At 44.3% G+C, this 65,414-nt stretch overlaps 1 protein-coding gene and 1 long non-coding RNA gene across 2 annotated transcripts; one reads left to right on the top strand and one right to left on the bottom strand.

Moving 5' to 3' along the window:
- Nucleotides 1-28,640: 28,640 nt before the first annotated feature.
- Nucleotides 28,641-32,924, top strand: LOC121837493. Its single transcript, XM_042293088.1, has 7 exons — nucleotides 28,641-28,808; nucleotides 29,482-29,633; nucleotides 30,490-30,634; nucleotides 31,423-31,566; nucleotides 31,860-31,994; nucleotides 32,072-32,239; nucleotides 32,587-32,924. Exons 1-7 carry the CDS (start codon nucleotides 28,641-28,643, stop codon nucleotides 32,881-32,883), a joined length of 1,209 nt encoding a protein of 402 aa, XP_042149022.1. The 3' UTR covers nucleotides 32,884-32,924.
- Nucleotides 32,925-59,227: 26,303 nt separating this feature from the next.
- Nucleotides 59,228-60,339, bottom strand: LOC120850741. The gene is made up of 3 exons (XR_006078177.1): nucleotides 60,265-60,339; nucleotides 59,397-59,558; nucleotides 59,228-59,319 (listed from the first exon to the last, which is right to left on the bottom strand). It is a non-coding gene; the product is annotated as an uncharacterized LOC120850741 (long non-coding RNA).
- Nucleotides 60,340-65,414: the final 5,075 nt, after the last annotated feature.

Here is a 65,414-nt window from a genome sequence, read left to right as displayed (position 1 = left end):
TCTAGGTTTTCGTGGAAATGTTGTATCTCATGTCGTGTGTCGTGAAATAAAGAAACTGTTCATTTTCGATTTATGTACGTGAATGTGAGTTCGTGCAAGATTTTTTTTCCTATTTTTCTTTATTTTAACCCTTCCCCCCCTCCCCCGCTGCTTGCCGTCTGGCCCGTTCCACCTTGGCTTCGCGGCGACCCGGCCGCTGCGCCAAAAGGTTGCCGACCACTGGGTTAGAGCATCGCCAGCGAGCAGCTTGGCAGTACACTGTGTTGGGTGGGGTTGCAAATCCGTTCTTGATAAAACGAGTATCTTAGGACGACACACTAAACCCGTGACGAGGGCAATTTTAAGAGGACTTTTATATTTCTAAGCAAAAAGATAGGTGCGTCAGCTCGCATTCCGTCTTATTATTTGACAAAGAGTTGGCGCTATTGAGCAGGTTTGACACGTGCAAGAAACGACGACTTGATTTTTTTTTTGATGATCTGTGATGCTTCTTCGTTCCCCCCCGCCCCCCCCCCCCCCCCCCCCCCCCCAATATGTGTTTTCTTCCAATAAATCAGTCGAGGGTCAGCGCCCTGTTTCTACACTTCCTATTCTTCTCCTCCGTTTTTTATTTTTTTGTTTTGCGCTGTTTTTTTTTTTTTTTTTTTTTTTTGTTAAGGAAGTGCCTGGTTTGCAGTGAATTTTGGAGCCAATGAGCCTCGCATTCAGCATGAATCGAGCGCGTGGGATGCAAGGAGTGGGCTCATGAAGGTCACACGGTGTGTTTTGAGTGCTTTTATTGAAAAAAGTGAAATAAGTGAACCCCTCAGAATCAAAATCCTGGCTATGTGCCTGATGTACACAATACTAAAACTCTACATTTCTCGGAAATTGCGTGCACACGCCAAGAGCCTTCGTGTTCCGGAACTCCCTTTCCGGAGGTGCACTGGGGAACAGCGGGGCTTGAGCCGCCGGCGGGGTGCCGCGAAGCGGCGTGTATGTACACGTTTGAAAGTGCGGCTTCAGGGCGCTGCCATCTTATTCGGGGTGCGCTTGGACGCGTCATAATTCGATTAAGAACCTTTGCTAAGGCGTCGTAATCGGATTATAGCCGCGTCCAAGGGCACCCCAACTGCGCAAGATGGCGGCGCCCTGAGGCCGGACTTGCAAACGTGTATAGGTGGGACATGTGGGTTAATATTCATTTTACGAGCCCTCCGCAGACTGTCGCCGCAAAGTGAGGTAAACGAGGCTGCCGGGTGGGATTACACGCACCCCAGTGATATACCCGCCGTTTCCCACTGCGGGTCCGACAAGGGGACCCTTGCGTTCCTCCAAGGAGGATCTGCGATGCGCGAGAAGTTGGCTAAAGCCAAGACGAGCGCAGTTAGAAAATCGCGTCTCTCAGGACCGCTGCTGCGGCGGCCGTCGTGAGCGCCACGTCGGCTGCAACCCCACGACCGGAATTTTCAAATACAAGACGGCATTGCACTCGTACGGGAGGTGCACGTCACAAACGACCCAGGAAGACCCAGGAAGGTGGGCAACGATCAAAGACAATTAACTGCTTGCGACGTGCGAATACATCTCGGCGATCAGTACGCGAAGCCTTTCTGGCCGAGGGGCGACGCGAGCGGACAAGACAGGTCGACCGCTCAGGTCGCGTTTTTGTTTAAACTCATCTAAAACGTCACTTCGGACCCAAAAGCAATTTGCTTCTCTCAAACTACAGCATTTCTTCGGTGAAATAAAAATCGTTACTGTATACCTTGGTGGCGTTGCAAGCGCGAGGTGCTTGGGTTTTTCGTCGCGGCGGAAACAACGCTATTCTAAAACTCTCTCGTGTAACGTGCGCTAACGTGAGCTGCACTTAAAGGGGTAGTGAAACGAAATTTTAGCGCCGATCTTGTTGCATAAATATGAGCTAGGGACAGGCACCACCTCGGAAATATAAATATTGCGCTGTAAAACACAGGAGAACTAATTTTAAACATAATTAAACGATTTCAAATTCTCATCTGGTGGATGGGGGGAAGTTCTCGTGACATCACTTGTGCCAAAATAGCAGCGCCGTTCTGCGGCAATACGGCGTGCCGGCAGAATTCGCCTAGGCCTGAACGCGTTTGCAAAGCCTTGGCGGAGAAAGCCAAAGCGTAGTTGGCCACAGTGAGCTCGTTCTCGTTGCGGCTCTTTGCACGACACGGCCCGAGCATGCTTCTGGCACGGCCGGTATTAGTTGCTGCGAGTCGCGAGCTGCAAGCCGACGTTAAAAAGGATATGTTTGAACTACGAGGGTGTCAGCAAGAGCCACGCAAATGCCAAATACCTGTTCACACTCGGAGCGGACACGCGCGTTTGATCGAAGTGCTGGATTCGCTCTGTTAGACCGCGTTTCGGTAAGCGCTTTTGGGCCGATCTTTTACGATTGCAACGCGATACTGACATGACACTCGGCAAAGAAAGGTTAGACCGACATCGCGTAGCTCCCACGAACTGCTATAGCTCGACACTGACGTAGCGTCGAGTCAGAATAAAAATGGCATACTAATAACAGAGTGTACACACCGAGTTGCCAAGGTAATCCGTATGGCGTTTATTTGAGCTCTATATCACACAAAACAAGGAGATAGAATCAATGAGAGTCCCTTTTCGACGACAGCGTTCGTCACCGCTGTCTCGGAAAACAAGGAGATCGGGATGACAAGGGGAAAATATTGACCTCTGAAATTTAGTTCAGGGATCAAACTACTCATCCGGTAAGGGTCCACAAGGGTCGCGCGGGCATATTCCATTCAGCAGGCCAGCCGGTCATGGACAGACGGTCTTGGCCAAGGACCGGCGGAGCAACGGTGCGCCGAGTCGATGTTGCTGCTAGGCCTACTATATTCTGCCGAGCTCGCTCGGTCGGCAGAATCGTGGCTGTTGTAGCTCTTCTCGTGTGTTTGTGGATCCTGCGTTCTTGATCGTCGTGGTCTGTTTTAAGTACTCCTTCCTTTTTTCTTGCTGGTTGAAGTCGGGACGCACGAGAAGAGCACGAAGAAAAATAAATGTCCTTTGGTGGCCGATACCAAGTAACTGAGCGACGCTGTCGGCCTTGTTGATTTGATCGTAAAAAGTGCGTAAGACAGCTTCGGAGCTGTCGTAGGATTCTGTCGTAACCTGCGCAAAGGTACGACAATTTCGTTTCGAGAGCACGGGTTTTTTCTCAAATTTGTCGTACGCACTTTTTTCGTCGTGAATTCGCTTTGAGAATCCGGCCTCAGAGCTGGTTTTGTCAGTGCTGCCGTGGTTGCCGACTTGCCGTGGTCCCGTGGTGCAGCGTGCGTGCAGCCCTTGCACATCTCAAACGGCCACGTTGTCACAGGTCGTAAACCGTCGACGCGCCACCAAGTGGCAACGCTCGTAACCACAACATTCACGCCGTAGCCTTTCCCGACCGGCACAAGTGACGTCACGAATGCGCCCAATATCCCAAGACGCATCGCGCTCTCCGATGGCCGATTTTTGAGCGCGTGCCCAATCGGGCCCATCAGGGTGAAAAATATAGCCATCCGTTCAAAATACAAACGCGCGATTATGATTTATGAATATCATTGATCATATTGAACCTATTTCTGACCATAATAGGTGTATTTCAAGTTTCGCTTCAGTATCCCTTTAAGTACGATATCTGAAAATGACAATAAATCCTTTTCTCGGTGAAAGGCAAATGCCGACGCGGGTCACCCGCACGCACCACGGGGAGCGGAGACCCTTTCGAGAAAGGCCTTTCCATCCGTCTCCGTTTCTCTTTGCCCTTTTTTGCGCCCTCCTCTTTCTGCGGGGTGCCGCGCGGGCTTAGTGCACGGCCGTTGTCCGGGGAATGCCCCCGTCGGTTCTAATTTGGGCCGGGCCGCCCTCCCAACCACCAGCCGATGCTCACGTCCACCTCTCCTCTCCGCACGGCCTCCTCGCGGGTGGGGGAGCGAGCTCTTTATCGAGCGGCGGCCTCGCGTTCCACCGCACCCCGTCTTGTCGATTTTACCATTTGGTTCCTGCGCCCCTACACTGGCGCTGAGTGTGTTTGAGTGTGTGTGAGAGAGAGAGAGAGGGGGAGAGAGCGCTGAAAGATACGAGCGGCAAGTGTGGCGCACCGGGCGACGCGCCAACTTGCGTAGAAGAGTACCGCGAGGATGCCCTCTTTCTGATCCAACTTCGAGGTAATGCGGGAAGCCGACATCAGTCACTTTTGCTGAAGAATAAAGATACGAAGGCGTGGCATTCGACGTGACCTTGGTCGACGTTGGCGCCGATGGCGCCAACGTCGCAGTGTCGCAGTGTTTTACGAAACGTAGTTTCCGGAACGCGTTCCTTTTAGGAGGAACGAAGGAACGCCAGCGTTTTATCTTGCATCGGTGGAACTGGAACGGGAACTCATTACCTTTTTACAAAAAAAAGATAATAAAGTGGCCTTCCTTTTTTTCGGCGGGGAAGTTTTTATTTAACTGTGAGAGGGAAACTTTAAAAAAAATATAAAAACAGTAACTTTAGGAAGAGCAGCATCTCGTTAAGTTTTTTGTTACTTATTTTAGGGTTTATTTTGTGGGGTCTTCGCTTTTCGTAACAGTCGGGTGCAGGTGAGCTGGTGGACATTCATTCTTTTTTCAGTGCCCGAGGCTACGGCAGAAAAACCAACTTTTAGTCGAAGGAAAAGACGCAGAAAGAGGGACGTTTCGAACTCTACTTTCTTTGCTTCAACGAATCACCATACACCCAGAAATAAAAGGCCGACTACAGCCATCACTGAACTTCCACAAAAAGACCTACAGTTACAACAAAAGGCCAGGATACCAGACATCGAACGCAGCCTTGTAGCTCGGAGATGGGTTACTTAAAAGATACACAAAAATCAGGGTGTCGAACCGGAACCGAACCGAACCGAAAACCGGAACCGAACCGGTATTTTTTCCGGAACTGAACCCGAACCCGAACCGTTATATTGTTATCGCGATGAACCCAAACCGGAACTGAACCAAAAAAAAAACGGTTACCGGCTCATGTCAAAACGGTTCGGCCACGCGCTGTTGACAATGAATGTGCTATCAATGCCATTTGTTTTTTAAGTGACGTCAACTGACACACACCTCGCTTACATATTTCTCTTCTCCACTCAGTCTTAGGAATTTAAACGCTGCATCCATGAATCTTGATAAACGCGGCATACATGAATCTTGACAAACGCTGCATCCATGAATCTTGACATAGGAACCAGTTTTGCGCTGGTCGGGGCTTGCACGGAAAAAAAATAATTAAAAGGCTGTGCAAAAAAAAAAAAATTGCGTCACGGGATTTAATTTTTCTACAATCTCGTAAATCCTAAATGCTGCTGTGTGCTCATTTCATAACACGTTTCTAGAACGCGCGAGTTCTTGAAGCTTGCTTCCATCGGAATGAGAAAAGAAAAGGCTGTGGAGTTTGATAATAATGCATCCGGTTTCGTATAGGCACTTAGAAGCTAACATATTTGTGAGACAGCGAACTCTTCTATTTTAATATTTATCCTATTACGTCCTTCTGGCGTTGCGTTGCGTTCGGTGAAGTGTTTTTCATATTCCGTATCTTGTTTAATGAAAACTTCTTTAAGGGTCTAATTTGAGTTACCGAAGGCTAGTTCAAATAAAGAAAGCTGTATTTTCTCCCCACTGTTCCTTCAATTGCTTACACGCCGAGGTGGCGGGATAGCTAGCGAATTCTACTTGTAAGTGGGTTTGTAAGGAGGTCGCGGATTTTACACCTACTGCGTCGGACCCAATTAGATGAAGTCCGAATGCGTAAACGTCGGTGAGGTAACCTTTGAGTGCACATAAAGAAACCGTTCCTGGTAGAAATCCCTGAGCCTTACACTACGATGTATCCCGTTTCGTATGTGCTGATTTCAGATGTTTTATCTGTAATTTATTTTGATGTTGCAATTTGTCATTTATAATTTCCGAACCGGTTCAGCGCCCCGAACCGGTTCGCGAACCGGTTCACGGTTTGAATTAATCGAACCGGAAGTGAACCGGAACAAAATAAATTTACCTGAACCTGAACCGTAAGCGAACCCGTATTTTTTTCGGTTCGACACACTGACAAAAATTAACCTTTATTCCGTCTCCCCTTGTCCCCCACCTTCAAACTGAACAACGAATCCAACCTTGACGAAGAAGGAGTTTCCAAAAGCCCGAAACTCTTCTCCAATTTCTCGTCTTTCGGGCAGCAACACCGAGAAGCAACTGTTGTTAAGTCTTCAAACAAGGAACTTGGATTGAAACGTGCGAGGTTGTTGTATAACGCCCGTGCAATGTCGGGTGCCCTTTAATAAATAATAACAATATTAACCCCGCTCCTCCTCTCCGGCTCAAAGTCTAAATTGCCCACCGCAAACAGAAATATGCTAAACTATGGCGCTTGGAGCGCGTCTCCGACTGCTGTGTTTAGCGTCCTATCTCGCCCATACATCAAAAGTGGTCCCAAAGTGGTAACAAATGACGTCAGAGAAGCCGGAGTGTCATGCTGTTGATTGTCGCGATCCTGGCGGTTGGTCGTAGAAATGCTGGCGAAAGCCACAGGCCAACGCGAGTGTCGCTGCCGTCAAGGTGTTCCAGGCGTCCCACCTTCCGGCTGCTTTACCTTCCGTGGACTGCCGCATTGGAGAGCGACCTGCAGCAGAACAGGCGTCTGCCACATACACCACAGCTATTGAGACGCCGCCAGGTTCGCGACAGGCGACAGCATGACACTTCTATGACGTCATCAGGCGGAAATCGAGGGACCACTTTTTTGGACCCGGTAAACACAACAGTCGGAGACGCGTTCCAGGCACCGTAGCTAAACGCTGCTGTTTTTAAATGTGAATATATCAACACATGGAACATTTGCTTCCGGTTTTTCCCTTTCCTGGTGTGCTACATATATATATATATATATAGATATAATTAGTTTGAATTACCTAAATATGGTAATTAGCACAACACAAAAGTAACGGAGATGTAATGATACCTTCCATTTTTTGGACGGTAAGGTGAACGAGTTCCTTTTTCACGTAGGGAACTTGTAACGGGAACGTTTTCAAAAATAAGAAGGAACGAGGAACGAGCTTTCGTTCCTCTCTTTGAGGAACATGCACAACACCGATGTGCTGCGGTGCACCGGTCGGTAGTCTTTTCCATCGGAAGTGTGGGCGCGTGTGCTGAAACTAAACGAATATATACCCAAATGGGAGTATATCGCTTACCCTCTAGTGCAATCCCATGTGGGGGTTTTGTTTAATATACTCCGCGGAGGGAGTTCAGCTTACTACCGTGCAGGCCGGTGTTTTTGAGGAGTGCAAGGGAGTAAACACAGACTCTCTTGAATACTGGAATTTTTACACTGATCAATCGGAATGTTTCTTTACTTTCAAATGGGGGTGTTTACGTGGACCAATCGGAGTATTCTTTCACACCCACCTGGCCACTTTTACGTGGATCCACGGGAGTATTTCTTCACATCCATCTGGGAGTTTTATGGCGATTTCTGGGAGTATTTTCTTTGAGGGGCTTGTTCAGTCGCAGTGTGAAAGGAAAGGCGTAAGCAAGTAACATCATGCACGAAATAATTTTATTGCACACATCATGCACGCAGAAGCAAACAGCATCAATGCTAAAGCAACTCCATGTGGTGGAAGGAGCAGCGAACACAGAATTAAGAACTTTCATGTTTTTCGTTTCTATCGGTGCACGGACGCTGAGTAATACTATTATAACACACTTCTACATACTATGCAGAAATCGCAAGGAGTTGCAGTTAACAGTTGCTTCCAAAAGCAGTTTTGACCCGCTGCGAAGATGGCAGCACGTAACTATGCAAGCACAAAGTATCTGCGTGACTACACATAATGAAATAATAGGCATGAATAGCATCTAATTTCGGCATTGAAAGATGCCCTTGGGTTGATCTACAGCGCACCATCTGCTTCTAAAAAGGTAGATGCAACTACAAAGTCTGTAGAGACGCACAAGGTGTGTATGTTACATATGAACCAAAATAATGAATTGCAATTATAAGCGTACTCTGAGTAAATGCAGACTTGTGCACCACCTGGGGCCAGTATCGGGATGTAAAGTTTCTGTACTGAGATTACCTGTGCATGGATTTGTTCTCAGTCAACAGTAAGTTGTTCAGTTGCATTAAAGAAGGTATCTGTATTGATTTCAAAAATTTTGCAACGTTGCCATGACTCAACCCTCCAAGGGAGAGGAGGCCGGTCAGGATGGTGACGACCGATGGTGATGTTCGCCCGATGCAAGTCCCATGGAAAGTTGAGTAAGAAAAAAAAACTAAAAGTTGTTCGATCCCGCTGGACACATTACGACGTTGGTAGGTTTATAATGGCCAGTGTGGCCACGTTTATTTTAAAACAAAACGACAAGTCAACGGTAATATACAAAACTTCCAAAATTAAAACCCCATACTTTAGTCCCCCGCCTCAAAAACCAAGTCCCCCGAGAATCCTCTCGGCAGCCCTTTTCTAGACTCGTAGAGGCCTCCTTTCCCTCCAGAGATGGACCAATCACTTCAAATTTCACCACTCCCACGTGGTACACTGTCGCCCAATGGTCGGCAAGCTCTGACGCTCCAACCGCCAAATCCCAATTCCGTGTAGAGTCGGGTCTCTGCAATTTTCTCAGACTAGCTGGCGCCAACAGCTAAATTATTACATCGCGCAAAAAGCGACAATTTTACACTAAGCGGCAAAACCCTCTATATACAGGCACACTCGGTTAAAAGCCGCAAGCAGCTCCGCACACGTGTTCTCCCCGCACCGCCTCTCGAAACCCGAGACGTTTCTTAACGACCGGGGTCTGACTCTTTTCCACCGAGCCCCGCGGCGGCTCGAAGCCGCCCGCGCGTGGGGGAGGAAGAGGCCCAAAAATGCAAACAGAAACATAGGCAGATAATAAAAACACTGCCGACGCAACTGTAGAAAGATAGACTTTTCTTAAACAAATCTTACTTATTTCTAACAAAAACCTTCGTTACTTAACACCTCCCCACCAAGAATGTTGAAAGTGCACTTGCTGTTCGCGCAACATCTGTCCCCCTTTCCGAGACAGACGCGTCGCATACAAAAACAAAACAACAACAAAGGAACTATACCCCCGCCAAAAAAAATAACCTGTTCGGCGACAGAGAAAAAAAAAGAAAAACACAGTCTGCTGAGATTTAAACCCGCGCGTTCCAGATTCCACCATGACCAGTATTTATATCAAGCAAAAAAAAAATGAAAAACTGTTGCCGCAGAAACCAACCCCAAACGCGAATATAGAAAAAAGGGTTTGCTATACCTAGCCTATCCCCGAATCTGTTTCTCCATGCCTGCGCGTCCCCGTCGTCTCAAATGTCTCGCGTGACCGAGGCAAAGGTGTTGCATTCGCACCCAGACACGCGGAGGCCGGTTTGTTCCCGGAGTCCTCGGCTCTATGCACTAATCCAGGGCAGTTCTGCTTAAGGTGCCCCAGCCTCTTACACGAAAAGCACCCTTGCGGTCGAGTTTTCTCAACCCTTCACTGGTTGCCCCCAACTTCCACAGGCCCACCCCGCATGTTCACCTGCGGCCCCTCGGCCGCCCTCTGGGGCTCCCAGTTTCGATCGTGCTGACTCTCTTCGAATTTCTCAGCAAGTTCCGCTACTCCCTTTGGCCTTAGCCATTCTTTGGTTTCATTCTGAAGTACATAGGCCCGGACATCATCCGGCATGACATGCTTTAGCCGATCTGAAATGATCAGCTGCCTTAGATCATCTGGCGTCTCTACTTCGCGGCTCTCCGTGTAGTAGCCGAACGTGGTATTCAGATCGGTAGAGAACTGTGCCCACGACTCCTCCTCTTGTTTGCGTGCGACACGAAACCTCCGCTTATACTCATCCGGAGTCATCCTAAGCTCGTCGAGGATAATGTCTCGTAGCTCTTTGTACTGCAATGCCCGTCCCTCTGCTCTGTTTGCCACAACGGCGCTCGCTTTCTCGTTTAGAAAAGGCATGATGATTGACCCCGTGTAGGTCTTGTGGAACCTCACAACTCGCCAACATTGTTTCAGCGCCTTTAAACCACGCAGGCACCAATGTGTCCGTCACGGGCATTGGCGCCAGCACCGCACACAGCTCCTTTGCATACAGTCCGACTCCCCCCGTAACACAAGTGCTTTCTTCATGAGGCTGCCTCGTTATTTTGAGCTGCTCTAGTTTTATTTTCTCGAGTTGTATCTTTAGTCTCATGAGTGTTATCTCAGCACTAAGGTCATCCAAATCCGTTGACAGCCCTCCCCCACTGTTACCAGCGTCTGGTTCCGAGTCGGCCCCACTGAGGGAAGACCCTGGGGTCTTCGATCTTGTCTCTCTGGTCATGGTGAGCCTCAGGGAAAACGGGAATGGGACTCACCCAATGTTGCTCGGCAAAATCCAATTAGCTGCTCCTCCAGTCGCCGCCACCCACTTGCCGCAGTGGCCCCTCCGCCTGGCGAGCGTGCCCGTCGTCTGGAAGTCTCAGCTTGTCCTCTTGACGTTCGCCGAGAAAGAGAGAAAAAAAAAACGCACAATTTTCCGGCACCACGACGAAGGTCAGCACTGCAGCGACGATCTCGTCTCTCCTCTTGAGGCTTGCCCCGATATTCTGTCGCCGCTCGCTGAAGATGCTTCGCCGGTCCGCAGGTGAAGCCGCAGGCCGTCCTTTTCTCCGACGTAGATGACGTCCAGGACCACCTGTCCGCTGCCACCGCTCCTTTTTGGGTAACTGTACCCCCCCGGGCTTCTCACGTAGATATTGCCACGGTCCTCACTCCGACAGGAGCGAGCCTTGTCCGCAGTCCAGCAGACGCCAAGACTCTTTTAGGTAACTGTACCCCCTGGGATTCTCACGTAGATATTGCCACGGTCCTCACTCCGGCAGGAGCGAGCCTTGTCCGCAGTCCAGCAGACGCCAGGACTTCTTTGGGTAACTGTGCCCCCCCCGGACTTCTCACGTAGATAGTGCCACGGTCCTCACTCCGGCAGGAGCATCCCTTGTCCGCAGTCCAGCAGACGCAACCCTTGTCGCAATCCAGCAGACGCGACCCTTGTCCGCAATCCAGCAGACGAAACACTTGTCGCATAGAGCCCAGGTACGCTCCGCCTGCCTTCGTTGATGCCGCCGTTTTCGCTCACCACCCGTCGCAGAAAGACAGCAAGATCCTGTCGACTGCGCCAGTCAACCCTCCAAGGGAGAGGGGGCCGGTCAGGATGGTGACGACCGATGGTGATGTTCGCCCGATGCAAGTCCCCCGGAAAGTCGAATAAGAAAAAAAACTAAAGTTGTTCGATCCCGCTGGACACATTACGACGTTGGTAGGTTTATAATGGCCAGTGTGGCCACGTTTATTTTAAAACAAAACGACAAGTCAACGGTAATATACAAAACTTCCAAAATTAAAACCCCATACCTTAGTCCCCCGTCTCAAGTGCCGAATCCCCCGAGAATCCTGTCGGCAGCCCTTTTCTATACTCGTACAGGCCTCCTTTCCTTCTAGAGATGGACCAATCACTTCAAATTTCACCACTCCCATGTGGTACACTGTCGCCCAATGGTCGGCGAGCTGTCAGCCTGACGCTCCAACCGCGAAATCCAAATTCCGTGTAGAGTCGGTCTCTGCAATTTTCTCAGACTAGCTGGCGCCAACAGCTAAATTATTACATCGCGCAAAAAGCGACAATTTTACACTAAGCGGCAAAACGCTCTATATACAGGCCAGACTTGTTCCGTACGCATTACAAGTAATCAAATTACTTGTAATCGATTACTTTTTGGAGTAATTTTGTAATCAGTTGATTACTTTTAATAGGTAGTAATCACAAGAGTAATTTGATTACTTTTTGAAGTAATAAAATTACTTGTAACCGTTACAATTTGTTCACGGGACCCCCCCCCCCCCCGGTACACGCCTTTTTTTTGTGAAATGACAAAAATAAAATTTGCTTTTTTTTTTCATACGGAAAAAAGAAATAGTTTTGCTGAGCTGTAGGAAACGAGGTCAATCTCTTTCTATGTACAGTTTCTGTGGAATGTCCGTTTTCTTTTTTTTTTTCGAGCTGGGACTGGGAGTGGGAGGCCCCAGGGAAACCACAGTGCGTGACAAGGGCCATTCAGGGCGAAGTTTGAGGAAGCAGAATGTCCTTCGTTCAAACTAGACCCCTCCGGCACACACACACAGAAATAAAAAAAAAAAAATATAAAAAAATCCTGGTTAGGGTACCTACTCGCAGCCCGTAGGAGAACCAGAACCGAAGAATGCCTAAAGCCGATGCAAAATATAGACGATTGCAAGCTGGGCGACTGGCCGCCGCCATGTCTCTGCTCGAGCAGGCACGCCCGTGCGATTACGAGCTTGCCAAAGCTACGTTCACCCGCGCGTTGCACGCGCTTGCATGCATGGGGCACCACTTGTGGCGCCATGCTTGCAAGTGTCTATAACAAAGGCAGTTGAAATATTTCCCCATTTTCCCTACATGGTCTTTGTGACAAGCAATGTTTCTAGTTGAGAAGTGGTCGGGGCGATCTCTTCCGCAAATGGATACTGCACATGATCCGTTTCAAATACTGGAGCTGCTGCTCTTTTGTATAACATGCGAGCTCATCCACATGTGAATAATAAAATGAGCGACGCAAACTTTGAGCGACAACCCTTTCTTAAGCTCAGCAAGATCTAGAACCCCCTCCGCTTCCCCCCCCCCCTTTCCACACACACACAAACACACTGGCGAACGCCAAAATCATTAAACGTCTTCAAACGAATTCTATGCTTGTGTCCGCATTGTGAAAATGCAACGACCACGAAGAGGGATCAAGTTTTTCTTCTTCAATACTTGTGCAAATGCGAAATATAGTTTGGAAGTAGTTCATTGATATGAGCGCTAAAGATGTGTCTTCACACAATAAAGTAATCGAAAAAGTAACGATTACTTCTTTAAGTAATGTCCAATTACTTTTGCCGTCGAGTAATCAAGTAATCTAATCGAATACTTTTTAGCCAAGAGTAATAGTAATTGTAATCGATTACTTTTTTTTAGTAACGTGTACAAGACTGATACAGGCACACTCGGTTAAAAGTCGCAAGCAGCTCCGCACACGAGTTCTCGCCGCACCGCCTCTCAAAACCCGAGACCTTTCTTAACGACCGGGGTCCGACTCTTCTCCACCGAGCCCCTCGGCTGCTCGAAGCCGCCCACGCGTAGGAGCGGAAGACGCCCAAAAATGCAGACACACACATAGGCAGATAAAAAAAAAAAAAAACACTGCCGATGCAACTGCAGAAAGACCGACTTTTCTAAAACAAATCTTACTCATTTCTAACAAAAACCTTCGTTACTTAACACCATGTTTTCTGCGCTTGACTGAAATTCTCTACTTCTTACTTTGGGTGCTTAGTAGTACTTAATCTTCCTCCTCAGCTTCTCCAGCTGATAATGGAAGAACGGACAGCGGATCCACATTGCCGAGTGGGTGCTGTTCTATATTGCGAATGTTTTTTTTTTTTTTTTGCATAACTCAAGCAGTGCAGCTCTTTTGTTTTACACTCTTTGGCCTTGTGGTCCCGTCCATAGTCTGCACAGCGTGTTTTAGCTGTGTATTTCACCGCTAGATGCCCATACGAGCAGCACAGTGTGCAGACGAGAACGTGAAGAATCTCCTCGAAAAGACGCAATGGCCAGTCCAGGAAAATCTTCGTTTTCAGTTCTCGGAGTATCGTTAGGTGACCTGCGATCGCTGTGCTCAGTCCATTTTTGCATTCAAACGAACGGATGGCCTGGACATCCTTCGTCGTCCCGGTGAGGCTTTGCTTCAGTAGTTTGCATTTAGTTGTTCAGGCTCCTTCTTTAAGATTCCTCTTAATTTCACTTGAGCCTTTCTGTGGAATGGTTCTTTTGCTTTTAGTTTTTTTTTTTATGAGTTCCGGATTTGTGTTGATGGCGTTCTCAAGGCTTCGGTTTCGTTCCCTGGATATGCTAAGAATTAAAGCTCATCTTTTGATTGGCTGGAACCCCGGTGAAATCAATCCCAAGTCCTCCAGAAAACCGAATGCCTTAGATAAACATTACATGTGAGCTTGCGTCTTTGTGAGGCCCTCTTTAGGAAAGCGAGTCGTGCTGACTTCTGCGGTTCAGCTTCCTTCATCCCGCTTCCCCGCTTCGCGAATGTGGCCACCTGACGGCCATCTTGGGCCAACAGGAAGTCCGCCGTTTGCAGCGTTTCAAAAGCTGGGCGGCAGCGTGCTTGAAGACACGTTTCCGGGTATGTTCGCCGTCATTTGCCGAAGAACCTTATCTGAAGGCGTTGTGTAAACGGTCGTATACCGTATGAACGTATGAAGTTTTACGAGAGCGCAGCACCGCAGGAAAAAGGCACAACTCGTCGAACGCAAGTCTCGCGGCATGATCAAGAACCATGCCTTGGCACGCCGAAGTGCTGCGTGTCCGCCTCCGCACCCTTGGATTCCGATCAAGAATGAAAGCCGTGTGGATGATTTTGAAGGCTTGTCACGCTTGAACGTGTACGTGTCCTTGGAGTAGCGTTTGTCTTTACTGTGACGAATGAATTTGGGCAATTTTATTTCAAATCGTGCAGAAAAAAATGGGTCATGTCTCACAAGTTTTTAACTTTTAATATATATACAGGGTGATTTTCTACGCTTTACAGATTTGTTTAAGAAAAGCCGTGAAAGCCACACTTATGCGGTTTTGGCAGGTGAGTTATAGGCCCAGGGCGACATAGTATGAGGCTGCTAGTAGTAACAATGAGTCGGCTAATTAAGTTAGATCTGGTAATTACATTTTTAATTAGAAAAGAAAAGACATATGGTTATTAGAAACTTTCTGAAGGTCATCGAAAACCACTAGATCAACTTTTTTAGAAGGATATTGCCGCGCGCGTCGCCGAGCGAGGGCGTGTGTGGCCGAATGATTATCGTGTTTGACTGTCTCGCGGAAGATCTGGGTTCGATTTCAAGTAGCGGAATGTTCTTTTATTTACTCTTTCTACTTGTCGTTTTCGCAAGTTCGAGAACTTTCCCGTCTCATCGAGTTACGAATGTTCTACGCGCCGAACGTTCTTGGCCGAATGTTCTAGAAGCCCACGCGTGCACAGAATGGGCTCCGCGCCGCAGTCAGTCTTGTCCGTTGGATCCTGCTATTTCACCGCCATCGACGCCTGCGACGCTGGCCTTGGTCTATTTTGTTTTGGGCACAAGTTCGCCCCATTGAGCATTTATTTTCCTTTAGTTTTCATTGCGTCATCAACTTTTATTCGTGACAATATAACGCAGGGGCAGAATTTCACGGCGTTCCGTAAAAACGCTCTATTGGGATGAGCTTCTTGATTTCGTTTTCTCATCGGAGCGCATCTCTGCGTCCGCGGTCTGCTCCCCAGTGGCTGAGATGCGCAACATACGCGCCCCCTACTTCCCTCCATGCTACGAGGGAGGCGAGGGGTGGCTTCGCGCCGCGACCACCGGGGAACAGAACCGCGGACGCAAAGATGCGCTCCGATAAAGAACAAGAACCCAGAAACGCCTCCAAACTGAGCGTTCTTTCAAAACGCCGTGATATTCTGTCCATCTTATATCTTCCTCAAAAGTCTTGCCTTAGGGGTTTTTAAGGGTGCTTAGCAAGTTTCTAATTGGAACCATGTGTATATTTTCAATAATGAAAGCTAATTCACAAATTATGCTTAATTAGCCCTGTGAGCGCTACGATTAACCCCCTATAGTATGTCCCCCTGGATGTATAACTCACCTGCACAAACCACGTAAGTGTAACTTTCACGGCTTTTTGTAAAACAAATCTGTAAAGCTTTACATATATATCTGATGTTTCAAAAAACGCAGTCCAAATCGCTCCTGCAAAAACTGAGCATCGCACAGAAAAAGGTTGATGACGTATTGGTGTCTATCCAAGAGCCTATATAGAAAAAATAATAACGTTTAAAACTCGCTCTTTTTTTAGTTTTTTTGGAATGTAACTTTTTATTGTTCGGTTTAGGGCCATAGTTTCAATTAGAAACTTACTGGGCATCATCAATAACCCCTATATCAACCATTTTTAGACAAGTATAAAGCACGCCGAGAATTTTACCATGTTTCGAAAAACCCCTTCAATTCTGACGCGTACTCTGGTTTCAGCTTTTTTTCCACGCGCATCTTGGCGGCAGCTGTCCTTCCCTCCGACGCCCGAAGCGCGGAACCAAGGTCAGGCAATTCACCACTCTCGCCTGCCTTCACTCACTCGTAAAAAAACAAAGAAGCGTAACGCGCGCACGCGGGCAGACGATAAGGATAGCCTCGCTGTAATAACTTTTGTGACAGTCAAGCTTAATTCATAAAATATATATTAAATGGAAGCTTAAACAAATATCGACCCAACAAGCAAAAGTGTTATAATCCGATAGGTTATCTTTGCGAAAAAAGCGCCTTTGAATAAAAAGAAGCAATGAAAGGGCAAATGTCAATATCAATTTTCTCAAAAAGATCAATTTTAAATAACTTTTTTTTTTGTATGATAAGCCCTCGGTATAGCTAAAGCATCCAAATAACATGTTATATATTATTAGGGCATTTAGATCCGTACTTTTAAAAATACGAAATGTTTTAAGTACTCTTTTAAGATGCGAAGCTAGGTCGTCGTCATTTGTATGCTGATTAATTAAATAATTCTTGGCGCCTTGTCAGCGTATTCGTTGACTTCGATGTAACACACAATTAGATCAAGGCAGGTGTCTAGACGGGCTGTTATGTTTAACATATGAGGGTTTTCTACACATGTCCACTTTATTAACTTTACAAAAAACTGCAATCACAATAAATTAATTTCTTAAATTCTCTCATGAGAAATAAAAGCTCATAGATACTTCCCTCCAAAAGCTTTATGCGGATAGGATAGAGTTTTATACGGATATGATATAAAGGGAAACAAAATATGTTTGATGTGCCGACAGCCCTAGCACGAAATTTAAGCCTTTTCCAACTCCCGCTTCTGCATGCTAAGCCTTGAAGCAGACTTGGGAAGAAATCCGTTACAAGTACCGGATTACTTGTAATCGGTTACTTTTTCAAGTAATGTTGTAATTGCCACGTTACTTTTTTTCGGAAGTAATTTGTACTATAATTTTGATACACACTATTGGTAACGGATTACTTTAGTTACTCGGTCCTTTTTAAAAGTATGAGCATAATACAGTAATTGCATCAATACGAACAGAACATTCAGCAACATAAAGAGAGCAAGTCTGACAAAATAGAAAACATCAGGAAGGGGAGAATAGCCGAAAAGAAAACACGTTTTTTTGTGTGACCGGTCACTAGAACCACTAGAAAAACGGGCAAGGCATGTACAAATATACGAAAGACAAAGATCAAGTAAGATAACGCCGAGTAGGTTCTCCGTCGCCTTCCATCGTGTTTTCTTCTTCTCCCGAAGAGGAGAAAGCTCCTAGTGTTTTTTGGTTTTTGTCTTTTGCCCTGTTCCACCATTCCCAACTTTTTCGATATCTCCCGCCACCTGCACAGACATGTAACGCGGGTCTGTACCCCCTCGATCCGTGGGTTCACAACTCGCATCACAGATGATGCAACCTCCTAAAATGGCCCTATCGAAAAAAAATGAACAGTTTTGTTGGGACACGCGTGTCAACAAATTATTTGTACGCGAAAAAAAAAGTTTAGAGTAATATTGACAGCCCGAGACGCGATTTGGTCGGCAGTCACCTCCTTTCCACTTCTTCTCTCTATTGACATTTCGGGCGTGCGGAGGAGAGGTTTCGACTTCACGACCGAGATGGTCAGTCCGGAATGACCCGTGACGTCATGGACTTCGCGCGCAGAATTTCAAATAAATCCCTCGCCGTCAATATTGCTCGAAAAATTTTCTTCGCGTCAAATTTATTTTTAGACACGCCTGTTCAAACCACATTGTTTAAAAAAAACTTTTTTTTCTTCTTTTCAGGGGTTCTCTAAGAATGTACCTTTAACCCAGTTTAACGCCGCCTCGTGATCACAACAAACGTTCTTGTGAATTTGCGTTATTAGATATTTTATGCAATTGTATGTAGAGCTATATTCAAACTTAGCGCCACCACTCGGTTAAAGAAATATTGCCGGCTGCTCAAAGCAAAATTGATCACTGTAGCTGCTGAAATTTCTTTTTAATGCTAGACTTTATATTATTTTATTGATACATAGTGCAGGCCAGAAATGGCCCAAGCAGGAAGGGGTCACAGGTGAAAGCACACTCATTATAAAGACAACAGCTGCTATAACTGATCTTGTCATATGATTCAGACACATTCCGTTTCTCGCATGAGCGCACTTGGTACTCGCACTCTACCATTTGTGCCACTGTAATCCCACACATTTACACTTGCATGAACACTCTACATCACGCACTCGCATCAGTTATCAAAGATACATATCTAGCGCGGCTGGAAGGTTGCTTTGAACAAAAACATCTCTCAGAAAATTGTCCCACTCTGATACAGAACGCATGAAAAAAGAATTCTTAAAGGTGTTAGTCCGGGCAAATATGGGAATTAAATAAAACCTATAAGGGGGCGAGTAGGTCTGGAATCAGTGTATTTGAGGAAAGGGAAAGCGGCCAGACCCAGCTTTTCGTGCAAAATGAGAAGTCAAAACTTTGATATCGCAACCTTTCTGCGATCCGCTAATAGTTGGATATTATTCGCCCGCATAAGTGAGGTGGGCGAGTCATATCTGTCACACTTCTTAAAACTAAAACGCACACACTTCATTTGTAAATTTTCTAAGATGTGAACGTCAGTGGCTGTGTGCGGGTCCCACAGTATGCTCGTATTTTCTAGCTTTGGTCTGACAGTGAATTGTAAGCCAATAATCTGAAATCAGAGGGGGCATTCCTAAGTTTGCGGCGGAGGAAACCAAGCTTTTGGTATGCCGTTGAACAAATATTTTGTCACTCTGAGGTACTTCAACTCGTCTACTTCTAGGATATTCGTATTTTCATTGGTATAAGTAAACTGGAAAGGCTTACTTTTATTTGTTCCTCGGAGAAATACTGTCTTTTCTGAGTTTAGCTTCATGTCCCAAATACTGCACTAGTTTGAAATTCCAACATGCGTTCAGATCCTCCTGATCTTTCTGGGACGACATTTTCTGAAAAAGAGCACAATCATCCGCAAATAACCGTATGTTAACGGGATCCTTTACTACAGGTGTGACGTTTATATATATATTAAAAACAAAACTGGACCGAGAACGCTCCCCTGCGGTACCCCGGAGTCAACAGGTAGGGCCTCTGAATATGTACCATTTATGTCAACGTACTGCGTCCGGTTGGATAAGTAAGCTCTAATCCACTGAACCACTTTTGACGGTAGGCCAATTTGTTCTAGTTTGGAAATCAATTTACTATGAGGTACCCTATCGAATGCCTTACTGAAATCTAGAAATACAATGTCAACCTGTCCTGCCCTGTCAAGAATTGAACTAATAGTGTGAACAGTGGTTATCGACTGAGTCACGGTTGATAACCCCCTCCTAAAACCATGCTGAAATTCTGTGATAATGTTATAATCTTTAAAAAATTCGTTAATATAACTTGCAACGATATACTCCGTTACTTTACATGGGACGGATGTGAGCGATATAGGACGATAATTTGAAACACATAATCGATCACCCTTCTTAAAGATCATCCCGGAATAGCACAAAAAGTGACTTAAACGGACAATCTCATAACGGCGTTAACTTTGGCAAACACTGCTTCCCTTAATCTATGATTTTTCTTTTTAAGAATAGAATTAGGATAGAAATGATTAAGTGACCCCAGCTTCTCATTTGGCTTGACGTGCGTGACGATGCGGAAGTTGGAAAAGGGCGATATTTCGAATTTCAGCGCATGAGTATTTTTTTTTTGTACCTCGTGTTACAGAATTACTCAGTTTAGGGAAATGTATTTTACTTGCGATTTCGTAGATTTTTTTTTTTAATAAACATTAATATTTATTTCTGTTATTTTCTTTATTGATACTGTCGGCCCTTTACAAGGCCTTTACAGGAGTGGTAATACATACAAGGATGTAAAAGAACAATCATGCACTGACACTTCAAAAAAGTGATTCACCCGGAGGAATAAAAAAGCAAAAGAAATACATTCAAAACAAAATCACGGCACATTATCAAGCACTATACTCTTTATATTTTCAACAAAATCACAGACATTTGTCATAGTGACGACGGAATTCGGGAGTTGGTTTTATTCCTTTATTGCCCTAGAAAAAAACTAAATTTGAAACAATCACTTTTGACAGATGATTCCCTGATGTGCATGCTATGACGATGTCTCGTACATCTCGTACCCCTTCCCCCCCCCCCCCCCCCCCCTTCCAACTACGGTGAGCCTGGAAAACATTCAGTTGAGTGAAAGATGGCTGGAGTTCCTGACAACGAACGGACCAACACAGTTGAGCTGTCCCTCCGAGGCTACTTTCAGAGGGCCATATCCAGCATGGCTGGAAGACCGCTGAAAACGGTGAACCGGATAATACAAGCATATAGGGACGAGCTGTCCAGGGCAAACACAACTCGCGTAGAAAGCGCGTGTGTCCGCCGGAGCACGCAATGTTGTGCGGCAGACGACAACACGAGCGGACGCCAGCGCGAACACGAGTCGCATAGGAGACGACCGCGTGAGCGGCCGCCAGCGCCCACAGGAGTCGCATAGTAGACGACAGCACGAGCGGACGCCAGCGCGAACACGAGTCGCATAGGAGACGACAGCGTGAGCGGCCGCCAGCTCGCACAGGAGCCGCATAGCGGACGGCAGCACGAGCGGCCGCCAGCGCGCGCATAGCAGACGACAGACGGGGGTTGACAGTCAAAGCGAGAACAGCGACAGGATTTCTACACGCATGCGCAAACCTTCACAGCGGCGCCGCAGGGCGGCGCCTCAGGTAACAGCGACAGGCGGAGGCGCGTTCACGCTCATATTGTTTCCGATAGTACGTCCATGTAATTATTTTTGTCTATCTTAACTAGACCATGAATGACCAAAAAGTGAATTTCAGGCTTTTCGCACTTTGTTCTTAGTTCAAGAGAAGGAAGTTCAGCAAGTCAGAGTTCGGTGGGGGAATGGTTACGATTATATTTATTACAGATAAACCTTGCTTCGGCATTAGAACAAAACCATGCAGATTCACTTCTCTCTTCTCCAGTTGCGCTTTGCTCCGACGCTTGTCTTTTGTACTGCATTTTTATGTGTAAGTCCGCGTTTTACTTGGTCTTTGTTCCGATGCTTGTTTTCTGTGTTCTATGTTTTACATTGAAGTGGGTTAGGGTTACAAGCAAGCTAGCGCATTCCCGCTCATATCCTTTGACTTGAGTCTCTGCATACTTTGTTTCACCTTGCGATGGACCGCTGTGGACGTTACGAGTGACCCCAGGCAGTCCAGCACTGTGAGCGGGACTACACGCACGGCGGGTTGCTGCGCCCCAGGGTCACGCGACACTCGGAAGGCACTGGATTGGTTTGGATGGCTCTCGTGCTGTCTGTTGCAGTTCATGGTAAGGTGAAGTATATAGATTGTCGTCACCGCTCTTGTCGCGTGACCGAACTGACTAGGCCTCCATGCAGAAAGACAGTTTTGTGACGGTCTATACAGTCTCTCGTGCTGTGCCGTAGAGGTTGCACTTCATCAGAGGATGTGTTCTTGACACTGTGCATGGAGTCGCTTCCAGCAGCGTACAAGCCGTATTGCTGTGCAGGTATTTGAAGAATACAGTATTTCTGCGCCACGCACGAACTGAACATTTTTATGGTATTATCAAACAAACACGCTGGCCGCGTATGTCCTAAAAACCAAATGCAAAAAAGTTTGCCAAAAAAAATTTCAGGATTTAAGTTTTGCTGTTTGTTGCGAGCCACGTGGTCGAAAGACCGGTGTTTTAAACAAGCATCGACATATCAAGGGGCTTTCTCGATTTTTGCATTACAATGTAAACAAACACTTTGTGCCACGTACCAGCACTCCGCTTAGTAAGATCAGTCCTTTTTTAGGCATTTTGCATTTTTTTGTAATTGTCTATGCGTTTGATAATGTCAGATTTACAGTGCTTATGCCGGCAACACAATGTAGCTGTCAAGTGCCAATTTTTACGTTTAGGAATTAGAGGAATGGAATGGAGCGACTCAGCCATTCCAGGAGTGGGAATGGGCCCAGTATCCCCATTCTTAGGAGTTGAAAGGAATTCAAAAATCGCGAACTCTAATTCCCCGGAATGGAATTGGAATGGAATGGGGTTGGGCCCATTACGCAACACTGGTGGAAATGAGAAGGGTGGAGAGGAGGATTTTCCTACCTCGCGGAAAACCTTTTTTTATTTTTTTATTTTTGTAGGTCGGGTTAATGAGCAATGAGGACGAGAGGACCTGCGTTACGATGCATTTTCTATCCTTCTTTCTGATATCTTCGTTTGCGCATTTGGATCGCGTCCCGCCGCAGTTCCTTTATGCCAGGCGTCTCAGACACGCGGCCCGCGGGCCGCATGCGGCCCGCGACACGCTTGGATGCAGCTCGCGGGCAAACGCCTACGTGTCCCGGTCCCCATGTGTCGAGCGCTAGAAATGCAATGCGCCAAGTGATCTTATCTCGTCGGCTCATTTTCACTCGAAAAGCGGCTCTGCTCTTTAACGCATTGACATCTTTTATACTCATATGTGTTAATTTGCCGCCTTTTTCTGTTTATTTTTGTTTCCCAGCTTTTTTGTAATGAACAACTGTTCCGCTACTAGGATGCAAGCGCCGGCTATTCGTTGAAGGGTGCATCTCGGCTACGCGAACTCTCGATCAGCCCTACACTCTTATCTACGTCCTGGATAATGGCCTGGGTACAAGCGGTACTCCTCAATGTCCCGCCTAAGACACGGGATATAAGCAGCCCTGTGAAGAAAACTATCCGTGAAGCCTCGGGAAGCGGCCTAAAAAGATCGAAGTACCACCTGTAAACGGCCCTAACCCCGCCCGAACGTCTTTATGCGGCTCACTTGACAGCCGCCGAAGCGCACCGTCACGCTTAAAAGAAAAGAAAGCGCGAATGAAGCACAAAAGTCCGTAAAAGCCGCGTGTTTTCGCGTCTCCCCCTCACCGCTGTCGGCGGCGGGGCGCACGTTCGAGCCCCATTCCCTCTCTCAAGTCCCTTTCTCTCTCTCTCTCTGGAAAGTTGAAAACAAAAGTCATGGATGAAGAAAGAATAAAACAATTAAAACAGGGACAACACAACCACATCACAAAAACAAGAAATTTTTTGCGAGTCCTACCGCGCATGCTCAGCCCGCGCAAAAGGCGTAGCTTGGCCGGTAGTCGCGCGAAATTGCGTTGTCGTCGTCGCGTTCTCTTGTGCGCGCAAGCCGCACCGTTCAAAAAGGGAAGTTGGTTAGAGATCTACGGCGGTGATGTATTCATCGCGAGACATCAAAGGTGTGTTGCGAGGTCAATGCCACGCAAGCAACTGCGAGTGCGATGGCTACAGCAGGGCCCTCGACAACTGCAGCCAACCTGCGGCTCCTCACCAAGCGACGTGGTGCGTTTACTGCGGCCACAGCCCTGTACAGCACGCACGGATTAGTAAGTGCCGCTTTTATTTCATGTTTTTCTGCGTGTGTCAGTCGAGGGGCACGCGTGTTCGGAACACCGTTGAGTACCCGACCGCTTCGGTATGCACTTCCGTTGCGTTGTTCCGTGTGACGCTACCGAGACGTATGCCGTTATTGCACTTTAGTTTTAGTTTTCACGTAGGGGGAGGCACTCACTTGATCGAATGACGTTTTAGCGAACGCCCACGTTTCACCGAATGACACTTTAGCGAACAGTCGTACTCCACGAAGCGGCGTTTTCGGGTGGGCCAAATGGGTTCACATTTTTGTAATAAGCCGCCGCAGACTCGCCGGCGAAGCGGCGTAAAGCGCAGCACGGCGGATGGGGTTAACGCGCGCCCGCCGTTATTCGCTAAAACGTCGATTCGCTCAAATGTCGCTGTTCGCTAAAATGTCACTGGCTCATGTGATATGGACCCCGATGTGCGTGTCATCTTAGTATGAACAGTCGATTGCCGCTTGCTGCCGCGGGCGTGGATATTTTTGTGGGCTCCCCGCGCCGGGTGCCTGGTAGAGCAGCATGGGGGGGGGGGGGGGGGGGGGGGGGGGGGGGCGGCGGCGGGCGGCCCAAAGGATTGCTACCCGTTTTTTACGCGTATTTTTATGTTTGACTGTCTTGTTCACCCACCATTTCCTGTTATTGTCTTTCTTTTTTCTTCTTTTTTTTCCCCCATTTGGCGGCGGGCAAACAGGGCGCATCTGCGTACGAGTCTCAACCTTTCTGTCTAGCCTTGCACGCTGCCGAGTGAGTAACCCAACTGTGGAAAGAAAAATTATTATTAATATTATATCCTCTGTGAGTTCGTGCTGTCGGCATCGAGTACTGCATAAAATGACATTACAACAAAAAAAAACATAGGCACCCAGCACATACAGATACTATGTGCTTGTTGCACCCCCCCCCCGCCCCCCCCCCCCCCCCCCCAAAAAAAAAAAAGAAAAAAAAAAAGTTAAGTTATTTAGGAGTCCTCACGTCTTGTTTTTTTCCTTCTGGGTTGCATCATTTTTTTTTTCTGATGGGGCAGTATTGTGATGATTTTACACTCGGCCGTCAATGTCAAGCTTGTTGCACAGCTTTTTAAACTAACAGTGGAGAAAACATTCCACAAGTGACTTTGTATAACCTTAGACAATTTACAGCCATGTTTATTTCTACAGCTCTTTCTGCCCAAGGGAAACAAAGATGGTGCTAGAGCACCCATTCATTCGTGCCTTTTAGATAATACTGTGGGCTTGGAAATTTAAACAAATGTTTAATGCCAGCTGCTGACCAGGAAGCTAATACTGCCAGTAAAAACATTTGATGTTCTCGTGTGATGCCAGATTCATACCAGTTCCATAAATTGAAGTTATGAAAGTGTCATTTTTGCTGCCATATAGATAAAAAGACCACGTGAGGACAGCATAATTGTAGACATTGACAGTATTTATGACTATACGACATCAACAATGACATTTCTGACTTCATGCAGCTTGATTATTTGCTCTGTTTGCAGGTATATTTGAAGGCGAGTCATGCGATCTGTCTGACAACATGCAAGGGTCTACTTCGCAAGGTGCCATCATCAGTACCTCTGAGGTCATGAACAACAGCACCTGCACTGCTGCTGAAATTCTGCTTGGTGAGTACCAACATGCATATGTTGTGGTAAACACAGTTGTTTTGCAATAACTGAATCAACTTCCTGTTCACGTGGTTAAAAAGTCATTAAGGCAACAACTGTCGCCTTGATGACACGGGCAGGATTCCCTTGATTGTACTGTTAACTTCAGCTGTTGAACAACGAAATCATGTATGTACATAAATTCATAAACAGCATTGGCACAGTGCACACATTAGTTAAGCATAAAAAAGATGAACACTCCTAGGGATAGCAATTGGAACCTCTCTTAACAGGCTTTCAGGACAGTCAGTAAAGGGCCTTCATCTTGCAATTATAGTTGTAAATATAAAGGGGGACTAAAATGTTAAGATGAGCTAGTTAATAAATTTATATGTTCCTGCACAAAGAAGTCATGAACCGAGAAGGCTCGAAACATTTGTGTATTATTATCCAGCTTGCCTGCACCCCTGTATTAATTGCATCAACATCTTAACCTTAATGTAGGCCTCACACTTGCCGGTCGTAATGCTGGTGGGAGTTGTTGAAACCCGTTTGCTCTACTGACGTCTTAGGGCTCCACTGGAAATGGAGAGGTCCCTGGTTTGAAACCAGGACCAGGCGGATTTCTTCAGCTGCACACCAGTCACCTAGCTGCTGTTGGAGATTTTGCATTTGTCCTTTGTCCCCTCGTTCCCCTTCTCCGGGGATAATTTATCGTTTATTCTTATCCAGCTTGCCTGTACCCCTGCATTAATTGCACTGGCATGGAACATTCAACACTGCATGAGTTACGTCTGAAAGGTTATTTTAAAAAAGCCGCCTTTTTATAGCTATAAGCACATATTTTTTACAGAAGTTCGTAACGACATCAAAACTCCGACATGTCTCAAATATTATTATTCCCACTGTCATGTATGTATGCTACAGTCATTTATCAGTCATGTATGGTTGCCCTAAACCAAGATCTAAAAAAGCAACTCTTTGTGCAGAGTACATTTTGAAGAAAGCAACAAGGCAGTTAGTGTAAATAACATGCTTTCCATTCAAGTGAAGGCCACTGGAACTCGCAATACACAGGTGATAGGTTCATAATGAGTGCAATTAGAACAGTTATAATACTTGAGTTATATACTTAAAGAGCCCTTGGTCTCAGGCTTGGCCAGTTTGCTGACATGTTTAACACTGCTGTTTTTGTTTTGTGCCTCTGTCAACAATGCTGAAGATCATACAGTGGAAACAACCGACGGGGACGATAACATGGAAGTCACCCTGAGCCCAAGTGACACTGCGAACATGGAAGCCGCTCAGAGCCGAAGTGACACTGCAGACGGGACCAGGACGCCAGCCAGCTTGGAAGGACAGCATGTATGCTCTCAATATAACTTTTTTTGTGAAGCGTACACTTCATTTGCCAGACACATGACGACTTTTCATCGTGGCACTAGTAGTGTCTTTGTGTGTAGTAAGTGCAGCTGCACATTTGCATTTTTGAAGCATTACAAAGAACATTTCAAGATATGCAAAAAGAAAACTTCAGCTTTCTCGAGTGCTAACTGTAGCTACAAAATGGATGATGGAAATCTTTTAGAACTTAGTTGTCCTGAAGGGCAGGATGCCACACAAAGTTCTACTATAGCTGATAGGCTGTCAAGTCTGTGCAGGTGCCTGGAAGGACAGCACAGGTGTCACAAGACAGTCATCGACGTTGTTGTTGAGAGAGTTCATGAAATGTTCGCGAAAGCTGGAGTGCCTATTAACACCGAACACATAAAAACTGACCGCCTTCGAAAGCGGCACTATCAAAATACAGGTGTCTTTGTGCCTCCTACTCAAGTGAAACTCTTAGGGAATGCAAAAGCCTGTATTATAAAGCTATCAGATCTTCTTCAAAACCTTCTGAGTCATCCAGAGATTGTTGCCTATGCGAGAAATCCATGCAGACCTCAAAATGATTCTGTCTTAGGGGATTTTTGGGATGGAGCGAGGTTTCATTCACATCCCATTTTTGAAAAGCATCAGAAAAATATCATCTTACTGAATTTATACTACGATGATATTGAACTTGCAAACCCTATCGGCACAAAGAGAGGTAACCTAGGTAAACTTGGTATTTTTTATGTGACACTGTTGAACTTGCCTCCTCATGAACGCTCCAAGCTGAGTAATATCTTCTTGTTGGGAACTGGTCACACAGCAAATTTGAAGAAGTATGATGCACGGCTGAAGTTTCTTGAAGATTTTATAGAAGTGTTGAGAGCGCTGGCCGATGAAGGGTTAGTTTTTGTCACAGACAAAGGACCAGAAAGGTTTTTTGGTGCTGTAATGACCTTCACAGGAGACGCTCTTGCTACTCACTCTTTGGCAGGTTTTAAAGAATCGTTTAGCCCAACAGTGTTCCGCTCATGCCGTACTTGTCTTGTACCAACAGCAGACTATGTACAGTACACTCACCATGGACAATGTGTTCTTAGGTCGGAGAGTGAAGTCAAGGCACAGGTGCAGAGGCTTAAAGAAAGTACTTGTGTTGCAGAGCGAAAGCAGCTTTCAAAGGAATTTGGCATCAATGGAGAGTCCGTTCTGACCTTGTTTCCTTTTTTTCTCTTGACCAAAGACATTTTGTATGATCCGATGCACATACTGCTGGAAGGTATTATACCGAAAGAAATTTCTCTTTTTCTTAACATTGCAGTGAGGGAAAGGCATTGGTTTTCACTCAAGGAATTGAACGACGCAATCTCCAATTTTAAGTTTCATCGTGCAGTCAGTAGAAGTGACAAGCCAAGACTGTTCGAATCTGATTTAAAAGTGGTTACTTCAGCGAGTGCATCCCTTGTGTTGATCCTTCACATCCCTTTGATCCTTGACGGCTACCTCCCTGAAAATTCTCCACTTCTAAAAAGTCTCGTTCGGTTAGCCCAGATTACACAGTTGGTTTTGTCTCCAGTTTTGACTGCAGAGGCAGTTGGAGACCTTGAAGAATTGGTTGCCAACCACCACGAAACATTTGTTGTGTTATGGGAAAAGTGCAGTCTTTCCTAAGCTCCACATGTGCTTCACGTGGTTGAACAGATAAAAACTCATGGACCGGGGCGGCATCACTGGACCATGCGTATGGAGGCCAAAAATGCTGTTCCAAAATCGAAAAAGATGTTTAATTTTAAGAACATACCATTTTCGGTCAGTGAATTTCTCCAAACTAACATGTCTCACGCTCTTTGGAATTCTGATGGGAGTCCCAAAACTGGACATGCGACTACAAAGCTACCTTCGATTGCTGGTGTGCCTTACACTCTTACTCAAAGCTTTTGTAGTGCTGGACTGCCTGAATGTGGCATAGGAAAGACTGCTCTTGCTATGCCAAAGGTCCTTGTTAAAAATGTGTTACTTAGGGTAGACGATGTTGTTGTCATTGGAGCTGCCAGTGAAGCACCCTGCTTTTGCAAGATACGCGACATAGTTTCGTTTGAAGGTCAGGTCTTCTTGAAGTGCCAGCTCCAGACCACAACTTCCTATATGGAAAAGGCAAATATTTTTGTTGGAAGTGATACTCTTCATGAGACCATATTTACACCCGAAAGTTTGCTTCTTCCATGGCCTGTTTTTTGGTACTCCAAAGAAGGAAGCGTTTATCACATTCCTCAATGTATTTCATCTTGCTCCCACATAGAAGCAGTGTGGTAACTGGTCTTCCTACTTACCGATGGTTTAGTAAGAAAAGGTACCCCTCCATTACCAGTTCACAAAAGAGAACTTAGGGTGTGTATTCAGGGGCAATTACTTGTACATAGCGGTATTATTGTGTGATGAGCTGCGAAGAATGCTTTCACATGCAATCACATTATGCTTGTTGTTCTCGCGAATGCACTATTGTAGGTCCCTAATTTGTTTCTTGAAGATAAAGAAAAATGCAGTATAGTTTTATGCAGGCAAGTTTTAAAAGCAGGCTGTTGTCAGAGAATACCTGATTGTGTGAAGCTGTTAGTTGGTACTGGTCCTCCTGTTGTGACATGTCTCTTTATCACATTTCTACATGGTTTTATAATAAATTTGCATCATTACCGTCTGTCTTAAGTCACTTCGGTTTTTTGGAAACGCACAATAAGGTACTGGTGAATTGCTGTTCTTTTTTAAATCTTATATTTTTATTGTACATAAATTGACAATTAGGACTTTCATATTTTGTTTCTTCATATAGAGAACTCTTCCAAGTATGCACTGGTCTTCTGATAATCTGCTGCCCCAGTTCTCATCAGTGGTTCAGCCATTACTGAAAGGATTGGATATCAGCGAAAAAGACCACCGTCAATGCTCCAAGCAGCTCCGCCACGAGCTCATTCATTTTCTTAAGTAAGTATTAAAATTAAACACGATAATATCCTTATTAAAAAAATAGTAAGGGCTGTTCATATATTCAAGCAGATCTGCCAGTTTGGAAGATAAATTTATTTTTAGAAGTGGCGCTGTTTACGAAGACTGGTAATGAACAGTAAGGCAGAATGCGGTACAGCTCACCATATAAGGATGCTCTGCTCTTACCAACCGTAGAATACCGTGCATCCGCACTAAGTGCCTACCCCCAAAATATTACACATGAAAAAAAATATGCACAGTACATATATATATAAAATTGATGACTTCACATGTGCCCTTCCCCTTTTTTTCGTGATTATCTTCAAATTTTGAGTGGGCACTTGCTCAGTATTTTACGGAATATACCAAAAATATGGCTCAGCTTGTTCTGTTCTATGCTTCTTATTTATTCCACTTCATGAGTTCTATTGCAAAAGACTCTTTACTTATTTCAAAGAGGGCTTGTTTATTTTACTGTACAGCTTCACATGCCCTTTATAGCAGTGGAATTTCAAGCATTTGTTTTGTGCTAGCTTTCTTTCTTTGCCTCGATGTTTGCATGGGCAACATTCAGAGGGGATGTACAGTGTATTCTATACTGATGGCAGCAAAGCTCAAAGATCCCTGTGTGTTAAAGTTCAAATAATTGTCCCCAGGAGGTCAAAATCAATCCAGTCATCTTGGACATCTCTTAAAGCCAATTCATTGTGTTTAGATATTGAACACAGCCCTTTCCTATATCTTCTATTTCTGTTGGTCCTCACCAAGAAGATGGCAGAATCGTATTGCTCCTGGCCAGAAGAACATGGTAGAGTGTTATGCTAATAAGGCTTCTGTCTCAATTATTTTTCAGCGAGAATAAACTAATTCAAGATGGGAATTGTGCCATGCGGCGATGGAAGTACTTTGCATTAGGAGAGTCACTCGCATCAACTTACCCAAACATGCTCTGGGAGGAGGCCCGAAAAGACAAGAAAGGGCGAACTAAGTCACCGAAGGTAACTTCAATAGCAGTTTCCAAGTGAAAAATATTCAAAGGTGTTAAGGGACCCTGAAATAATAGCATCAGGCACGCAATAAAAAAAAGAAAAGCTTGTAACTTTAGCGCAATGGGTCGGGGCAGTTTTTTCAGCATATGGCGGTTTTGCCCCATATGACGTCATGCACCCTGCCCCTAATGAAGCAGCGTTGCGTTCAACGCCTACCTTCCTGTCTGCTTGGAAGAGGAGCCCCAAATCACAGCCAAGTGATTGGCACTCGTGACGCCCGTGACATTCTGTGGGACGAATTCTGGTATGCTCGATTCACATACCACGATGTAAGCAAGAGTCACAAGCTTCCCCTTTCCCTGTTCCACCATTTTATGGACACCCCTTTTATGATACCTTTCAATGTTCTCCACTAGTCAGGTATATATTTGCGAGGGGATCACCTGAGCTAGTTGGCCGTACATATTTAGTTTTGTTTAACCAGCTGGGAACTTACAGAAATATAGAGATAGGAGAAAAGACACCCAATCGCTCTATATTTCTGTTAAGTTCAGCTGGTTCCACAAAACAAATAATATTGTGCAAAAAAATAGTCTACATTGAAGTAATTCAGGAATCAAACATTTCCTTAAAATGGTCTATAGATTTAAGTCCTGAATTATAAATTGTTGTTTCATTCAATATACTCTTCCTTAAAGTGTTCATTCAATGGATCTTGCTATTTAAGCCAGCCAACTCACACTCTGTTAAATGATTATTACGGTGATTTGTGCAATTTCCTTTTATAAAATTTTCAGAGTGTGTTCATGACCAAACTGTCTGAGGCAAGACGGCACAGGGCTCACAGGTGGGCAGCTAGAGAGGCTGCTAAGACTCCTGTGGTTCAGAATGCAGTTGTGCCACCAGAACTGGATGCTGAATCTGCATCAAACGAGCTGACAGCAAGTTGTGTATTAAAAACTGTGCACATCATGTAGCTACACTCGATATGCTTACTCCCCACCGTGAAAAAATGTAGGCGTAAAGCAGCATGTTCTACGACACTGGTGGTGCAACACACTACATCGGCCCATGTATCTGTAGCTTTATGTCGGGCGTTCTTTTCCTGGCCACACGGCATAGAAGCACACTAAGCAGTAGCCTTAACTGCAAGTAGTTGAAAGACACTTGTGAGTCTTGAGACACTTATTTTCTGGAAAGGTGAAAGAACACTAATAATAATTTATTTCTTTAGGCACTTAGTAAAGCTCTTGGTCCAGCTGGTCCATTCAACAAAGAAAGGCTGTTTTTGCTGCTGCATGCCACGCTCGGGGAACGCAAGACCAGTCCTGTGGCTTGTCTGCCGTGCTACTTTCTTAATGAAGATATTGTGAGTATCTTGGATAATAGTGCATGCTGTTCCAAATGATGTTGCACTGATTCACACAATGTACTTTCTAATTGCAGATGACTCTAGAGGCAGAGCTAAGGTTTGGCGACAACGTGGCTAATCTTTTGCAGAGACTATCGAAGGTTAAGCAACTGGTATCTACTATCTGTAACCGGCAGATGGACTTTGCCGAGATCGACGATTACCTTAGGGGAAGACATGCTAAATGTGCACTCATAACATTGGTAAGCTGGTTGGTGAGCGAGATATTTGTGCAAACAAATCAAAAGACATTTGTTGTCATTGGCTATTATTTATGTAGTTTAAAAGGTTCCACTTGATTTGTATAAAGCAGCTGTAAATTTTTTCTGCAAATTTCTTGGTTTTTGGATGCTTTCACCATCTTAGCACTGGGAACTAGCTGGACAGGCCAAGGGCACAGACAGCTTAAGTTAATTTTTTTGGAACTGCACTACAATACCATTGTACAGGCGTACCAGTGAAACCTAAATAGGTGTCCGAGGAAAGTGTTGTACAATGTTATATATGTATAATGTGTAGCGTTTTTCTGAAAAAGGAAACACCTTTTCAGAGCGACGTCTCCGCTGAGGACACAGCATCTCCTGGCCCAAGGATCTTCTGGGGCATATCGACAAAAATCGTCTCTTGTGGAGGGCCTGGCGAAATCATCGAGCTAAATGACGCTACTTTGGAGAAGGCTCTACTCCTTTGCCTAACGGTGTATTATGTCAAGGACATAACATACCCCTCGGCATTTGCGCAAACGTTGGGGCTCGTGCAAAGTGCGATAAGCAATGGTGAAAAATTTCCCCGCTGCTGGGCTAACAGCAAGCTCGTAAAGATTCTCGAGAGCATGAAGGTTACGTAAATGTACATATGTTTACTGCGGCAAAGTCACTGCAGGTGTTATTTCACAGAGAAAGAATATCCCTGGCTTTAACGTAAGAAAGTACTCGTTCATCTTACAACGCAAGTGCATAAAAAAGAGTAGTTTTTTGCAAATGCACGATTAATGTAACAGCCTGATGACGTACAAATCAAAGTATGCTTGTGCCATTCTTCGCGGATCCCAGTGGTATGTGATAACATGTTGCAATGTTTGTATTTATTATACAGTAATGGGCACAAGTAGATGTGTTCGGATTGCTGAAAGCTAGCGCAAGACGCAGACCCTTACAAAAAAAAAGTTGCCCAGTCTATTGAAATCTTTGCGACTTCTTAACGATCCTTGCGACTTTCTTCCCTACCCACTTTCTAACAACGTACTTGTATACATTCTGTATACACCTTTTTCAGACACGGGTCTATACACTGCAGTGGTTAAACTTTTTATCGAGATTGGATTCATTATTACCGCCCGCTTTGCATATACTTTTTATCAATGGTATTGTTCAGACTTTGTATAGACTTTGTTGAGGTAAAAGTCTGTACACTGCAGTTGTTACAATGTGTATCAAAATTGAATTGATTTTTATCGCCCGCTGTTTATATACTTTTTATCAATGGTAGTCTTCAGAGTTTGTATAGCCATTGTTGATACGAAAGCCTATACACTCCAGTTGTTAAAATATGTATTGAGATTGGATTAATTTTTATAACCCACTTTTTATATACTTTCTATTAATGGTAGTGTTGAGACTTTGTATAGCCTTTGTTGAGACAAAAGCCTATACACTGCTGTTGTTCCCTTATGTGTCAAATTTAGATTAATGTTTTATTCCTCATTCTTATATACTTTTTATTAACATCAGTGGTCTATAAAGCTAAATAACTTGACATATCTGTAATGCATAAAAAAGTGAGCTTCTTTTCACTTTCTATGAACAAAGAAATTATAAATACACAATGGGCAGAACTATGTGCTTTTTAGCCGAATGAACAAGATTCAAGCTTACATTGAGACCATATAGAACCACTCTACTGTGTAAAGAGCAACGTCCAAACGATGGGGCCGGAAAGCCTGCTTTGGACAAGACCAGGGTGGACGCTGTTATGGAAGTGCAATCATTCTATTCTTTTGGCCATTATAGATTTTTTTCTTTTTTTATATTTTTAGGTTTTTGTCTTTTCCGTGTTCCGAAATATCTGCTCCCGAATTTTCTACATAATCTGACTTTTTTTTTTCTGCTCACCTCCTGGAAACCTTCGCTACATTAGTCGGATAAAAGTGCAAAAATCGGAGATGAATATCGCGGAACACACGCTGGTTATTCGAATTACACAAAATGAAAGTCTTGGCATATGACCGCCTCAAAGTTTGCAATAAAAACATATATCCTAATTATAGTAATTAAAAAGTTAAATACCGAAGTTTAGTTTTTAGTTGATTCGTCCGATAATAGCGATGGTTATATTCCCACCTAGTGTCCGTCAAGCCATACAAACACGCATCGAAAACCGCATTCATATTACTTTTCCCCCTTTATTTAAAAACTTCGTGCAGCTAAAAAAATCAACAACAAAAAACACTGTGTTGTAACGTTTACTAGAAGAATCCCAGATTCGGGACGAACTCCCTCGTGGAGACAAGAGCGTCCTTTCATACGGTGACTTCTACAGCGCCGTGCGTGACCGTCCCGGTTTGGAACCGGTTTGGAGGAACAAATGGGCGCATCTTCCCCCGCGTTGCCTCTGGCGGTTCGGGTCCTCCTCTCTTTCGAAGAGGGAGGCGAGGAAAAGAAGGACAATGAGACGACGGCCAGAACGCGAACGCAAGCGAGTCTCTGCGCACGACATTTTGACTATTGAACGAAAGCTGTTCGCAGCGGAGTTAAAAAAAGTGTTGTTGTTGTACTCAAGTAGCGCCTCATCTGCCAGCAAGAGAAAACCGCTGTAACAGAAAACTTGATGCTGGAAACCCGAGATTACAGCGCTGTGAACACTTGGAACGCCTAAAGAAAAGTGAGTGATTCTTCCTTCTGCTAGAACGACAGCACGGAAGTTCACAAGAAAAAGCGCAAGGCGGTTCGGTCACAAGTGACGCGGCTAGAGAACGACGTTGAGGCGTTGCCGCAGTCTGCGCAACCCAACAGCGAGGACCTAAAGCTACTCATCGAACGACTGATCCTGGTGCAGGGCGAACGCAGCATCGCCGACGCCACCATCGAACCACTCATTTCGGAGTAAGACGGAGACCTCGAATTCACCCACGTCCTCGAATATGCGGACAAGATCGTGACACTTCATGACGAAGATGAAAAGCCAGCTAAGATGCAGTGCGGAACGCGACAATCCAGCCAACGAGAGTAACCTGATTGGAAGCACTAACAGATCGGCAACGCTGCAGCGAAGTCGAGTATCAAACTCCCAAAATTTGAACTTCTGAAATTCAACCGTCAACGGAAGAAATGGCAGCCCTTCTGGGGAACAGTTCGAGAACGCCACCCATCTGAACTCGGACCTATCGCCGGCGGAAAGGTTCAACTACCTGCGATCAGCGCTGAGTGGCGATTGAACAGCTGCCATTGCCGGCTTCACAGCCCACCACACAGTGGTGCTCCGACGCCGTGGACCTCTTGCGGAAGACTTTCGGAAGCCAGGAAGCACTCATCCAAGTCCACATGGAGGGCCTAATGGATATTCCTCATGTGTCGTCGTCACGGAACCCTAAAGGCCTCAGACGTTAGTATGACAACCTAGACGCTCGCGAGGACTCAAGGAGTTGGGGGTGAGCGAGGACTCCTTCTGTGCAATGCTCTGCGCGGTTTTACGTTGTGCTCTCCCAGATGACATGTTTCTGGAGTACAACCTAAAGATGGCTGCGGTGGACACGGAGGACGACATCAGCCGGGGCCGGCCGCTTTGGATACAAACTATATAGGATTAAATGTCTGAAATTTCCAGAATAAAAGTCTACAGGAGTTCTAGCAAACCTTTTCTATTCACAATGTATCCACCTTTTTATCGCGTTTCTTGAGCTAATTGGCCGACCACTCGGGATCAAAAAGCTGTAGACTGAAGTGTCTGAACTTTGAATAGAAGATCTACAGACATTCTAGCAGTATTTGCTATCCACAATGTATCTCCATTTTTAACGACTTTCTTTATTTAATTGGCACGTCAGTTTCAATACAAAAGGTATACACTAAGATGTCTTAACATTGGATAGAAAGTCTACAGGCATTCCATCTGAATTTTAGACACTTTAGTGTACAGCTTTTCGAAACCCAGTGGTCGGCCAATTAGCTCAAGAAACGCGATAAAAATTTGGATACACGTTCAATAAGTAATCGATTAAATGAATCCACAATTTTGTATACGAATTGGATACTCCCTCGCTCAATTTTTTTGTAAGGGGATAGTGATGCTGTGATATTTTCCAGTAAGAAACTGAATACAGCAGCTCCTGATCTCTTTTTTTTTAGTTAATACTGTAATACAGTTTGTGTGACTTGCGTAACTTACCTACATTCGGTCACATTTATTTCAGTAAAAAGAGTAATAAGTACTGTGTTTAACAGTAATAAATATTCTTAGGAATGCAGAATCTTGATCTCACTGTATTTTTTGTTGAAAAGTGCTTGGTACAGCTATTCCATGCTTCGTACAACGAAAAAGGGCTAACTGTGATAGTAGTGTGAGTTCTTAATGTGTTCGTTCGTTTGAATTTCAATAAATGGATTATACACCCTTCAACAGACTGTGTGGGCTGCGCTAACAATTACTTAACTTAATACTTTATTGCTCTAAACAACTTAAAAGCAAAAAATGAAAAAAAAATGACGGAGAAGAGACATACACCACGAACTGGTGCTAACTTTCAACGGATTTATTGAAGCCTGTCAAACCCAGCGCTATAGTCTCTTGTGTATGGGATGCTTTTATCACGAAAGGTTAGCGTGATAGACAAGACTTCACAGATGCGCGCTGGGTTTGACTGACTTTATTAAATCAGTTGAAAGATAGTGCCAGTCCGTGTTGTGCGTGTCTCGTCCTTACTCTTTTTTTTTTTTTTTTGCCCTTTTTAATTTTTTTAGATCTTGATGAACCAATTAGCCCAAACCAAAGCTTCAATTAAGCAAATACTTTATTGCGCTTGAAAGAAAAATTGAATATGATGGGCGTGCCGCTTAGAGGAAAACAGTTATGTCTTAAAATCAGCTGTTCTTTTTTTTTTTTTTTGTAATGGAAGCTAATACACTAAAAAAAGTTTGTGCGTCTACTTTCACGCACGACACTCGGAGAGCCAATCACCACATCTTACGGAGGCTGCTCAGCGAGTGACAATGCCGAAACATATGTTTAGACCAAAAAAAACGCAGTCTGAGTTGTGACATTAAGCAATGCAAAACGTCACTCTTGCGTTGCTTAATGTCACAACTCGAACTGCCTTCTTTGGTGTAAACATATGTTTCGGCATTGTCATTCGCTGAGCTGCCTCCGTAAGTTGATTGGCTCTCCCAGTGTTGTGCGGGAAAGTAGAGGCACGGGCTTTTTTTAGAGTGGAATGCATAATTCCTGACACTTTTTAATGAAACTATTGATGCTGTTAGCAGAAATTGAAAAATCACGTTCCCGATAATCCTGCATGTGCCTAACGCTACAGGCGTTAGACATCGCATACTTAAGGGCGCTAGCTATTTGGCTCTATAGCATGTTACACTCGGGTATTTAATAAGCTCACATTTTGAAGGCTGGTAATATACCATATACGTTTCTGGAGCAGCAACAAAGGTATACGACGAAAACGTCCTTGTGTCGCTCGCCAAGGGAAGGGCGCCCGTGCACAACCAATTATATATCTACAGTTATCCGAATAGCCCGCAGAAGAAGGTGGTTTGTGCGTTGGGTCACGTTCCGATTCCGCGGTTGTTTCTTCTAGCGTGCCAGAAAACGGTTTATATTTTGCAAAACTATGCTTTTGTCACTCTTTCAATGTCTGGTTACTCTTATAATGCTTTTTCGCAACACCACTCCTGCAAGATTTCTCCCATTTCCCCCATCGGTCAACGAGTTTAGCAAGCAATTCTTGTGTATATAAGCATACGACAACACGAGCATTGTATGTGTGCGGTTGTGGCGTAGTGGCTATGGTGTCTGATTTCACTTCGCGGGCGCGGGTTCGATTCCCCTCATGTGACGTATGTTGTGTTGCTGAAACTTGTGTTCCAGGTCCAGAAACAACTAGTCGGAGCATCATGCCGGCTGTCTATGCCCCCAAGTACGCGGAGAATGGCGCAAAAATGGCGTTGTAGCATTATTTTGCCGCAGCCTAAATTTTAGGCCGCATAATCGTAGGCCGCTTATAGCCAGGTAAATTTTGATCTCAAATACCGCATGAATTGTCACACATGTCAGAGGGCCTGGTAAATTCAGGCCGCATACCTGATCCGCGTGAGAACGGGCCGCTTGAATCTGGGCCTCATAACAACGGGCCGCATAAGTTGAGACACCTAAACCAACTGCTTGTAAGCGGCGAAATTTTGACCCGCTTTCCTGCCTATATGCGTGCATTTTAGCCAGGATCTAACTAAGAGTGTAGCAACTTCCAAATATAAAGCTATAAACCCGGGATTCTCGTCTTCAAAAAAAAAAAAAAAAATATATATATCGTCATTAAAAGACAAGTATTTTCTCCGAGTGTTGTAGAAAACATCGTCAGGAAAGCAAGAAGTACCAAATTAACTTATTATTTTTAGAAACAAGTTGAACTCGGTTAATTCCTGGGTTATATGGGCAACGGGAATAACAGTGTACTTGTATTCTTGTTCTATTTAAAATGGCATAACCTTGGCGGGGCGGTGTCATTTTAATTCGTGTTATCAAATCAGGTCAGGGCCCAAAGTAGTTATAAAAAAGAATGAAATTGATAAGCGACACTGGCACAACTGTGATTTTACAAAAAAAAACAGAGAAAGCAAGGTATTTTCTCTTTAAAAAGGAAACCAGACAATCAGCTACCAGACTATTTGTCTGGTTGCCACCGTCGCTCATAGATGGAGGGTAGCTGTTCAGAGTTTTGTGTAGTTTTTTGTCGACATTTGTTTGGTACCGGGCACGATAGTGGGAAAATTAGCCCTTAACAGCTTCGCTGTAAAAAGCGGCTGTACTACAGAAGGCGCGATCTTTCCGGCGTTTCAAGTTTCAAGGACATTTTTTCTGTACTTAACGTAGGACAGAAAAAGAGAATAAGCAGGTTGGAGACTAGTACCGTTTAACGTCAACTCCCCACAAAGCAAAGCTGAATTTCAAAGGCAGCTAAAAACTGACGCTCCCCCCTCTCTCTCTCCCCCCCTCTTTCTCTATCGCCCTCCGAGAAAAAGAAAAAGGGGATTTGAAGAGAAATATGACTTCTTTAAGATGCGCGCAGAGTCTGAGCGTTCTGCAGACCGCGCGATGCATACCGCAAGATGCTGGCAGTGCCTGGTATGCAAAGAACTTTAGAACCAAGCAGCCCTGCATTCAGTATGGATCGAGTGCATGGAATACAAGAAGTGGGCTCGTGAAGAGTACGTTGGAGCTCATACAGTGCGCTTCAAGTGTTTTATTGCCAAAACTGAAGGCACATCCGGTTTTTTTTAAGTGTGTCTCATTGTACCCGTCTCATTTTGCCCCAAAGGACGGGGCAGAATGAGATATTGTGTTAATTTCAGAAATTGTAGTTTTGTTTGATGTTTCGTTTGCTCCAGTTAAGTAATATATACTGAGCATATAGTCAAGACATATAACAATACTCCATGCTGTGTTTTTGAAATACTGAAGCAAGAACAAGTACCATTGAAATTAAAGTTTTTGTCTCATTTCGCCTCACGTTACCCTATATATATATATATATGGGTGATTTCATTTCAAATCGGGCAGGCTAGAAGGGTCTAATTTTAATTTTCACGAAAAAAATATAGGTTTTGGGGGTATTTCTCAAATGAAGGAGGGCGCAAACCGCATGTTCTCCCAATTTTTAGTTCTCGAGTTACGAGCCGTAGAAGCCGCAGTGGCAGAAACTAGTGTTTTTGCCTGCCGTCGCAGGTCGCGTGTTTGACACCCTCTGCTGACGCTATTGTTTTCTCTACACCCTTTTAACTTTTCCCCCTTATTTAATAGGTTTTATAAAGATACCTTGATGTATTCAAATATTTTTAGCAATTTTATTGTTTTCTAAAACACATGTCAAACTCGTCACTCCGGTCGCTTTTCGGTCAAATTTGACAGGTCATTACTTTGTCTGTACTTAAGGTAAATTTTCTTTCTTTGGCTTTAAAGAAAGCACAAAGCAAGCCCATAATAGATATAATAATATCATTTTGATCTGTCGAAAAGCCGCTCCGCTACCTTCACGTAAACGTTGTAAGAAATAACAAATGTTGGAAGTTTGAGGTCGATTTTCTCAAAAACCCCATTTTTGTAAATTTTTATTTTTTTAATTCTTTTAGACATATTAGTCGACTACAAGAAAAAACAGTCTATAAATGTAATATTTTGGTTGTATGTCCTCTGTTTGAGCCGCAATCGCGTGAAATGTGCGAACATTTGTTATTTTTCACAACGTTTACGTGAAGGTAGCGGGACGGCTACTCGGCAGATGATAATGATATTATTATATCTATAATGGGCTTCCTTTGGGCTTTCTGTAGAGTCAAAGAAAGAAAATTTACCTTAAGTACAGACAAAGTAATGACCTGTCAAATTCGACCGAAAAGCGACCGGAGTGACGAGTTTGACATGTGTTTTAGAAAACAATTTTATTCCTAAAAATATTTGAATACATCAAGGTATCTTTATAATAGCTATTAAATGAGAGGAAAAAGTTAAAAGGGTGTAGAGAAAACAATAGCGTCAGCAGAGGGTGTCAAACACGCGACCTGCGACGGCAGGCAAAAACACTAGTTTCTGCCACTGCGGCTTCTACGGCTCGTAACTCGAGAACAAAAAATCGGGAGAACATGCGGTTTGTGCCCTCCTTCATTTCAGAAATACCCCCAAAACATATATTTTTTTCGTGAAAATTAAAATTTAGACCCTTTTAGCCTGCCCGATTTGAGATGAAATCACCCATATATATGGGTGTTTTAATCTTAAATCGGGCAGACTAAAAGGGTCTAATTTTTAATTTTGACGAAAAGATTATATGTTTTCGGGGCATTTCTAAGATGAAGGAAGGCGCAAACCGTATGTTTCCCGGATTTTTCGTTCTCGAGTTTGAAGGGGGGGGGGGGGGGGGGGGGGGGCAGAAACTAATGTTTTTACCTGCCGTCGTAGGTCGCGTGTATGACACCGTCTGCTGCCCGCTACTGTTTTTTTCTACGCCCTTTTAACTTTTTTTTGTCATTTAATAAATACTTTAAAGATGCCATGACGAATTGAAATCTTTTTAGAAATTTGATTGTTTTCTAAAAAAAATGTCAAACTCGTCACTCAGATCAATTTTTTGCTCAAGGTTGGCAGGTCATTACCTTGTCTGCACTTAAGGTAGATTGTTTTTCTTTGGCTCTATAGAAAGGCCAAAGCAAGCCCATTATACATATAATAATATCATTATGATCTGTTGACTAGCCGCTCCGCTACCTTCAGGTAAACGTTGAAAGAAATAAGAAACGTTGAAAGTTTGAAGTCGATTTTCTGAAAAAAAAAAGCAATTTTTGCGAATTTTTATTTTTAAATTTTTTTAGGTATACGATTCAACTACAAGAAAAAACAATCTATAAATGTAATAGTTTGGCTATATGTCCTGTATTTGAGCCGCAATCGCATGATATGTGTGCTCATTTGACTAAAACAAAAAATCTGGGGCACATGCGGTTTGCGTCCTCCTTCATTTGAGTAATGCCCCAAAAATAGATATTTTTTTCGTCAAAATTAAAAATTAGACCCTTTTAGTCTGCCCGATTTGAGATGAAAACACCCATTTTTTTTGTTTCAAATGCTTTTGAGGCATTTTCTATTCCACTGCACGACATTTGAACGGTATTAGCGCACACGTATGAAGAAGAGAGAAGAGACAGAAAAGAGCGCTACTCACAACTGTATTTTCAAAGATGAAGGAAAGGAAGAATATCGTCGAGATTCCCATAAAGATGACAAAAGAAAAGGAAGCAGAAATATAAAACAGGAATATAAAACACAAAGTCGGGAACACCCGACTTTGTGTTTTATATTGCTGCTTCCTTTTCTTTCTTTTGTCATCTTGATGGGGACCTTGACGATGTTCTTCCCTTTCTTCATCTTTGTAAATACAGTTGTGAGTAGCGCTCTTTTCTGTCTCTTCTCTCTTCTTCATACGTTTGCGCTAATACCGTTCAAATGTCTAACTACCAACTAGCCCAGTTATCAACCCTTTTACTGCACGATTAGAAATTAAATTGCTCATTTGCAACCTGCGGCACTCGCGGGCCAGAAACGAGTTTGATTTCGTGCCAACGGAATGGGGGAACGGCGCGGTAGCGATCATTCTTTGTCTTCATTTTTAGCAATCAATTGTTTTTTAGAATGGAGCAAGAGATTTATCTTTCTCGATCCCCGTATTTCCCGAACACTTCCGACGCCCCTGGTTTTATTGTCAAAAGCGGCGATGTGGTTTGTAACTCACACTTAAGAGGATATACCAGCTCCCAAGCCCTATGCAATTCCAATGGCAAATTTTTGATATTTTTTCTCAGCAACCGCCGAACGGGTTGATTTTGGAATGGGTTTATTAGAAAGATAAGAAAAAACTGAGTAATATTGTGGCGCTACTTTTCCCGATCTGAATGTTAAATTGTTTTACGGGAACTTAAACTTGCTTGAAAAGCCCTCTTTCGTTCCATTCTTCGTGCATTTAAAAATCAGTCTCGGGCGGTAACTATAGTTACTAGTAACGCGTTACCGGTAACTAGTTACTTTTTTCGGTAACTCTTACCTGCAACGCGTTACCCTTTAATACTGGTAACGTGTAACCGTAGCACTGTTACTTTTTTATTGGATGAGTGTAACTGTGTGGGCCGTTCCAGTTACTTCTTTTTTTATACTATAAATAAATTAGATCCCACTGTCGCGGACATGGAGAAATTGCCATCTTGGAGTATTTTCCCAAAACTCCTCGCTGACAAAAAAAAGTTAATAATAAGCGTGGCCAAGCATTAAACAAACAAAACATTGCCTGGTTTAGCCCATGACCGAGATTGAACGAGGGATGAGTCAGCACGAAACCGTGATTTTTTTTATTACGGATTGTTTTTGCTTAGAGCTGGTGAGTGATGCCAACACACCCAATCCCTCTCGTAAAAAAAGGAATAAATTAAAAAGAGCGCTGTTTAAATACACTACTCACAAGCTGCTGCATAAGGCCATTTTTCATACCCAAACATAGTCTCCATTGTACCAGAAAAAAAAAAAAAGTACACAGGAAACAAAGCATAGTGAAGTGGCCTCGAGAACCTGTGCATAGCGGTTTCGAATAAAAAAAAAATTGACCGTTGCGAAGAGCTGACTGACTACGGCATATCTAACCCCTCCCCCTCCCCTCCTCGCCCCCCCCCCCCCCCCCCCCAAAAATAATAAAGGGGAGAAAAATTGTATTGGGTAATTTTGTAATCGATTACAGCAAAAAAGTAATTCAATTACAGGGATCGTTACCCTTCAAAGGAAGTAATTGAAGTGTTACAAAATTACAGTAAGATGTAATCAATCACAAGTAATCCATTACTTGTAACGCTTTACGTACAGGTCTGTAGCGGTCAGGGTGACCGTTGAAATAAAACGAAATCAGGTGCCCTGCGAAAAAAAGCTGGGACTCAAATGGCTGCTGATTGTATCACGAACTGGTTAATTTCGTCTCTTTTTTCGCACAAAAATATCAGAATTTTTTTGAGTGAGTAGCTTTATTTTGTTAAAGCACTGCTTCGTGGGAATGAAATGTAAGCTCTGAGGGGCTGCTATTTAGGACGCAACGCGATTCCGACTTGTGGTAGATTATTTCGCAACATTATGACACAACGCCATGAAAGAAATGTAGGCATATTTCGTTTTTGTAATGACGATATCAACAATCTACATGCTATTGGGAAATCGTATCGTACGAAAAATCTCGGAGCATGGAGTAGCAAAAAAACCGAGCGTTCGAGGCGTTTTTTTTTTTTTTTTCAGCCAGTTTTCTTTTTATTCTGGTAAGAATGGTACAAAGGGCCTACTTTGCAATGGCTTTGGAAGCCCACACCCCTCTCCGACATCCTCTTTTAACTACAGATCAAAACACAGTCATTCTCGCAGCTCGCACGGCGGCAGGACGGAGTGGGTGAGTCTTTTAGGGTCAAGCCGTTTGCTGATAACCGGAACAAAAAGCGTTTTCTTTATTTTGTTTTGAAAGTAGCACTATATCGCGTAAGCAGATGGTGGAAAGGCTTCCTCCCCAGTGCCATCTGGATTCTGGAAAAGTTCCTATCGGAGATGAAATTCTACTGCGATTTTCTCTTAACTGCGTTGCTCTATCCGTGCTTCATTGTGACGTGAGTAATTAGGATTCATTCTAATAGAATACTAACATTGTTGATAGTGCAGGACCGCTGATCAGTGCAACTTGCCGGAACAGCTGGACAATCCAGAACTTCGCGTCCGATATGTATGCGGCAAAGACGTCTACACGCAACAGACCTTCAACGCCTTCCCGAAGGGTTAATAAACACACTTGCTCCGGTTACTCCAAATATGTAATTAATTACAATTACAATTAATTGACCCAAAAATTATTAATTACTGTTTCAAATTACTACCCGTAAAAAGTAGTCGCTTAATTACTTCCTTACTTTTCTCGATTACTTTTACGCTACTCAAAAGAAACACGCAAAATACATGCAATATCTACTGCGTGTTTGAGGGAGAAAATTTGAATCCCGGACAAAAGCTTACCAGACAAAAGCTCACCCATTTTTTCACAGACCCGGACAAAAGCTCACCAAGAGAAAATTTTATGTTGGTCTTAACATGAGTGCGGACAATTTAGGTGCATGCGTGCGACACTAAAATGCAACGATAAATTAAATGTGAAAGGCGCATGGTTTGTTGATTAGAGTAGAAACAGGTTGAATGGAGTTGTTTGAATGGAGTTCCTTACCAGCTCCAGCAGTCTTGGTAAATCTGAGTGTACCGGAACCCCTCGAAAATATTTTTCAGACGATTCTGCAGGTGCAGAGGGGTTTTCGCACCCGCTTCTCTGGCGGTTCCCCTCCCCGGGCTTGTGCCAATGCCGTGGCAACAAGCGCCTGACTTTCCTGCACGGATTCAATCAGCCTCATGCATTAATGATGAAGAGACATTGTGCCTAACCTTCATATGCGCGTTTAGGGTGACATAAGCACAAAGAAAAAGGCGAGGTTACAGAAGGACGACTTCGCTTCTGCGCTCACTCTTCGGGTTTAAAAGCTTCGTTTCACAAAGTTTCTTGGGCGATGCACAAGGGTGCTCCGGCGTACCTTGAGTCAAGCAAGCTTTATCTTATCAGCTCCACTCAGTTTCAGTGACCTAAATTTTGATCCCAAACCGTTACTTCTCTGCCTGTTATGACTTATCTTTCGACACCTTTTCATGGGATGGGATGCCAGTTCTCCTAAAAACGGTGCTATCCCTATTGAAAATTCTCATTTGTATGAGAAATTTCTGTGTCCAATAAACACATATGAATCATACGAGATATATAAGAACATATATGAACCGTATAAGAACCATATAAGAGCTATATAGGAACTATATAAGATATATGAGAACATACAAGCACCATATAAGAAACTAGTGGGAAGTTTCTTATAATTTTCTTATGGGGTTCTTATATATCTTATATAGTTTTTATATACTTCTCATATAATTCTTATATGGTTCTTATATGTTCTCATATGTTCTTATTTATCTTGTATATATTATTGGACACAAGAAAATTCTCATACAAATGATTTTTTTACTAGGGATGTCCAACGCCTCCGGCCGCGTAGCAAAAAAAGAAAAAAAAATTAGGTGAGCTTTAGTTTGGGTCTGTGAAAAAACGGGTGAGCTTTGGTCCGGTGAGCTTTTGTCCGGCGAGCTTCTGTCCGGTGAGCTTCTGTCTGGTGAGGTTTTGTCCGGTGAGCCTTTGTCCGGTTACCAGGAAATTTTGGGCCCCATCAAAAATAAAATGCGAATAGAATACGTTCAGTGCTATCTACCCATTATTTTAGGTCAACAATTTTAGAAGGACAAATCTATAAAGTATTAAAGGATTATATAGGCGCTCTAGATAAAGGAGTCTTGCACTCGCTGTCGAACCGGGACAAAGCGAAATCTCATGAACAAGCGCCAAATGCAACTAGGTGGGCGAGAAACGCACACCATTCGAAGTATTCCAAGTTTGGCACATCGGCGAACTTCAAACACGTTTACCCTGAAGATGTGGTTTTCTGTTTTCTGCATATAGGGGCTGGTTTATATCCATTAAAACTGGCTGGCTGTAAGACCAAGATGCGGTACTTGCATTTAGGGTGCATTGCAAAAACTCCTGCTTGATGAAGGAATTGTTATCTGACCGAATGACCCACTTGACCTTCTTTCTTAAGCAGCAAACTCATTATAACCAAAACTTTACACGAAAGTTTAATTTCATCTGAACTAAATTTTCCCTTTAAAAATTCTTTAAAAAAACACCATTGTCACACCGTAAAAAACTTCGTCCTGTCTTACGGGCCACAGGTTGCCAGTGATTCTCCCGGCTTTTGATTCACAAAAAAAAAAAAAAATCTTCCCGTAACATACTGAGACTTTCTCCATTAATGGTGTATTGTTTCATGTGTGTTGCATGTATCAAGCAGTCGTTTGGTTTCATGGGAAAAGCACAAGAAGAAATTTCAGACTGTGGGCAGTTAGCGTGGTGACCTTTATTGAAGATCTCATGAAGCTTGCTTGTTAAATTACATGGTGCTGGTTCCTGCCAATCCCAGGTGTCATCAGACTTGGTTCGATGCTTTTGTATGAAATAAGAAAAATATTCCTATTATCACAATTAGTATGTTAAGTTTTATTAATTCAAAAAGTTACATTTACAGAAATAAGCATCCCAAAGTGTATAAGGCAAATTCCTTGAAGACGCCTGATGTGGCATCTAAACGGCAGGGATTTTTGCAGTTTAGACAATTCGGTTGATTCTGAAAAAAAAAACATCTTGCTGTGCGAAGTGCGGGTTTCGCCAACTGTATACCCCTGGTCGTCATTGAGGTAAATACCCACTCCGCAGTCCGCTGTTTGTGTGGCTACGGCCGGGTCCGTCCATTGACTGCCTTTTTGGGGCACCGGTGGACGAGAGACAGCACAATCACAGTGAGTCCGTTTTCCATGTGTTTATTGACTCAAATGCCAACAAGCTTTGCTCTTAGACATGAAAAGTCTGGGCGCTGGCTCAATTGCCAGTATCACCCGCTCGGTTTCCCGCGCTAACGCAATAGACAGACTCACGGGAAGTCGGAGTTTCACAAAGACAAACCGAGCTCCGTAGAACCAGGGCCTCCGCCGGCGAGAGCCTCTGGCCCTCCTTCGGGGCCAGCTTATGTAGCCTCGGAGATATGGACGCGCCCGGGGAGGCCGATAGTAGTCGCGTCCACTATCACTCTCAAGGGCGCCCGTGTGGCACATTCACCCTGCGCGGGCGAGGGAGAGCCGTCCCCTTCGGGGAATACAGCCTCTTTTCCTTGTATCCGGGTAGCCGCCGCCATTGGTTACGACGACTCCCACGGCCTGCTTGAAGCTAAACCTACATAGGGATATAGGGAGCCCCATGGTTTACTGAAGCTAGACGAATCTTCTCTCCTACGAGCAATTACCATGTACTATCACCACGTCAGGACGCGACCCCGTCCACCACGAGTGATGAATCGTGTTCCGAAGCAGTTATTGATTGATTTATTTTCTCGTTTATTTAAGCGGTCTTACTTTTTAGCCAAGGATAGCTGAGCGATCACACATTTGTCACCTGGGGATAATAGACCCTTTCCGAAAGTCCATCGAGCAACATTGGCAGTCGCCATTTCTTCGGCATGAAGCGCGTGATTGGATCCGACTTCTCGTCGAACGCTGACGTCACACTCGTGTCCAATATATGCTCAGAGTATGTGAGCAAGCAATGGCGGACATGCGTTGGCGCGGACTTTTGAAAAGGGTCCATTGTTTCATTGAATGCATGCTTTGTTGAAGGGTGGAACTTTTCGATCGAAAAAAAAAAAAGCAAAGGGTTACAGACTAAAAAAAATATGAACCACATAAATTAACCTTTTACTAAATCTACGAAGCGTAACCAATATGTATTCCTGTTTACACTAGGAACTAGAGAGTTTTAGTGATACGCATAGGAGCAAACGGAGACCCCATACGTTAACGTTAACGTTGCGTCCTCCACACTGCGCATGCGCCATACGTACGTACTGCGGCGAGCCTTGCGTACGTACGCTCGCTATCGATTTTTGCGAACGTACGTAGCGGTCCCCTGCGTGCCATATCGTTGCTCTCGTCGCGCACGGGAGAGCGCGAGACTAGTCCAGTTTGAAAAATGGCGGCGGTGAGGCAAACCAGCGGAAGTGCTACGCGCATTGTACGGGTTCGCTTTACCATTGAAGAGGACATCAACCTCCTCAAAGAGGTCAACGCGACGAACCCTTTCGAGCACCCACAAAGATGGGTGTCGATAGCCAAGAACGTTGGCGACGCCGTCGAACCCAAAAAGGTGTTTACCATGCGGTCGGTACAAAAAAAAAAGAAAAAGACAAAACACGCACACAACAGGCACACGGAAACACGCACTTCCGTAACAAAGCGAGGAGAATCGGGGCTTTGGATTGGCTTGACCGAATACCCGCCTTGGATTGTTTGAAGCAGTTTACAGGAGCACATCTAGATGGCGCTACAAGTCTTTACGTATGCGTTCTTTTTCCGCTGTACTAAAAGTCGGTAACGTTCCGTCGACGCAACGTTAATGCTAACGTAAGGGGTTTGCGTTTGCCCCTATACGTATTACTAAAACTCTCTACTATCTTAGGCTGGGGTCTTACAGCGGCCATTCTGAAGAACTACTAGACGGTGGTTTAAAAGCGCAAAGGACTAAGAAGAGAAGAAGGGGACAGGACAGAGCGCTTACTTACAACTGTCAAATTTAATAGAGCATCTAGAGAAAGACAAGGTGGAAGTGAAAAAGAAGAAAAGAAAAATGAAATAAAATTAAAGTCACTGCTGCTATTAAGAACATATTTGGTTTTAGAAATCGAAACAAAAATATTTTGACTGCAGCTGAAGGCAAAGTACTTGTCACGTAAAAAAAAAAACTGTCTATACAGCAAAATGAAAAAATAATAAAAAAAAAATTGAATAGTAGGAAAAAAGAAAAAAAGAAAAAATTAGACAGAGCGACCGGCTAAAACGTCTTGAGGTAAAACACCGCTACAACTGAAGATCTTTTTGTGTTTCAAGTCTTTAGGGCATACACCGAAGGAACTGAAGTTCTTTCTGTGTTAGGGTCACTGATGGGGCGCTTATACACTTGTCGCCACTGGTGAGGATGACTTGAGCCTCGTACAGCTCTCTAATGTTTTTGTCACGGAACCGCTTCAGAACTTTGGTGTTGGTGAATGTTGGTGAGCATTTGCAGTCTCTGACATGCACCGCAAGATGTCCCGATGGTGCAGATTTCAACGTTTGGGCAGGTTCTCTTAATCTCGTATTGATACATCGCCCCGACTGACCTACATACACTTTGCCGCAAGTAAATGGTATTTGATATATTACTCCACTTTGACATTCTACATACTTGAGTCGATGTTTTACACTGCATTCTTGCTGTTGATGCTGTTGGCAATTGATCTTAGGGCAGAGCCTTTTTAGTTTGTCCGGAGCTGAAAGCACGACTTGGACTTGAAACTTCGCAGCTGTTCTCTTCAAGTTGTGGGACAAGCGGTGTATATATGGCAGAACTGTCGGTCGGTGTTTCTTGTGTTTTTCAGTGTCATGTTTTTTATTTGAGGTCATCAAGGATTCCGCGACTTCATATATTATCGAACTGGGATATCCCGACGCTTTCAGTCTTTGTACTTGAGCATCAAAGCTTTCCCCCGCTGAGTGTACGCAAGATTTTTTAAGAGCTGTATTCAGGCAATTTTTGGCAATTCCTCTTTTAATAATTTTGGAATGAGCCGAATCATACTGTAAAAGACCTTTCTTCGATCGAGGGGAATACATCCAGCAAGCGTGGTTGTCAGAGAAAACCAGTCTTAGATCTAAAAATTGGAGTCTGGAGTTCACTGGTGACTCTTGGGTGAACTTGAGACCCTGGCCATTTTCTAAAAAGTTAGATCGGATGATGTTGAATAGTTGCGTCTCATTCTCACTTGGGCGATGTTGAAGAAGAACGAGGTAATCATCAACGTATCGAAAAATATGAGATACATGGCTGTTGAAAAGTGTACTGGCTACTGCCCGATCACATTGGGCCAAGTAAATATCACATAATATAGGCGCCACACAGGAACCTATACAGATACCTTTCTTTTGTAGGAAAGAATCACCTTCAAAAGTGACGACTGTAGCAGACAGGTAGAACATTAAAAGTTCTAAAAAAGACTCTACCGGAATGCCGCACTTGTTTTGAAAGGAAATAGTTCCATTGGCTTCAATACATTCGCTTACTGCTGCTAATAATTTGATGTGTGGTACTGAGTAAAATAGATCCTCCACATCAAGTGAGAACCCAAAGCGCACTGTCATCGCATTTAGTTGCAGATACTTAATAAGTTCCTCCGAGTTTGCTATTAGGAATGGGTCATTCAGCTGGAGATTAGACAAATGGCTTAAGAGGAACCGTGACATTAGACCCTGCCAAGACCCTTTCTCAGTGACCACAACTCGAAAAGGGCATTCGTTCTTGTGCGTTTTTGCTGTGAAAAACATATCCAGACTGTCCTTTTTGGTAGCAGTAATCGTCTTCCTCAATTGCTCCAACTCAAGTCTGTGGCACATTTGAAGCGCCTTTGCCTTCACACTTTTGGTTTTGAAATCATGCAACTTGTTAAAGTTTTTTTCTATGGCCCGCCCTGCTTTTTCGAGGTAGAGTGACCTAGGAATGACAACGAAACCTCCTTCTTTATCAGAAACTAGAAGGGTTAGGTCATTCGTTTTCAAAATAATTGACAATAGTAAGAATTCTCATATTCTTGTCATTAACTTGACCAGTCTGTAGCAGCACGTCAACACAATCGTCCACACATCGAAGTCTATCAGCTTCTTGGGCCTTTGCCGCTATGTCGTGTATCTTAGACACCAGCTCTACGCCCTGCATTTTTGGTGGTGTGCAGAATTTTGGTCCTTTTTCGAGTATCTTGCCTATCTCCGCCGGTATTGTAGCATCCCCCAACAACGTTACGGATTCTCCCTTGTGTTGGTTATTTTGAGCACGGAGACTTTTTATATGCGGAATATATGAAGACCATAGGAATTCCGTTTCCTTACTTGCTCTGTCAAGGAAGGTTCTGTACCTTCGTCCTTGGCCGCCACCGGGGTTTCCACAACCCGCAAGAACCCAGAGGCAAGTTCTGAAGTATCGGACCTGCCTCCACATCTCGGAGCGGACAATCTTGCATATTCTTTTTGCATGATGTTGGGAAGGTCTTGCAAAGCCAAACAACCCAACCAAGTCCGGTGGAACCGCACCATGTCTGATGGCGGCAGAATAGAATCTTGCTTTGCAGGTTGTGTTGGCGATCACACTGATGTAAATAGAAATAGAGTCCAGAGGGGAAAGACAAGGAAAAGGGCCCATTGTAGAAGAAAGAAATTGCATCAGAATTAGTTAGGGGGCTAGTTGGTTGAACATCTAGACGGTGGTTTAAAAGCGCAAAGGACTAAGAAGAGAAGAAGGGGACAGGACAGAGCGCTTACTTACAACTGTCAAATTTAAAAGAGCATCTAGAGAAAGACAAGGTGGAAGTGAGAAAGAAGAAAAGAAAAGAAGAAGACAGTTTTTTTTTTTTTTTTACGTGACAAGTACTTTGCCTTCAGCTGCAGTCAAAATATTTTTGTTTCGATTTCTAAAACCAAATATGTTCTTAATAGCAGCAGTGACTTTAATTTTATTTCATTTTTCTTTTCTTCTTTTTCAGTTCCACCTTGTCTTTCTCTAGATGCTCTATTAAATTTGACAGTTGTAAGTAAGCGCTCTGTCCTGTCCCCTTCTTCTCTTCTTAGTCCTTTGCGCTTTTAAACCACCGTCTAGATGTTCAACCAACTAGCCCCCCAACTAATTCTGATGCAATTTCTTTCTTCTACAATGGGCCCTTTTCCTTGTCTTTCCCCTCTGGACTCTATTTCTATTTACATCAGTGTGATCGCCAACACAACCTGCAAAGCAAGATTCTATTCTGCCGCCATCAGACATGGTGCGGTTCCACCGGACTTGGTTGGGTTGTTTGGCTTTGCGAGACCTTCCCAACATCATGCAAAAAGAATATGCAAGATTGTCCGCTCCGAGATGTGGAGGCAGGTCCGATACTTCAGAACTTGCCTCTGGGTTCTTGCGGGTTGTGGAGACCCCGGTGGCGGCCAAGGACGAAGGTACAGAACCTTCCTTGACAGAGCAAGTAAGGAAACGGAATTCCTATGGTCTTCATATATTCCGCATATAAAAAGTCTCCGTGCTCAAAATAACCAACGCAAGGGAGAATCCGTAACGTTGTTGGGGGATGCTACAATACCGGCGGAGATAGGCAAGATACTCGAAAAAGGACCAAAATTCTGCACACCACCAAATATGCAGGGCGTAGAGCTGGTGTCTAAGATACACGACATAGCGGCAAAGGCCCAAGAAGCTGATAGACTTCGATGTGTGGACGATTGTGTTGACGTGCTGCTACAGACTGGTCAAGTTAATGACAAGAATATGAGAATTCCTACTATTGTCAATTATTTCAAAACGAATGACCTAACCCTTCTAGTTTCTCATAAAGAAGGAGGTTTCGTTGTCATTCCTAGGTCACTCTACTTCGAAAAAGCAGGGCGGGCCATAGAAAAAAACTTTAACAAGTTGCATGATTTCAAAACCAAAAGTGTGAAGGCAAAGGCGCTTCAAATGTGCCACAGACTTGAGTTGGAGCAATTGAGGAAGACGATTACTGCAACCGAAAAGGACAGTCTGGATATGTTTTTCACAGCAAAAACGCACAAGAACGAATGCCCTTTTCGAGTTGTGGTCACTGAGAAAGGGTCTTGGCAGGGTCTAATGTCACGGTTCCTCTTAAGCCATTTGTCTAATCTCCAGCTGAATGACCCATTCCTAATAGCAGACTCGGAGGAACTTATTAAGTATCTGCAACTAAATGCGATGACAGTGCGCTTTGGGTTCTCACTTGATGTGGAGGATCTATTTTACTCAGTACCACACATCAAATTATTAGCAGCAGTAAGCGAATGTATTGAAGCCAATGGAACTATTTCCTTTCAAAACAAGTGCGGCATTCCGGTAGAGTCCTTTTTAGAACTTTTAAAGTTCTACCTTTCTGCTACAGTCGTCACTTTTGAAGGTGATTCTTTCCTACAAAAGAAAGGTATCTGTATAGGTTCCTGTGTGGCGCCTATATTATGTGATATTTACTTGGCCCAATGTGATCGCGCAGTAGCCAGTACACTTTTCAACAGCCATGTATCTCATATTCTTCGATACGTTGATGATTACCTCGTTCTTCTTCAACATCGCCCAAGTGAGAATGAGACGCAACTATTCAACATCATCCGATCTAACTTTTTAAAAAAAATGGCCAGGGTCTCAAGTTCACCCAAGAGTCACCAGTGAACTCCAGACTCCAATTTCTAGATCTAAGACTGGTTTTCTCTGACAACCACGCTTGCTGGATGTATTCCCCTCGATCGAAGAAAGGTCTTCTACAGTATGATTCGGCTCATTCCAAAATTATTAAAAGAGGAATTGCCAAAAATTGCCTGAATACAGCTCTTAAAAAATCTTGCGTACACTCAGCGGGGGAAAGCTTTGATGCTCAAGTACAAAGACTGAAAGCGTCGGGATATCCCAGTTCGATAATATATGAAGTCGCGGAATCCTTGATGACCTCAAATAAAAAACATGACACTGAAAAACACAAGAAACACCGACCGACAGTTCTGCCATATATACACCGCTTGTCCCACAACTTGAAGAGAACAGCTGCGAAGTTTCAAGTCCAAGTCGTGCTTTCAGCTCCGGACAAACTAAAAAGGCTCTGCCCTAAGATCAATTGCCAAGAGCATCAACAGCAAGAATGCGGTGTAAAACATCGACTCAAGTATGTAGAATGTCAAAGTGGAGTGATATATCAAATACCATTTACTTGCGGCAAAGTGTATGTAGGTCAGTCGGGGCGATGTATCAATACGAGATTAAGAGAACATGCCCAAACGTTGAAATCAGCACCATCGGGACATCTTGCGGTGCATGTCAGAGACTGCAAATGCTCACCAACATTCACCAACACCAAAGTTCTGAAGCGGTTCCATGACAAAAACATTAGAGAGCTGTACGAGGCTCAAGTCATCCTCACCAGTGGCGACAAGTGTATAAGCGCCCCATCAGTGACCCTAACACAGAAAGAACTTCAGTTCCTTCGGTGTATGCCCTAAAGACTTGAAACACAAAAAGATCTTCAGTTCTAGCGGTGTTTTGCCTCAAGACTTTTTAGCCGGTCGCTCTGCCTAATTTGTTCTTTTTTTCTTTTTTCCTACTATTCAATTTTTTTATTATTATTTTTTCATTTTGCTGTATAGACAGTTTTTTTTTTACGTGACAAGTACTTTGCCTTCAGCTGCAGTCAAAATATTTTTGTTTCGATTTCTAAAACCAAATATGTTCTTAATAGCAGCAGTGACTTTAATTTTATTTCATTTTTCTTTTCTTCTTTTTCAGTTCCACCTTGTCTTTCTCTAGATGCTCTATTAAATTTGACAGTTGTAAGTAAGCGCTCTGTCCTGTCCCCTTCTTCTCTTCTTAGTCCTTTGCGCTTTTAAACCACCGTCTAGATGTTCAACAAACTAGCCCCCCAACTAATTCTGATGCATTCTGAAGAAGCTGAAAATTTGACCCCTAGATGGCGACACCGATCCGCGTGGCCGTTGAACAGTGGTATGGCTCGTAGACATGTACAAATTACTCAAAAAAGGTAGTTAAGTTAAGTTACTGAGTATCGACGCCAAAAGTAATTGGAGTAGAGTAGAAATTACGCATTTGTAATAGTAATTGAGTAAACTACTAACTACTGTAAAAAAGTAGCGAGTTACTTTGAAGTTACTTTCGAAGTTACTTTTTTATATTTTAGTGGTAGTAGAATGAACAGCTGTTTTGATCAATGAAAAACCCTGCGAGCCTAAAATAAATTCAGTCTATTTATGTCTTGCGTTTTCGCCAAAATAGTTTATTAGCTCGCAGAAGCAATTGACTTTCAAAGTTCTTGATAGGAGAGTTTTCCCCTTTTCCTTCTAAAGACGTCCCCAGCCAAGCTAAATAGACGTTCCACCGACGGGCTGGTTGGAACGGCAGCGTTGAATTTGAGAAACAGGCTGTGCAGGGTCGGGTAAGCGAGTGTCGGCATCTTAGGTGTCCATGACGAGACATGTGAGGTTTGCCTCGGGTAGAGGGCCTTTTATAACAAACTTTCCTCCTTTTTTCTTTTCCTTCGTCGAGATTGTTATGACTGGCCCCTCTTTATTCCGACGTCGTTCTGAGAGTACGCTGAGCGAGTGCACCAGACCGTGAAGGGTTCAGGTCTCGCGCCACGACGATGAGATCATCCGGACGACTGCGCGTCCCGTTGTAGTGTTACTGCTACGCTACTGAAAAAAAAAAATTTTTGGTTTAACCGAAGATGAACTGAAGTATACTTCGCCGCTAACGCCGGGTCCAACAAAACGATCTCCCAAGGGTGACTCGCAATCCTCGCCGGCGAGTACAGTATCCTGACGCGCCTGACACGCCTGGCAAGTAAATCACTTTCAACAAAGAGGAGGTCTCCCTGGCGTGAAAGGCCGCAAGGATGCGTAGTTGAACTACGTGAACAAGCATTGTTGCTCGTACGGTTGCAGCTGGAAGCGGCAACGTGTTGCCATGAACGGATTATCCGTGCCAGGGTCTGTGCGCGGGGGAGTCCGGCTTTGGAAAGGCGTATGCGCTGACGCAACGCGACCATGGGAACAGGCGCCCAGCTGCGAGGTCATTCCAGTGGTGCCTCCTGTGCAATCTACAGCTTGAGTCAGAACTCACTAAAGACAGACAACACGAAAACAACAACAACTCTCGGAGTTTCCCCGTCTTTCACGGTTGCAGCTGGAAACGCGGCGCCTGCGTGCATTACCGGATTAGGTCAAAACCCGACCAAGGCTTGTTAAGCGTCTCTTCCTGGGTTCGTGCGTGCCGGTGTTTTGTTTTGGCTGCTCGTCGCCACCTTGGCCCAAGGACGCCTTCCCGAACAAGAAGGCCCCTTGTTCGGGAATGCCACTTCATCTGCCGGCGTCTTATTCATTTCTGCGCTCAAACTTTCGTGATGGACAAAATTAGCACTATATAATTTCGAAAGTAGTTAGTAATTTGAGTAGAAGTTACCTTAAAAAGTAGTTAAATTAAACTACTAATTACCCAAATGAAGTTGTAATTGAAATTTACCAAGTTACTCGAAAAAGTAGTTAAACTACAGTAGTTTGAGTAGAGTAGTTGAACTACGTCCAAGTCTGGGCTCGTGGCACGGCTATTCCGGCTAGTCCCGTGTGTACGTTGACGTTCACCGCGTGCTCTTGCCCGCATCAAACGGTGCCAGCGCTGCCCAGTTTGCTCGGTTACTAAGCGAGACAAGCTAGCCCAGCCAGCTCGTCTATCGGAGGATGCTAAGCTGGGTGGCTTCCATTCTTTGATAGGGTTTCTGATCCGCGGTGCAGTAATTTAGGGATGCTTTTGTGGAAGACATCATGAAGTGAGAAAAAAGATCTTGTGGCCTGTTTCGTTAATTTTCGCGATTTTTTTTAAAGAAACAATTGTTTGGCATAAACGCCTAGCAGGCCCTCTTTTTCGAAACATAGGCTGACAAGGACGTCTGCTAGAAAGGTACACTCTAAGCCCGGTCCCACTTAGTAAGAGGGACATTTCTTCGATTTTTTCTCACTTAACTTTAAGGGGGGCGACAGACCTCTTATTATTACATGGGGATGCTCCCTCTTAATTAAGTGGGACACCACCCCTCTTAAAGTAAGCGATAAGGCGTCTCCCTTAAATTCGAGGTCAGTCCCACTTAGTAAAAGGGACATTTTTGAGATATTTTCCCCCTTAAATTTGAAGGCACGGTGGCCCGCTTAAAATGCAGGGGTATATAGTCCCCCTTAACCGCTCATTCACACTGGAAGCGGATCCGCGTTCGCAAAGCGGTTGCGAACGCGGTTGTATGAAGATCCAGTACAATTGCACGCGCACTCGATGACATCAAGTGCGCGTGCAATTGTACTGGGTCTTTATACAACCGCGTTCGCAATCGCTTTGCGAACGCGGATCCGCTTCCAGTGTGAATGAACGATAAGGCGGGGTCGCATTGCTTTTACATCATACAAAATACCCTGCGCATACATGTTGCAAAACGAGTCACCCCGTCATCCGTGCCTCGAATGCCACGAGGTAACCAATTCACGAGGTAGCTTTGTTACATGACATTCGAAGCACGGATGTCGCGGTGACTCGTTTCGGAACATGTCTGCACGGGGTATTTTGTACGATGTATAAGCAGTGTGACACCGGATTTAGGTTCTTTTATTTTATCGTAGAAGTTCTGCTCCTTCGTGTTTTCACTGTCAGCTGACATGCTGCAGTGCAGTGATGCATTTCGCGCACTTTCACTGATATTGTTTAGCCAAAGTTATTCTATGCTGCGTAGCAGAAGTGAAAATTGATCGGTATATCACGTTTGATAAACGAAATCAATATGAAAAATAAAACAGTAGCAATCTTTAAAAGTAAACACATGTTTTATTTGTCATGACACAATACAATAGATATAAAAATAGTAATTTTATAAAGTTTTTCTCGTAGCTTATACAGATAAAAAAGACGTTAGAACGAAGTCAGAAATCGGCGTTTCTTAGGAATTATCACACAAAAAATTTCCTGCTGCAAAGTGACTCTTTTTGGCTATCATAAGCAATAACAATGCGACCGTACTGAAATTGCCTTTTTACAGCGGATATCGCAAAAAATAACACTTCACTCTAAAAAAAAAGCCCGTGCGTCTACTTTCCCGTACATCACTTGGAAAACCAATCACCATAACGCACGGAGGCAGCGCAGTGAATGTCAATGCCGAAACGTATGATTATACAACAAAACAAAAATGTAGTCTGAGTTGTGATACTAAGCAATGCAAGCGTGACTTTTTCTATTGCTTAATGTCACAACTCAGACTGCGTTTCTTGGTCTAATCATATGTTTCGGCAACGTGATTCGCTGAGCTGCCTCCTTGAGTTACGGTTATTGGCTATCTAAATGTTGTTGGAAGAAGTAGATTCGTGGTTTTTTGTAGAGTGTAGTTACATGCTTTATATCATTAAAATAAATTACGCGGCGTTTCTCGCAATTAGCAGAAGCTCAGAATTTCTGTTGTTTTTGAACGGCCATAAGCAATTTTCTGAGCTTCTTCGACATGAATTGAATCGGAAACTCGTCATTTTCAACGAGCAGACTCTCGAGGAGCCCAAGGGTTTGTCCATATGCCTCAGGGTAGGACAGTCACCTTATGTAATACACGCATAAGCACATGACTGTACGTTCTAAAAAAAACTCAAGAATCTTGTTTATTTATAAGCATCGTGAGAAAATAGGAAAGAAGTCGCCTGGTCGACGTTGCTACTCACAAATGGTACCACACGTGCTCAAATCTGTTTTTGGCTGTTCATTAAAAAAAAAAATCAATTTTTTGTTTTATGTGGTATTATTTGTAAGTGTAACATCAGGCCAGTGATCTGTCTTTCGTTTTTTGCAGTTGTGCAATAGAAATTAGGCTTTTCATTTTGACAATCTACAAATCTACATTTAAAAATAGTGTGATAAATGCACTGCCTAAAGTACCTTTGTGAAAAGTTTAATATCGTTAAATTTATTGGCTTATTTATACAGATTTTTTAAGCCTCAATATTGCTCGAGGACACCCTGTGTATTCATCGCCTAAACATTTTGTGGACATCCACACTAATGCTTATAGCACGTCTCTGTGATGCCCTCCAGAGTCGTGCTAGAAGAGAGTTTCACTGATTGATTCTCAGGAACGATCTGTTTTTCCGAACCGAAGAAAATCTTGGGTCCTGGAACTCTTTCGTCTGGGGTACGCTTGTCCTGCAAGCAGCAATTGTTCAAAAATTGTGGCAGCGTCGAAATTACATTTCTATTTTTGCATCCGCTTTTTCACGTACCGTGGTGATGAGAGAACTTCTGGCCAATCGAGGACGGGGGTGGTCTTCAATGTTCAAAAATGTTGTTGGGTCGTCTCCGCAGAAGGCCCTCTTCACCTCCTCCAGTTTTCCCAGCATGGTGACCATTGTGCCTTGGAACCGAAGCCCTGCTTCCACCTTGAGCTGATCGAGAAATGGCAGCGTTTTTTTTTTAGACACAAAGAGAGGGAATTACAATGAAGGTAATGAAGCGCTTTCACCTTTTTTTAAGGAGGCGGTAGGAAACAAGTGCGAAAATAAAATGCGAAACATTAAGAGATTTGAAACCCAATCTGTAGTGACTGAATAGATCATCTAAAAAAGTATAACTATTAAATATTGTAGGTAATAAAGCAAGGATGTATGATTTGACTGAACTTTATGGCACCAAAAACGTATGTTCGTTTTCATATAATAAATTTTCTAAATTAAAGTTCTAAAAAATTACATTAAGCCCAGGTCAAGATCAAACCTCGTAAAATTGTTTTTTGTGCGAGTACTGACTTGCACGAAAAACAATTTTACATGGTTTGATCTTGACCAGGGCTTAGTGTAATTTTGTAAAACTTTAATTAAAAGAAATATATTATATAAAACAAACATACGTTGTTGGTGCCATAAAGTTCGAAGTTTGCGGATGAACGAGGTTTGCTCAAAATTCTGCCTTGGAAAACATGGATTTTATTTGCGGCTTGAAGCTGCAGAAAAGATCTGATGCATTTTTTTTGTTTTCTAGAAAGCAACATGCGTTTATTCTGTTTTTTTTTTTTTTTTTCAAAAACAACGCTTATGCTAACAGAACGTGAATGGAGCCTACGTACATACCAGAATATAGAAAGTTCATACTCACCGAGTTCGCTGTGAGCGGGTAGCCGCAGCAAGCACACCACTCCGGGTGGTGCGTTCCACAGTGCACAGGGTCCTCTTTACACGAGCATTCCGAGCAGAACCCCCGACTTATTCCCCTCATGTCAACGTTCGTAGTCATTGCCCCACTTTGAAAACAAGATTTGTAACAGTCACTTAACGGCCGTTGTCAACCTAGCCCTAAAGCGCTCGGGAATATAAAAAAAAAGAAAGAAAAAAGCAATTTTTCGTCTATATTTTTCGCACGTTTGCGACACAGAAAAAATAAATTCAACCAACAACAGAAAACAAAGCCGGAAACAAACAACATGCATAAAATCTCCAAAAAGCAAAGCATGGTCGGCGCCGAAAAAAAAAAAAAAAGAGACCGGTAGCTTTGCGGCCGCGACCGTCAAAATAGAACGAAAAAAAAAAAAAAAAACACTCCAGGGAAAAAAGAAAACAAAAAAAAAAACAAGAAACATGCGCTCTCGGGCCACCGCTGTCCCTTCCCCTCCTTCCGCAGACGGTCGCGTCGTTCTGGACTAGACGCTCATGGCAACGCAAAGCGAACACGCGAAAGAACTTTTTGTTTTCATTTGAATTCGATGTTTCCATCCTCCCCCCTCACACACACACGCACACGCACGCACACGGACACACACGCACACGCACACACATTATGGCTTTTTGCTCGCCTCCCACTTGAAGCAAAAGTTGATACCCTCTTCAACGCTAAGGATGTCTACCATATACGGTTACGAACACTGACTGTATACGACGAGCGGGCAACTTTATCTCCCCTTTGCCTTCGGAAGGTTGATACCATCTTTTGTAGTACCCGATGCCGACAGTGCACACTCACGAATATAGAGCAAAGAAATTGCCGGTTATAAAATGGCGGGGTTGCAGTCTCAAAACTTGCAGCTCGAGCTGGGAGAAGATCGAACGCGCGTTCGAAATTAAAAAGTAGACAAAAGCGTGGGACACAAAATGGTCTGATATCGCCAGCCTAAGGCAGAAGCATACACATTGGGACACCCTAGCCCGAACAATACCGTTATAAGTGTTTTGTACGAAAGACAGCCATGCGGCTCACGGCAGGGCCAACGACGGGCGACGCTTCCCAGCTGAACGAGGAGATCCATGCAGGAGGCGACCGCGGACTGCTGCAGCCAAGCTGAAAACTCCCACTCTACGGGCAAAGCTCGTGCATTTCACAGCCAGAGTGAAAATATTGATGGCTCGTTATTCCCACCCACAATGTACTCAAAACAAAGCGCCAATGTAACAGGATTACTCACCCGAAGGAAGTTAAACGACCATCATGACGCTTGCGATTCTCCGGCCACGACCGCTTCCAGCTCCGTGAATTGGCGCCAAACCTTAGCACCGTCTGAACTCTTTGTCGTGGATTAGTGCGCCGGCAGCTTTCCTCTTGACCGAACTACATTGGTCCAGTTAAGAGGGACCAGTCCCATCTTAATATAAAAAGAGAAGCATGCATTTTTCTGTCGGTCTGCCCTACTCAGAGGGACAAAGGAAACGGATTCCTTGGTCTCTCTTAATATGTTGGTGTCCCTCTGGATGTTGCTGATTTATTTTTCCATTTCCCTCTTAAAAAGAACTTTCCCCCTGAAAGTATCGTTGTCCCCTCTAAAATCAGAGGGACAGTGTTTTTTATGAGAGACCGGTTTTAGAGTGTAGCGACGCTTGGCGATTGACATATCTGATCAATACAATAACACTTGAAAAGCAACTGATTCAATTAGCAAAAAGGGGGAGCTCAAACTAGCTGGTGACGGTTGAACATATTTTATGACAAAACTCTGAGACTCGGGAAAAATCGAAGGACTTTGTTGTGTCGTGCTTCGTTTTGTTTTTTTCCAGTCTCGATGTTTGGTCTTAAAATACCGTTTCGCAAAAGGCGCTGCCTATTGGTTAAATTAAAGTGCCTAGATAAATGTTTTGCCTAAAGACAGCTGTACTCATTGAGGGGCCGACTATGGTAGTTTGAGTATTTCGTTCTGATGTCTCCGGTAACTATACTCGATACTTAGCCACGCCTTTGCCCATGCATACCACACTCTAAGAAAAAAGTTGACCTCATGGGACTAACGGCAGCATTCGGTCCTCTGAACTCCCAGTTGCTCCCCGAAAGGACCATCTGGCTCAAGCTAGGTACCGTGCGCAAAAGCTGAGGACTAACTGCGCTCGACTGGGACCAACCGATAGGCGTGCGCGAGCAAAACCATCCATTAGTCCCCCTCATATAGGGTGCATCTGAATGATTTAGTCCCCGAAGGCAAACGGAATGTTCGCCAGGAGGACGGATGCTATTTCGCTTGTCTTGGGGATCGGCGAGACTCAGCCCAGCACGGCTGAAAGTGTTGACAAAACTCGGACGAAACTGGCGAATTTGTTTAATGTGCCACGAACGTTAAGACATTGCATGGTAGAGCTTCACGCGTTGTGTGAATGCGAGTGAACGAATGTGTTGACTCGACTTCACCCAACTATCTCGTCAAAAATGATCTGTTGACATTCCACAAGTCCCATTTACGTAATTTGCCTTCGCGCAAAAAATGTGCATTTATCCAAACGCAACACCTCCAGATACTAACACTTTTTTTTTCTTTTTAAAATGAAACTTAACAGTTTGTAGAAGCCACGCTTTTAACACCGGAGTCTCGCAGTCAGAATAAATGGTCACTTCCATCGCTAAAACTGAGCATTCCCACCGGCGATATAAACAGTCGCGCGATGCGACTAGATCGCATCGCAAAAAAAATTAGATGATCACACCGGCGTGTGCGATAAGCAAGTCCAACGCCTTCGTTGGCGAGTCGTTTCTCGAAAACTCTCGCTCCGAACGCCGATGATTGGCTCAGCCGCTCCGCGACTAGATCGCATCGCAAAAAAGTCGGGTCGAGAAGCGACTGCTCAAATCGCGTCGCTTTTTGCACGCGATGGTCTCTTTTGCGATGAAAGTCATCGCGCGACTAGATCGCATCGCAGGTGGGAACGCGCCTCCGTCTCTGCGTGACAAACCTTTCTGGGTTGTCCAATGTCGAACTTAAAATCCGCAACGACACACTTGATGTACGGCACGTTCCACTTAAAGAGCACATTCAGGGGCAGTATCCAGACGCCTTCATGCCATCGTCGTCGCTGTTTCCAAAACAATCCAGATGAACAACAAAGAACGAACCACGCCCGGAACGTCACACCTGGCAGCACCCTACTAATACAAAACAAATGCAAACTAAAAAAAAAGAGCCACTCGAGAAAGCTGAAAATGCCTAAGAGAGAGAGAGAGAGAGAAAAAAAAGAAAAAAAAAAGTGTTTGCTTGTACGTCACTCGACCGGCGTTTTGAAAGTGGTGACCTTCTCCCGGTCCTTGGAGCTCTTCGGTGTCCTTGTGTCGTGTGTAGTGGGAGCGGGAAAAGAGATTATCTTCTGCGCGCACTGCCCCCTCCCCCCAATCCCCTACCCCGCATCCTTTGCTCCTTGGGGTCCGTCGGGAAAATGGGAAGTGCCTTTGTTTGAAAAGAACCTGTTTTTAGTAAGTTGAAAGTCTAAATACAGCCTTCGTCGGAGGCTGGTCGCCGTGTGTCGTCTCCGATCATGGCGGGATCCGGTTTGGATTCGCGGTACTGAAGCACTGCACTTGATCTGTTCTGAAGTCACAAGTCAAGGGAACTCGATTAAGGTATGTCGAAGTGCTTCTGTTTATGGTGTATTTATTAACTCCGGCTTCAGAAAGTGTTTTATTTTGAGCGCGTTCTCTAGCTTGCAAAGCGTGCGCCATGCTCCATTTTTTTTTGGCACCATGGTTGCTGATTTTGTTATGCAGCACCGAGACCTCATATTCAATCGTATCGAGCGAAACGCCAGTTCTACCTATGGCTTATTTTTTTTTTTTGTGTGTGTGTGTTTCGCAGACCCTGGCAGGATCGCTTGACCATAAACGCCTGTCCACACATGCAGCGGAGCGCTACAGGCATAGCGCTGACCTTGCGCTAAGCGCGTGCTGACGGGATCGGTCACCAGCATTGTATCGCACCGACAAAACTCTTGCTCATGGCAGACGAAAAGTAGCTCATGACACGTGAGCAGCGCTACACCAGCGCTTCGCTGCGTGTGCGAACCGGCATTAATGGAGACATTTATTCGATTGTACACTAGACTTTCGCGTTGATGGCGGGAGATCGTGCCGTCACTTTGAAGCATAGTTTGAGCGCGCACGCGCTGGGTCTGTAATTCGCAGCGAACGGTCTACTAAAATCTAATATTGCGCTGGTCTGCTGTCAAGAGATCGCATGTTGGATGTGAACCATTGTATCACTTATGCAGCCTATCTGTTAATTTATTATGTGTGTGTTATAACTTATACCTCATATATTTATCAAGCGATTGGGTATTTACGCTGCCCTGTTACTAATAATCCAAATTCCTCGCAAACAGGCAAGAAGCTGCCGGTGCCCCAATAAACGGTGCTGGGACCACGACCGGCTTGGACAGACGTCCTAGTGTTCAAGCCATCGTCGACGCAAGTGCACTCTTCGGAATTTGGCCTTATCGTGGATTCTACCGCCCAGGAACTTCGACTTCAGTCATCCTTGAATGCGATGTGTATCTACGAGGCAATAAAGCTACGTTTAACCTGAACTCCACAATTTCGTTTCGGAGATTTGTGGCTCGGGACCAAATGTAAAGGATAAACTTTTATTCCCAGAAGCCTTAATCCAAGGGCGCAACGTTTAGACCCAGGGGTCCAAGTGCAAGGGCCTAACAGTTAGTCCTCGGGGTTCATTTGAAACGGTGTAACAGTTAGTCCCAGGGGTCCAAGCGCAAGGGTCTAACAGTTCGTCTTCGAGGTTCAATTGAAACGGAGTAACAGTTGGTCCCAAAGGACCAAGTGTAAGGGCCTAACAGCTAGTCCTCGAGGTGTAACTGAAAGGGTGTAACAGTTAGTCCCAACGGTGCTAGTGCGAGGGACTAACTGACGGGGCGCAAAAGTTGCTCCCGTTACAGTTGCTCCCCTAGGGGACTAATGGTGGTGGCAGCGCATTTGGTCCCCCGAGGGACTAAGTCGCGCTCCCTTTTTTCTTAGAGTGCATATTGCTGTCAAAGTGTGAAAAGTGTCTGGAT

The sequence above is a fragment of the Ixodes scapularis genome, unplaced genomic scaffold (assembly GCF_016920785.2).
Source record: "Ixodes scapularis isolate PalLabHiFi unplaced genomic scaffold, ASM1692078v2 PGA_scaffold44__24_contigs__length_19508400, whole genome shotgun sequence".
NCBI lineage: Eukaryota > Metazoa > Arthropoda > Arachnida > Ixodida > Ixodidae > Ixodes > Ixodes scapularis.
Note: the sequence above shows the minus strand (reverse complement) of the source record. Positions and strands in the feature narration are given on the sequence as shown.

Coding starts and splice junctions, on each gene's coding strand:
- LOC121837493 (XM_042293088.1), top strand. CDS start 28,641: ATGCCAAAGGTCCTTGTTAAAAATGTGTTACTTAGGGTAGACGATGTT. Junction 28,809..29,481: donor CAACTTCCTATATGGAAAAG/GCAAATATTTTT, acceptor TTCTTCATATAG/AGAACTCTTCCAAGTATGCA. Junction 32,240..32,586: donor AATGTGCACTCATAACATTG/GTAAGCTGGTTG, acceptor ACACCTTTTCAG/AGCGACGTCTCCGCTGAGGA.